A 60,948-nucleotide genomic window follows, 5' to 3' on the forward strand; every position below is an offset into this window, starting at 1 on the left:
AGAGTGCAGACAGCTGTGTGGCTGCAGCGAGGTCTTCCCGAAAGCCCTATGGAGGTGCCAGGTAGTATGGGGGTGCCAGGTAGAATGGCATCTTTCTCCCTTGGGATCCAAAGGCTGAATGGTCCAGGTAGAATGTTCTTTGTGCCTGTTTTAGTGTCTCTGGTTCAGGTGAGGATTTTCTCCTTGGCTTGGCTTGCTCATCTTCCCTTGAGTTCTGGATCCCTCAGCTGCCAGGGCTGCGCAGGGCGGCTTTCAGCTCCGGGGCCAGTTTTCCTCTCCATGGTGGAGGGTTCCCTGCGGCCGTGGGCCAGGGGGCTTTTGGTGGCTCACTGCACCTGCCACTCCAGCGGACCACTTTGGATTTGCTTTCACTGAGGCGCTTTCCCTACCAACTCTTGGTGCATTAAAATCAGCCTTTCTCTGTAAATCCCGGGTTTCACTAGGTCTGGGGAGATTTTTCTTTATTTTTTAATTTCCTTTTTTGGGGGGGAAGGAGAGATACCGGGGATGAACTCAGGGGCAGTTGACCACTGGAGTCACATACCCAGGTTTATTTTATCTATCTATTTATTTATTTATTTATGTATTTTATTTAGAGACAGGAGCTCACAGAGTTGCATTATTTCTTCTAATTAAGTCACCAACTTTCTGTGACTCTATAAATTTTTATTACAATCTAGTATTAGGGTTCAGGGAGGTTCTGTTGTTACTCACCTCACAGAGGAGAAGTCTTCCGGGTTTATACATCCAGTGCTGAGGACCTGCGGGGCTGTGTGTCCTTTCTTGGCTCCGCCATCTTCCTTCCTAGAGGTTTCTGCTCTTAAATGGGGATGTTAATGTTAATGCCTTTCAGGGCTATTAGAATAGGCGAGAAAAAATGGTCTAACGGGGAACAGTCACATAACTTGCCCTAGGTCACTGTTTTAGGTGGGTTTTTTTGTTTTTGTTTTTGTTTTTGTTTTCTGCTGTGACTAAAGGACCTGACCAGAACCATTGTAGAAGATGAAAAGTTTCTTTAAGGGCTCAGGGTTTCAGAGGTCTTAGTCCATAGAAGGCCGGCTCCATTCCTTAGGGCTTGAGGTGAGGCAGGACACCATGGCGGAAGAGTGTGTCAGAGGAAAGCAGCTCACATCATGGTGATCAGGAAGCAGAGAGAGGTCTCCACTTGACAGATGCAAATATATACCCGAACTCACGCCTCAATTCCCACCTCCTCCAGCTACACCCGGTCAGTTCAGTGACCACTCAGATAATCCCTATAAGGGGATTAAATCACTGATTGGGTTAAGACTCTTACAACTCAATCATTTCTCCTCTGAACCTTCTTGCATTGTCTCACATGTGAGCTTTTGGGGGACACCTCACATCCAAACCATACAGATACCTAATAACAGTGAGCTCGGACCCCAAAATTTGGACTTCATCATCTAAACTTTCATCTAGTGCACAGTCAAGAAATGACAGTGAATGTCATATGGCAGGTCATTGATAATATCTAGGATGACAATGATAATGCTCATATTAGTTTCCCAGAGATTCTTTAACGAAGTATCACTAATTTGGTGGCTTTAAACAACAGAATTTTCCCAACTTGTTGGGAGACCGAAGCAAGAGGATCACAAGTTTGAGGCCAGCCTTAGCAACTTGGAGAGATCCTATCTCAAAATAAAAAATAAAAAGGTCCGGGAGTGTAAATCAGTGGTAGAGCATCCCTGGCTTCAATCCCCAGTACTAAAAACAAAACAAAAAATTCCACAATTTTATTCCTTCACAGTTCCGGAGACTAGAAGTCTAAAATCAAGGGGTTGGCAGAGGCATCTCCCTCTAGAGTGTCTAAATGGGGATCTTCCTCCTTATTATAATCTTATTGTATGTATTCCTTGTCATGATGGCAATATAATTAATTCCATTTTTTGTCTTCATGTTCACACAGTTGTGTGTGTGTGTGTGTGTGTGTGTGTGTGTGTGTGTGTGTCTCCTCTTCCTATGATAAGGAGTCCAGTGACATTGGATTAGGGACCTCCCAAATTCAGTTAAACCTCATCTTAACTTGATTATATCTGCAAACATTTTATTTCCAAATAAAGTCACAAGTACTGGGGATTAGGATTTCAATGATCTTCTGGAGGTACAAAATTAAACTCATAACAATGCTTAAGACTTTTCTGCCATTTTCCTGCCAAACAATAAGTTTAGCGGGAAGAACTCCCTCGCCAATTCCTAGGGGGAAGGCAATGATATATGGGCAGGAGGAAAATAAATTCTTTCCTGGCTCTTCCTTCTGCTTTTTTTTTTTTTAACTTCTTTTGCATTTCATTATTTATTTAGATGTTGAAGCTCTTGCTGTAAGTTTTTACAATCTGGTGAAGGACAAATGATTTCTCCCACAGAATTCCTTCTCCTTAAAGAACAGAAAGGAGATGTTCCATTTAATTCTTAGAAAGGTAGTCATTCCAAAATTTATGCAACTGGCTTCAGTATCAAAGGATGCCAAAACAGGGCAAATGGCCCAAAAATGCTTGACAGAGGCATAGTTTAGAAGAATAACACAGGGGTACTACTTACCACTTGGTGTGATGAATGTGAGGTGCTGCATACACGTGAGCAGGACCCTGACAATTTAGATTATATTTAGGTTAAGTTTTCTCTTCCTCTTAGAAAACCATCCTTGTCCTTGGGAAACACATGTGACTATGCAAGTACTGAGTTGGATAGTTGGGATTTTCCAACTGGAGCAGGAGTGATGAAAAAGGAAGAAGGGGGAGGGAATTGCCAGGCAATTGCCAGGGTCATTCACCTATAATCCCAGCAACTTGGGAGGCTGAGACAGGAGAATTGCAAGTTCAAGGCCAGCCTTAGCAACTTAATGAGACTCTGTCTCAAAAAATAAAAAGGGCTGGGGGTGTAGCTCAGTGGTAGAGCATTCCTGGGTTAATTCCCAGTACCAGAGAGAGAGAGAGAGAGAGAGAGAGAGAGAGAGAGAGAGAGAGAGAGAAAGAGACACACGGCGGGGCGGGGGGGTGGAAATCAAGGATTGCCTTGGAATTTAATGTTCATCTTACACTGTCATGTTGAATTTCCCATAATGACAGTCTAGTATGAATGATTCAAGTTTCAGAAAGGTTAGGCTGTGGATCACTGTCTGAAGAAGGCATAGTAGAAGATAATCAGGCATGAACAGGAAAGTGCTTTTCCTAATAAGGAATTAGAAGTTCATTCAGTATGAGCAAGAAAGCAATTGCCAAGTGTTGTGGGATTGCAGGCAGAAGATCAAGGAAAGAAGCTGAGCTGCATCCACAAAGAGAACCCTTCACAAAGGTTCTGGGCTTTGGGAGTGCTTTCTTTGAGCAACAGGAATAATGAAATGTAGCGTGCAGTTTGAATTTTTTCTCTATGCCTCCATTCCAAAACAGAAGGTGAGTCAGACACATGTGGACAGTCTAGTACGTGTCAAGGATGCGGGGCTAAAGGACATGCAAAGGGAAGTGCTTGGAAAACTTTAATCTGGATGAGGTTCCCCCTGAGTTCAGTCCTGGGAGGCCTGTTTCTAGTGCATATGAGCATGGTTCATATGAAAAACAAACCCAAAAGTGATCAGTTTCCAAAGCAGATCGACATGATGGGGAAGAGCACTGAGCTGAGGAAAGCAATTATAAGAGGATTACCTAGGAGTTGGCATAAGATAAACCAATTTCCTTAATATGCTCAGGAAAACTGATCTTGGGAGATCTATGGATAGGAAAATGGAGTCTGATGTCACATAGATACCTGTAAAAGCTTTCCAAAAAACACGCACCCATTTACTATTTTGTATCACACGTTCATATTTTTATAACTTTCATTAAGAAATTACATTGCCAGAAATTTGGAGAACAGGCAAAAATGATGATTCTGCTATCTTTCAATATCATGTAAATAAGTCTACCACAGGGCCACCTGACTAGAGAATGGAACCCTGGACTGGTGTCATTCACTGTCACTTAGGGTCTAATGTCTATGACATCAGATGTTTAACTTGTAGAAATTGATAACTACAAATGACTTCTGTCAGGAAAAAAAGCTAACTTTGAAGGTTTTGGTTCAATGTCATGTAGGGGCATTAACCTGATTAGCATATGATTTAACAATCTACTTTCTAATTTTACTTACTGTTTTACTTGCCATACACATCAGTCTGATGTTCCCACACTGGTTTTGTTTGCCTTCTGATTAAATAAAAGTTTGATATGTGCTATCAATGTGTATACCAGTTATATTTGAAAATTATACATTAATACCTACATAACTTGTAGAAAATTGTATCAAAGGATGTAACACTTTTATTTTTCTGGTTCTGGAAACTAAACCCAGGTGTGTTTAACCACTGAACCACATCCCCAGCCCTTTTTATGTTTTATTTAGAGACAGGAACTTGCTCAGTTGCTTAGGGCCTCACTAAATTGTTGAGGCTGGCTTTGAACTCAGGATCCTCCTGTCTCAGCCTCCCAAGCTGCTCGATTACAGATGTGCACCACAATATCTGGCTACACTTTCAACTCTGTATCTGGCTGGCTAAAGGTAGTTAGAATAGGAAGAAAGAGAAGGGCAAGGAAAAGGCACTTCAGGAAGTACATTTGTGGTTCAAAAAAGCAAAATTAATATTATAACATTTTAAATTTGACCACAGTAAGTCTCACAGATTTACTATAGCTGGTGGGAATATGCAGATATGGCAATGCTTTTTCAGTAAGATCATGTGAATTTTATGTTTATTAAAAAAAGAAGTTAGGGACTCAAAAGAAATGCAAACCGTTCCTTCGGGTAATTGTTCAGAATGTAATCTCGGGCCTGCCAGTATCATGCACTACTCTGCTTATGATTTCTCTTATTTTTAAAATTTTATAAATAATCCAAAATGTTCTGCTTGCCACAAATACACTGTAAGATTTTGCTTTTTTGGCATAGCATAAATAACCCTTTTGTTAATTTCTGTGATATGGGTACTCCATTAACCCAGCTCATCTACTGTGCAAATGAGACCAAGACTGCAGATCTGCTGCCCAAATGATCAAGCTACTCCTGCCATTCATACTGTGTCCATCACAAGAGGGACCTGACTAGCAGGAATCTGGTAGGAGCAACACAAATCCATCAGCTGTAAAATAACTGCAATTGCACACCTCAAAGTTCCTGGGGTGATAGCATTCCCTATCATGGCAAGAGGGCAACTGACATGTGTCAAACCAACAACTAACTAGAGCCAGGGATTTCTTTCTGTTTTTTTTTTTTTCCATTTAACTAATGAAAGATAAGAATGCTTCTCATAAAATTTCATAGAAAACTTTAATATAAATAATCCCTTCACCCAAATGTAAAAAGCTGGCTAGGGCTTCTCTTGTACAGAAAGACTGCTTTTGCTCTAACCATCGGTTACTATAAATTGAAGCTTTATCTGATACTGGCCTGCCCTCAGGCTTATACTTGATTCACTCTGACTCATCCAGCTTAACAGGGGTTGTGGATTCCCTGTCATTACGCCAGTTCTAAAGGTATTAAAACCCCTGCAGCCCTTATTTCTTAGCTTTAGGTGACTGTGGGAAAAAAATAAAGCTCTTCCCTCACTCCCTAAGGACTCAGTCATTCTTCCTTGGTGTCTTTACCTGAGGAACATAATGGTCTTCCTTTCCCATCTAACAAAAGGAGAAAAAGACAGGGAGAGGGACAGAGAATCCGTCCCTGAATACAGAGAAATTTTCCTATCTCCTAGCAAATATTTTTATTCCTTAATTTCCTAAACTAACTCCAACAGAATTCCATACCCCAAACAGTAGGATCCTCAATGTCTATTTGGTTGTTACTTTTTGCCAGTCTATTCTCTTAAATTACATATATATACATAATTTTTTTTTTTTTTTTTTTTTTTTTTTTTTTAGTCAGTGCTGGGGATCACCCCAGAGCCTCCAGGATGCTGGGTAAACACTCTGCCGCTGGCCACACCCCAGCTAAAGATCATGTTTTCATTCCAATGAAAGAGACTATTCTTGTGTGGAGGTTGGGGATCAAACCCAAGGGCTCTTTACTATTGAGTGACCTTTCCAGCCCTTTTTATTTTTCCTTTTGAAACAGGGTCTCACTAAGTTGCCCAGGCTGGCTGGAATTTGGGAGCCTCTTGCATTGGTTTCCCTAAAGCTGGAATTACAGGAATCTGCCACTGCAGAGACTTTGCTCAGAGGCTTTACTCCTGTATCAGGCGGTTTCTCACTCATGATATGTGCTCCTGTGTGACACATGAAGCCAAATGCTAAGGTCACTCCAGTTTGTTGGCTTGTTTTTGTAGTTTTTCCACAGTTGTTTCAAGTTCATGCTTTCTGAGTAGATGGCTTGCATCCTCAAGAAGATTCTGTCAAGGGATAATTTCAGTAATTTAGAAAACAATAGGAATACTGGGTTTTTCAAAGTGTTTTGTTGTGGGACATGGTAGTGCATGCCTGTAATCCCCACAACTTGGGAGGCTGAGACAAGAGGACTGTAAGTTCCAAACCAGCCTCAGCAATTTAGCAAGATCCTGTCTTAAAAAAATAAAAACGGCGGCTGGGGCTATAACTTAGTGGTAAAGTGATTGCCCTGCTTGTGTGAGGCACTGGGTTCGATCCTCAGCACCACATAAAAATAAAGAAATAAAGATATTATATCCATCTACAAATAAAAAAAAAATAAAAACAGGCTGGGGATGTGACTTAGTGACTAAGTACCCCTGGGTTCAATCCCCAATACCAAAAATTAAAATAAAATAAAATAATTAAAAATGTTTTGTCACACTCTTTGGTCTCAGCAGCAGAAGGAGGATGAAGAAAGGAAAGGCTGTAACAAGACACCCCAAGCCTTCGGAGGTGGACCTGTGGCCAATGCGGCTACTCTGCCAAGCCAGGAGAAACTGTAACTGGAGTCTCAAGGCTAAACCACGAAATACCACCAGACTGGTCGAATGAGGCACCTAAGAATTATATACAGCAGAGTCAAGCATGAAGGAACAAGTCCTAACCCAAGAAGGCAGCTGGGCAGCGTCCAGTTCATCTTGAGAGTTTCAACAATTAGACACTCAATGAAGTTTCTGTTTGAGAAAAAAAAAATAGTTTTGTAGCAGAGGCAGGGTACACATGCCTGTAATTCCAACAACTTGGTAGGCTGAGGCAGGAGGATCACAAGTTCAAGGCCAGCCTCAGCAATTTAAAGAGACCCTGTCTTAAAAATAAAAAGGACTGGGGATAGAGACCAGTGGTGGAGCTCTCCTGGGTTCCATCCCCAGTACCAAAAAAAAAAAAAAAAGAAAAAAGTCAAGAACCCTGCCCCGCTCACCACCTTCACAGGTCACAAAGATTCTGATAAGCGCTCTCCCTCTCTGGCTCTCTGGGTGGTTAGGAAAGATGCAGGGAAGTCATTTTCCCCAGGCGCCATGCTCACTGGTTACTGCAGGACAGAGGCTCTGGCAGGATGTTCCCTCCATCAGGTTATAAAGGACACATTGTGCTGCTGCAGATTTACGGGCAGCACACCCTCATCGTGCTTATTGCCACCCACTGGGTTTTCCCATGGCATTGCATTCAGAGATCCAGGAAGTTCAGAGCCACAGAAACAAATGCAGGGCAGCTCAGCAGAAGCAGCCCTAACAGGTGCTGCATGTAAGGTCTTGGGAATCCTGCGTTGCGACATCCTGGAAGAAGAGCATAGCCTCTGGTGACAGACAGGCTGGAGGTATATCTTGAGTCTGTCACTGGCAGGATTTTCTCAGAGAAATTCATTCCTGAGCTTCATTTCCAGCTCTTCACTTCTTCATAAAATAGGCGTTAACATCATGATAATATCTACAGTGAACCCGCTGGCAGGTCTATCACTGTTAATCTCAGGCAAACAATCTAAAAGATTACCAAAGACAGCTAACATACAGGAACCTACTTTGTTTGAGCAACTTTCACAACAGTTAGCATCACCTTCTGTTTCTAGATGCAATCTAGACCCTGGGAGTCTAGTTCTGCATATTCTTCAGTACAGACTATTCCATATCCCTTTTTATTTAGCTACCTGGATATAAGAAGGGTATAGAAACTCCAGCCCAACAGGAGTCTAGTTGGATACGACTGATAACATCAAATTCTGTAACACAGTAGAAAACTACAGGGACCATAATTAATTGAATATTACAAAATAGCTAGTAGAAAGGATTTTGAATGTTCTGAACACAAAGAAATGAAAAATGTCTGAATGAATAGCTATGCCAATTAGCCTGATCTGATCATTCACATTTTATACATGAATCTAAATATCACACATTTTATACATGAATCTAAATATCATACCATATATATGTCCAATTACTGCTTTATAAATATAAATATTTTTTAAAAGAAGGTTTAGCATAATCATTTCTTCCCTTGTTGTTCTTGCTATGTCATCAAAGCCAATTTAACATGTAAGAGGCTGGGAGTGGTGGCACATGTCTGTAATCCCAGTGGCTCCAGAGGCTGAGACAGAAGGATCATGAGTTCAAAGCCAGCCCCGCCAATGGCGAGGCACTAAGCAACTCTGTGAGATCTTGTCTCTAAATAAAATACAAAATAGGTTCGGGATGTGGCTTAGTGGTTGAGTGCCCCTGAGTTCAATCCCAAGTACCAAAAAAAAAAAAAAAAAAAAACACGTCATAGAAAATTGAACTCTCTAGTTTCATTAGAGAAGATATACAAGTCAACAAAATCACCTTCTCAGTTATATATAAATTTTACAGTGTTAGATGGTAATAAGGCTTTATATAGAAAACATTGTGCAAGGAAGGGGGAGGAAGAATGGAAGGATGTGAAGGGGTTTTGCAAATACCTGAGTAGCTCACTCCCTCTTCTCCTTCAAGCCTTCCCTGAAATATCATCATAAGGAGGCCACCCTGACAACCAGATTTATTTTGAGATATATCACTTTTGACTCTCCATAGTATGTTCTCCTTTTTTTTTCTCAAAGAGTCACATTTATGTCATTATTATATGTATTCCTTGCTATCTGCCTCCATGAGGATAGGAATTGTTGTCTCTTTGTTTAATTCCCAAGATTCTGGACTATGGAGTGGCACAGAGTAAGTGCTCAATTAACAGATGCAGACTGAATGTGAAGTGTGGTCCAGGACGCCCTCTCTGAAAAGTTGATAATGAGGAAAGATGTGAAGCTGGTCAAGGGGTGAGCCTTGAAGGGGGAAGCAGACCTGGAAAGTTGAAGAAGCAGTGGGTTCCACTGAGTTTGCAGTGGAGCCAACAACATGCCAACAGTAGAAGCGTAGGGAAGTATGGACTAGATACTGCATCTGGTCTGTAGGTCTCTTATAAGTACTTTGGCTTTTACTCAGAGCAAGAGGGGAAGCACTGGAAGTTTTAGAGCAGAGGTGCATCATGATTGGATCTGCTTTTCAAAGCATATGGTTTTTTAAAGGACCACTCTCTGGCAGCTCTGTTTAAAATAAGCTGCAAGGGCAGAAACAGGAAAGCGAGTTAACAGGTAAGAATCCAGAAGGGAGATGAGAGTGACTTGGCCAGGTGGGTGGTAGTACAAAGTGGTTAGATTTTGAACACACTCTTGAAGACACAATGAATGGAATTTGCTATTACAGAAAAAGAAGTTCAAGGAGATGTCAAGATTATATGACCTGATCAAGTAGTTGGATATAAATGCCACCGACTAGATGTAAAAGCTATGGGAGGCATTTTTGGGGGAATGAAAATAAGTGTTGAGGACCAATAATTTTCTGCCAAATTCCCCTAAACAGACATGTTTGTAAATGTGCACACAGGCCCACTATCATGTCTGTTGACTAGCAAACCTGCAAAGTTAAAATCAAATTCTAGACCCCTATATTTAACTATTTTATGAATCTGAAACAACCTGTCTCTACTTTTTACATTTTTTTCTTGTTTATTTGTTTGTTTCTCTAGGTTGGTAAAATTAAATCCTCACAGCAATAATAGATAGTTAGATCAGAAATGACTCCTCACAAATCCTTCTAGCACAATACCACACAAAATTGTATTTCTCTATCTAATCAAAAATGCCACTGGTTGTAATATGCACCATTATTTTATGCTCTAATAAAAAGGAAAGCATAGCCATTTGAAATATGATTAATGCTTTCTTATCACTTATCTATGAATTACTCAGACATGATTTTTTAAAATTCATACACTCTTGTGCATACATAAAAAGGAGAAGATAAGCAAAGCAAATTAGTTAAGGTGTTCCTAAAATGTCCTCTTTTATTACTTACATCATTCATTGCTGTAAAGCCCTCACATGTGCAATTAAAAAATTAGAACATTATTAAGTTCATCAATTTCATCAAAAAGTTAAGAGTTACAGAAAGTAGAGAAAAAGAAAGCAGAAAATAGATGCTAAGGGTAGGAAATAGGGAGTTGGTTTACCTTTCCTATTACAAAGTTATTTAAGTCTAATATCTATTTTAGAATAATATTTAAAACTAGCTAGACTAGGTTAAACCAGTGTGGGTTGTAAATAAACCACACACAGCTGGGATCTAAAACTTCTTTATGTTCAGAGTCTGATTTTTTTAAAAGCACATTTCATTTCAAACCTCTATTAGCTCTGTAATAAATTACTTCCAAATTTAGAGGCTTCAAATAATAAGCACTCATTACCTCACAGTTTTGGTAGGTCTGAAGTCCAGGGATGGCTTACCTGGATGGTTCCGGCTCAGGGCATCTCAAGAGGTTGAGTCTGAACTGTCAGACGAGGCTGCAGCCACTGAAAGGACTCACTGAGGCTGGAGAATCTGCTTCCAGGCTCACTCCCGGCTGTCCAGGCTTCAGGCTGGAAACTTCACTGGTCACCACCTGCACCTGCTCACACTATGGCCGCTGGCTTCTCCGGAGTTAGTGATCCAAGCGGGAGGTAAAGCAAGTCAGAGCTCAGGCTGGAAGCCACCTCATCACCTCTGCAGTGTGGTCTCCGTCATGAAATGGGACACAAAGTGAGAAGACAGGAAGGTGGGCATCACTGGGGACGAATGGTGGGGGCTGACTCTAATAAACCCAGTGTTATAGTGTGAAAGTGAGATATCCCTTAATAGCTCATGTCTGAGACAATGCAAGAAGGTTTAGAGGTGAAATGATTGGGTTGTGAGTGCCTTAGCCCAATCAGTGAAATAATCCCTGATAGGGATTAGTTGGGTGGTGATTATAAGCAAGTAGGACGTGGTTCTCTGGGGGTGTGCCTTTGGTTTATATTTTGTCCTTGTTTATATTTGGTTTATATTTTGTGATATCCTGAGTTGCTTTCCTCTGTCACATCCTTCCACTATACCTCACCTTGAGCCTGCAGGAATGGAGCCAGCTGTCTAGGGACTGAGAACTCTGAATCCATAAGCCCACAGACTTGGTATTGTCAGGTCTTTTGGTCCCAACAACAATAACAACACAATCTGACTAAAATGCCTGGTTTCATCAATTTCCATGTTTTTCTGAACAATAAGTTCTTGTGTGCCATCAAGAGAATTGATAATAAAACATTTGTTAAGGGTGTTTCATTTTACTGCATCCCTGTGTAAGGAAGTCAGGAAACAGGATTTTCTGCCAAGCTAAAACTGACATCTCTTTACATCTCATGTTGGCACTGCCTTGAGCTCACCAGGTATCATTGGAAAGTTTTATTGCCTGAAAACTATTTCCTTATCTTAATGTTCCCATAGCCAACCTATAAACAATGCACACAATAGATGTTCTAAAAATAGTCTTTGATTGAATAAACCTTTTAGCCGATCTAATCCTATCCTTCATTTCAATATTAGTCCATGATTTCCTGGCCCTGAAAAATGCTGGCTATCACAGCAATCATATTTTTTTACTTGTTGAAAATTGTCTGATCATCACTAGGGGATGAGAACATACATGTGGCAAGAAAGAGGTGACACTTTGTAAGGATGCCGCAGAAGGGTGGTAAAATTCAATCTGAAACTTCAAATAAGTACTGGCCTTAAAGCAATGAGTTATAGGATGAGTACACTTCAATATGGACACAAAGGGGGGAAATTGGGAAGTCAAGGATGATAAAAGCATAGGCTACCCACCGTGCCACTTTCTCTACAAGGTGTCATCAATGCCCACATTCACACACACTGAACACTTGACTCTGAGGGTGTGACTCAGTTGCAGAGCACTTGCCTAGTTTTGCAAGGTCTTGGACCAATCCCCAGCATTGCAAACGAAAAGGGGTTAGAGGCATCCTCAATTCGTTTATACACACTATTTCCTTAAATTTTTGACATACTTTCTTTTTTAGATTTTAATCTTCTGAAGTCAGATACACCTCTTTACCTTGCCTCAACAATAACAACAAAATAGTTTTAGTCAATAATAGAAACACTGATATAAAGTCACTGGTACAGGTTAGCATTGAAGCTTTCAGTGGTTCTCCTTGGTTGGCTGAAGGTTGTGCTTCAGGAGGGTATTTTGTTATCACTAGCTCTCTACCCCACCACTTCCTAGCACTGTGACCTTGAAGTTTTTCAGGTCTTTACTTTCTGTATCTGAAAAAATGAGGCTGTGAATAGAAGGTTCTTTTTGTGTTTTAATGAAAATGAGTGGCAGAAGCACTTCATCAACTGGAAAGCTTTGTGCAAGTGTAATTGACTAGCCTTGACTTAGAAGCTCTAGATGAGGCTGACGTCCCAAGTAACAAGTGTTTTTGGAGTTGGTATTCTGTGTGTGTGTGTGTGTGTGTGTGTGTGTGTGTGTGTGTGTTTATTGGAGATTTAACCCAGGGATGCTTTACCACTGAGCTATCCTTCCTGCCCTTTTTTAATTTTTACTTTTGAAAATAGGGTTTTACTAAGTTGCCCAGGCTGGCCTCAAACTTAAGATCCTTGTCTTAGCTTCCTGAGTAGCTGGAATTACAGGCAAGCACCTGTGCATGGCAGTGGAGAATGAGCACACTCCCTAGTAACAGATCATCTGCTTTTATTACACTTTGAGAAGATGCTTTTCTGTTGATATGCTTGATATTTTATGTAGAAAAACTGCACATACTCTCACTGTATAAAGAATATGTAGAAAGGGCTGGGGTTGTGTCTCAGTGGTAGAGCACTTGCCTAGCATGTGTGAGGCACTGGGTTGGATCCTCAGCACCACATAAAAAAATAAATAAATAAAACAAATATATTGTGTCCATCTACAACTAAAAAAAATTTTTAATGTATTTCTTTTTAAATTTTTTTTTACTTGTAGATGGATACAATATCTTTATTTATTTGTTATTTATTTTTATGGAGGATGAACCCAGGGCTTCACACCTGCAAAGCAAGTGCTCTATCACTGAGCTACAGCCCTCTAAAAAATATTTTTTTAAAAAAATAATATGTAGGAAAACAGCATGGGATTGGCACCAAAACAGACATGAAGACCAATGGAACAGAATAGAAGACACAGAGACAAACCCACAGAAATGCAGTTATCTCATACTAGACAAAAACACCATAAACATACATTGGAGGAAAGATAGTCTCTTCAACAAATGGTGCTGGGAAAACTAGAAATACATATGAAATTAAACCCCTCTCTTTCACATTTCACAATATGCAACTCAGAGTGGATCCCTAGGCATTAAACCAGAGACCCTATATCTAATAGAAGAAAATGTAGGCCCAACACTCCAACATGTCAGCTTAGGAACAGACTTCCTCAGCAAATCTCCTAAAGTGCAAGGAGTAAAACCAAGAATCCATAAATGGGATGGTATCCAACTAAAAAGCTTCTTCACAACAAAGAAAATAATTAAGAGCATGAAGAAAGAATGGGAAAAAATCAGAATGGGAGAAAAATCTTTGCAATTGGAAACCCAGATAGAGCATTAATCTCCAGGATATATAAAGAATTCAAAAAACTTAACACCAAAGAAAACAAATAACCCAATCAGTAAATGGGTAAAGGAACTGAACAGACACAGAAGAAAAAATATACATGGTCAACAAATTTTTTAAAAAATGATCAATATCTCTAGCAATTAAAGAAATGCAGATTAAAACGACATTGAAATTTCATCTCACTCCAGTCAGAATAGCAAGAATCAAGAATAAAAGTAACAATAAATGTTGGCAAGGATGTGGGCAAAAGGGTACATTCTTACATTTCTGGTAGGACTGCAAATTGGTGCAACCACTCTGGAAAGCAGTATGGAGATTCCTCAGAAAACTTGGAATGGAACCACAATTTGACCCAGTTATACTACTCCTTGGTTTATACCCAAAGGACTTAAAAGCAGCATACTACAATGATACAGCCACATCAATGGCTTATAGCTCAATTCACTAATAGCTAAGCCATAAAACTAGCCTAGTTGTCCATTAATGGATAAATAGGTAAAGATAATGTGATATACATACATATATATGTGTATTTTATGACATAAAAAAGAATGACTTTATGACATTTGCTGGAAAATGGATGGATCTGGAGACTATTATGCTAAGCAAAATAAGCCAATCTCCAAAAAAAAAAAGGTAGAATGATCTCTCTAATATATGGATACTAATACACACAATGAGAGGGGAGGGAGGGAAAAGATAGAAGTTTATTGGATGAGACAAAGAGGATTTAAGGGAAGGTGGGAGGATGGGCATAAAAAAGACAGTGGAATGAATATGACTTAACTCTCCTAGGTACACATATTAATTTTTTAAATTTTAAAAAATGTTAAAAGAATATGTAGGGTGCTATATATGTGTAATATGAAATGAATTGCATTCTGCCATCATGTATAACAAATTAAAATTAAAAAATAATTTAATTAAAAAATTAAAAAAACTACCCAGTCTCTGGTTTTCTGTTATAGTAGCAGCGAAGGGACTAACATAGACTATTATACAACATGACTAGTGAATGTTAGTTCATGAGTGATAGCAGGACGGTACTGCAGAAAAATGTCTTTAGTCTTAAATTAAGACAGAAATGTATAAGTGGGTTTTTTTTAAAGGGAAGTTTCATGATGGCAGAAATTTACTGTCAAATTGTATAGGGAAAATGTAAATATCTATACAGAAGAATCAAGAAATAAAGTAACATGGCAAATGCACTGATGAGTGAATGTGAAAGATTTAAAAAAAGAATATGTAGGGATGTGTGGAAGCTAGAGAAGAAAAAAGAAAAGAAAGTTGTATTGGGGGTAGGGAATCTCATGAAAATAAAAGGAAGATCAGTAGAAGAGAGAAAAGGGATCAGGGGATGGGAGGCGTGTGGGGAAGGGGAAGAGCTGGGGAGCGATACTGACCATATCATATTGTATTGTGTGTACGTACAAATATGTAACAACAGATCCCACAATATATATGTACAACTATAATGCACCAATAAAAAATGTGCGGGGGGGGGGAAAAAAAGCAGAGAATAAGTCAAGCAGGGAAAGGCTTAAGTATTCTCTGCTTGTCCCTTCTTGAAGTTCTCGTTTCTCTACTGTTGTGAAGCCCAACGTCCTGAATACCCTCCTTGTATCCATTCGCATCTCCTTCCCCTTAACATCTCTGTAAGCATGAATTTGGGGTGAGTGGGGGCAGGCCTATAAGTGAAAGTGTTCTTTGAGCACTTGGCCAGCTCATATTTAGGTCCTATTAATTGTAGGTACGCTGGCCCCTTTCTACCTTTCACTATCCATAAAAATAAAATATAAATTAAATATAGTTTTTCGAGGTTCCTTTCACTTTGGACCAACACAAACTTTTTTTTTTTCCTCTGAGGGCAAAAAGTATACTTATTCTTTATCACAATACTTGAGGGCCATAGTCCTTGCTCTGAACTCTCCTGCTATTCATATCTGGGCTGAATCAATGCAAAAAAATTAAATAAATAGACACATTTCTTAAACATGGATTGGAAAATCAGCATTAAAGAGCTCAAGTAGATTATTTTGGGGGGTTTCAAAAAACTTGAACTTAAGGGGCTGGGGTTGTGGCTCAGTGGCAAAGATGCTTGCCTAGCATGGGTGAGGCACAGGGTTTAATCCTCAGCACCACATAAAAATAAATATATAAAATAAAGGCATTGTGTTCATCTACAAAACTAAATTTTTTAAAAAAACACTTGAACTTAAAAAATATTTATTTACACTTGATATCCCTTAATATTTAATGATAAAATATGATGAAAAAATATACTTATGCTATTCCCAAAGTATGCTTCTGTTTGAAAGATCTTTTGACATCCAGGTTCAATAACAAACACATGCAGTCTGGTCTCTTGGATCTAACAGTTAATCTTAATCCCCTGTTAGATTCTTTGCAGGGAAAGGAAACAAGACAGATGACAATCGTGTTTCATCTTATAAATGATCATATGGAGTCTTTTCTCTACTTTTGAAGAACGACATGCTTTTTGCTCCATGGAAAACAACCAAGTATTTTATTATGCTCTTATTTTTCTTTTGCTATTGATTTTTATATGGAACTTTTCCAAATATTAGATTGAAGATCTTAGCTTAACCTCCCAGGTTGAACTTGTCTTTCCAAATGCTTAGGATATTGGTTTTAAGTTTTGAAAGTATGATGCATTATTAAAGATTTGATTTTTTTTTTAACAAATAAATTCTGAGAAAGTACATCGATTAAATGAGTTCATCTAGATAAAGTGTAGAGAACAGTGTGCTGTGGGTAGTAAATGATATATTATTGTTAGCTCTGTATTTATAATGGGAATGTGGGCATTAAAATAGCTAAACATTTGTAATGGGCATATCCACATTGCTAGACATCAGTATAATGTATTTGGTTGAATAAAGTTATATAAAATTAATATAAATCCTTATAAATCATTTACTTCAAAATTAATGCAGGTAAGTGGGGATCTTTTATCTTTAAGTTGGGAAATTTACTTTTCCAGATATTCAGCATGGTATACGTTTGTGTGTGTGTGTGTGTGTGTGTGTGTAAAATATTCAACTATTTTATTTTTAAAATTATAAAATGGACATTTTGGGGAGCAAACCTATGAAAAACCATACTTATGCATGGTAATCACTAAAAAGTCATCAAGCACGAAGGCAAGGGCATGGTTTACCCACCTCCTCAGAGATGGACGTAGAAATGCAAGGAGAGTCTCTATCAACTGTAGTTTTACCAGAGTTTTACAAAGGCTGGTGTAACAAAAGCCCACATGCTAGGTGCCTGAAAGGAGAAAATGACTTTCTCACAGTTCTGGAGAATAGAAGTCCAAGGTCAAGGTGTTGGCAGGTTTGGACTCTCCGAACCTCTCTCACCTTGGCTCGAAGATGGCTCCCTTCTCATTGTGTCCTCACATGGCCTTTGTTCTTGCAATGCATTCCCAGTGACTCTCCCTCTACTTGAAAGAATGACAGTAGCTGGGTAGGGTGACACATGCCAGAAATCCCAGCAACTCAGGAGGATGAGGCAGGGGGGTTGCAAGTTTGAGGCCAGCCTGGGAAATTTAGCAAAATAAAACGTACAAGGTGGGATGTAGCTCAGTGGAGAATGCTTGCCTAGCATGGGCAAGGCTTTGGGTTCATTTCCCAGCACTGACAGAAATGAACAAACATATTAATAAACAAAAATCTGGAGTTTATTGTATCTTCCAGAACTTCTCAGTTCAGTCTAGCTACAGTTCAAGGGGTCAGTAGATGTGACTAATGGCTACCATGACAGAGAACAGGCTCTAACAGTTCAAGGCAGGTCCATCTTATCCTTTGCTAGTCTCTTTCTGAAACAAATACATTTATTTATTTTTAGGTCTTTAGAGTGTTTTAAACAACTTGTGTGCAAGATTCCAGATCCACTGCCTTAAGCAAAAGTGATACTGATTACTGAAATAACGAGAAGCTGGGAGGTAGGGCAGCTCAGGACTAGATTAATTCAGAGACTTCCTGATGGCATCCAAGCCCCAGGATCCCCTCATCATTCTTCAGCCTCAGGTGATTCTCTCAGAGCTAAAGGATGGCTGCCTTGCTTCCTAGAATCACATCCAGCGGAAAGAAAGGTATTGCTTCTTCCTTGAGCCCCTTTCTAAGAAATAGGAAAAGTTTCTTGGAAAATAGATCATTTGTACAGAAGAAGGAGAAAGACATGAAACATACAAGAAAAAAAAGAGAAGAAGAAGGATGTCAGACATGGATTTAAATATATCAAAGAGCCCATTAAATATGAATGGACTAAACAATACAATTAGAAGTTAAAGATTGTCATAGTTGTTCTGGTTTGGACAGTAAAGTTCATGTTTATTCACTTCTGATGATGGCTGGAAAAGTGAAAAGTAACACAGTTTTACCTTTTATTTTTATTTATTTTTTGATACTACTAGGGATCAAACCTAGAGCCTCAGTCACAATAGGCAAGCACTCTATTTCTGAGCTATAGCCCCCCCCTTTTTTTGAGACAGGGTCTCTCTAAGCTGCCCATGCTGGCCTCATACTTGCAAACCACTTGCCTCAGCTTCCTGAGTAGCTGGGATAACAGAGCCATGGAATTCTAGTTCTAATAATACGTTAGAATATCTCAGGGACAATTTTGAGAAATGATGCCCATAAATTGGTACTGCTGTGAAGTTTTTTAGTGCCTTTTTCATTCTGGGAAACAAAGTACTAAGAAGTTAGGGTACTGAACATATCATTAAATGGGCAAACTGACTTCACCAAGAAAAATCAAAGAAACTGAGGCAGAAAAAAAAGACTGTTAACCAGGTGCCAACTTCTCTGTGAATGAATGCTAGTGTTCAGGAATTTGAAGTGACAAAGACTAGGAGCAGAAAGTAGTAGAGACAGATCTTATTATCCTCTACCGCTAGTGTAAGTTATCTACTAATTATTATATTAGGTTTTTAGCAAACAGAAATAAGACATATTTCCTGCCCATAAAGAAGAATTTGATATAATAGTGTAGACATCTTTATAAGAAAATGAGTGCAGTACAAAGACACAGGTGGTATAATTAAAGTAAGCTCGAGGATCAAAGGAGAGAAAAGAATCCATCTACCATGTCAGGATGGAGCGGTCAAGCACCAATAAATAACCAGTGGGATGGCCCACACCTGTCTCCGGAGCCCAAGTCAGGGCTTCGAAAGTTTAAGGTAACCTCAGCAACTTAGCAAAATCCTGTCTCAAAATAAAAAATAAAAATGACTGGGAATTAGCTCAAAGATAATGTGCCCCTGTGTTCAATCCCCAGCATCCCCCTCCAAAAAAACATAATATCTATCAATCTACATAGATAGATAGATAGATAGGTAAGATAGATAGATATCAAAAGAAGCCCTGATAGAAGAAAAATTCTGAAATGTCCTAAATTCAATTACAAAGGTAGAAGAGTAGAACTGGGGAAGAGATCGGAAAAATTAATCAATTAACAGGTACTGGCAAAATATAAATAAATAAATAAACAAACAAATAAATAAATAAATAAAAAGTCGGTTTCAGATTCCTGAATATGTGTTAAAATTCTATTTAAAACCCCCTCGATGGCTGACCTCCAGGTGCTACTGCCCGATATTTACATATAAACTTTCCAAGCTATTAACCCCACAAAATCCAGAAGCAACAAGTCTTCTATGGACTGCCTTCCTATTCAAAACTCTTCCCACCTCAAGTTTTCCCACCCCCAAGTTCAGTGTAAACAATTTATGCATTCTTTCCTGAATTTTTCATTATAAAAATGTGCTTATCTGTTAGGTCTGGTGGACATTTTTCAACTACTACCTAAACTTGTGGCAAAACTTATCCCAGGACTTGGTCTCTTTCTTGCTAGTTTCCATAGGGCTCAATAAATAAATAAATAAATAAATTTTTGTGGTACTGGAGATTGATCCAGGGCCTTGCATATGATAAGTGAGCACACCACCATTAGGGTACATCCCCAGACCTTATTTATATGTTTATTTATTTATATTTGGAGACAGGTCTCACTCAGTTATTCCAGGCTGGCTTTGAACTTACAATCCTCCTGCTTCAGCCTTCCTTTCATCACACAAGGGTTCAGGGAATTCTCCAACAGCACAGGGGGCCATTCCTTGGACTGTCCATGTTCTTGACCATGTTGTGTAAAGAAATTTAAGGACATGCCAGATATCTGAGTAACAGCAAGAGATTTAGCATAAAGGAACAATACACAGTCTAGGATGGAAGCATCCATCTGAGAGAGTGAGTCACACCATCTTGGTCTGTGGTTTGAATTTCTATAGAGTTGCTAGGAGGCTGGAGAGAGGAGGAGTCAGGGCAGGGTTGTGCAGTTTCACAGCAATTTTCCCCACACATGCACACTTATATTGCCTGTCTCATTAGCATCTCAAATCTCTATCCAGTGCATACATCTTACTGTTACAATGAGGGTCATTTCTCAGTCACCAAAGTCTCCCTGAAGGAGGATTTCCTCCAGATGGCTCATATTGATTTTTTTTCTTCTTTTTTTTTTTTTTTTTTAGTGAATCAGCAAGGACACAGGCACAAGAAAATGGCATTGGTTGCCCACCAGCTGCTTATTTTGCATTCCAACCATTCATGAGCGATTTTCTTTTGTGATTCAGTGTTTTCTGTATATCCTCAAATTCCTACTCATCCTGAGTAGTGAGGATTACAGGTGCCTGCCACTACACTTAGCTTAATAAATCTTTTGACTTCAGATGAATCTCCAGGAAAGCTAACCCACTGTCTCTAAGAATTTGGGTCTAAGAGCCTTTCGATGGAAAGACAGCATAAGAATTGTTGGTTTATGTTGGGATCAGTCCATTCTGGTATTTGATTTGTAGAAACCCAGGTAGCAGGGGTCTGGGAGCTGAGGAAGAAGAACCAACTATTAATATTGAGAGTGGCTCTTCAGCCAGGTGTGAAACACGATAGAAGCTAGAGTTAAGTAGTAACCTCTAACCACACCTGTGACAAAGGGTTGACACAAGATAAGTGACAGAAGATCCCAACAGTTTAGTGGGGCTGGCCAGGGAGATGTTGGCATTAGCAAATATCTGAAAATCCAGGTAGTTTATGTCAGGGAAGAATGAAATAGTGAGAGCAACAGAGGGAAAAGCAGGGCCCTGGTCCCAGGGAAGAACTGGCCTACTTGGTGCAAGGTTGGCAAAAGACCTTCAGCTTAGAAAGCAAAGTTGAAGACTCTTTTTTAAAAAAAAAATCTTTGCCCAGACTGAGCATGGTGTGCACACCTATAATCTGAGTGAGGTTGAGATAAGAGGATCAAGAGTTCAAGGCCAGTCTCAGAGATTTAGCAAGGACCTAAGCAACTTAGCAAGACCCTGCCTCAAAAGAAAAATTAAAAAGGGATGGAGATGTGGCTTTGTGGTTATGTACCTCAGGTTCAATCCCTAATACCAGAAAAAAAAAATAAAATAAAATAAAGAAGAGGGAGAGAGAAAAAGTCTTTGTCCAGAATGTACATTATACAGACACAACACAGTAGCTGAAGCTTCAATTATCAAGTATTCTTGGCATGCGTGAGGCCCTGGGTTCAATCCCCAACACCAACATCATGATAATAACAAAATTAATCAAGTACTATAGTGAAGGTCATTAAATACTGATAATTTGACTTTAAGTTCTTTAAAGGCCTGGGGGAAACTAGAATAATACCAAAATTAAAAACATACTTCAAAATCTTAAATTTGATACCAACATCTGGACATAATACATTAGAATTGTTTTTGAGAAATGCCTACTTAATATATTCCTAGAATTAGTATTTCATACCGAGTTATATTTTGTTCGTGAAATTATTATTATCAACAAAAACTCCACTTGAACCATGTAAGTTATTGTTCAAATAAGAACCCGTTGGAAAGTAGAATTTGGTCCTGTTAACAAGTACCCTGGGACAGGAAACGTACCGTGACAGTGTCCAGGGCACACCCATAACCTCCATGCACTCCACCTCAGCTTCCCACTCCTGGGATCAGCCTGCTCTACCCCTAAATCACCTTCTCTCTAAAACAGCTCCCCTCTTCTCAGTTTGCCATAGTTCATAATTTCTCTTCATCCTCCAGGCTGACATCTCTCCTCTTGCTTTTTACTTCCTCCCTCTCCTGCTTAGTTCTCCTAGCCCATCAAGTCAATCACACTCGCTCAAATCCTGAAATCCCTTGGCTCTCTTTTCCCCTCCGTCTCATGCAGAACCCTAATCCTGAATGAATAGAGCCATCTGCCTTTGTGTGTCTGTACCAGGACCACTGAGCCTCCGGAGGACAATTCCACTCATCACCAACAACCTCAGATGGGTCTGAAGACTGCCTGGCAATCTTCCTCTAGTTTGGCTTCTGCCGCTAACACTCCACTCAAGCTGGTCTTACTGGTGCCACCAATGACCTTGACGATGACAACATTGCTAACTACAGTGGTCACTCTTTGGGTGTGGTATTGCCTCCAAACAATACCAAAAACATTTGCCTGCATTTTTACCCTCTGCCTTTGGCATTCGTGATATCCTGAGCTACTCCTAGGATGTGGCCTTAAACTCACCTCTCCCTCTGTAAACCACTTGTCCATGTCACCTCAATCAAGGAGATTCTGCTACTACCAGTGGAACAAGAGGACAGTATTGGTCCAGGAAAATATGTAGCTAAGTCATCGCCCCTAACAAGTTTCACAGCTACCTCTGATTTAAAGTGCCCAAAGGGAGGTCTTTATCTCCCACCATCCTTTACCTACCCCTTTTCCAGGTTTCTATCATAGTGAATGGCAATTTCTCAAAAGAGAAAAATGGCGTTAGCTATGACTCTTCCTTCACCCACACTCACCATATCCTATCATTCACTGATCCTGTAGATTCTGCTTCTAAACCATTCACTGGAATCCTTCTACTTTTCTCTAGCACTATGATCATCACCCTAACCCCAAATACCATCATTTTCTCTTGCAATCCTTTCCTATATTCTCTCTGCTTCCTTCCAAGCACAGAAACGATTTTTTGCACTTTGTTTTTAAAGCAAATCTGTTGTTAATCACGTGCTTAAAACTCCTTAGTGGTTTACCATGCTCTCAGAATTAAGACTGAAATCCTCGGGGCCCTATTTGAATAGCCTCCTTCCAATATCCTAGTTACATTGCTTCTCTCACTTTCTACACTTGGGATACACAAGGCTGCTCTTAGCTCTTCCATTCACTGTATTCTTCCTTTTGGCCTCTGCACATATTGATTTCAATTCCTAAAATATTCTCTTCAGTCCCACGTGTTGCTGTTTTGAAAGTTACCAGTTCAAAAATTACTTCCTTCAACAAGTTTGCCCCACCTCACCCACACTGTCTAGATAGGTTCCTCTATGATAAACTTTAATTTGTCTTTATTGTTAGGGTTCCTCTTCTTTACTGAATCAGTCCTATCCACATACTGATATGATTATTTATTCTACCTGATTAAAACAAAACAAATCTTCAGTAACCTCTCTGAACCTGCTCCTATCAATAGCTACTGTCCCTTGTCCCTGCTGCTCTTTTCAGAGAGGTGGTCCTCAACTGGGGAACATTTTGCTCCCCAGGAGACATTTGGCAATGTCTGGAGAGATTTCTGGTTGTCACCAATGGAGAAGAGATGCTACTGACTTCTAGTAGGTAAAAGCCCTGGTTTGTTGGTTTGTTTGTGTTTGTACTGAGGATCCAACACAGGCTCTTCCCCTGTCCTACCCCCTCATCCCTTTTTATATTTTTGAGACAAGATCTCGCTAAGTGTCTAAGGCTGGCCTCGAACTTTTGTTCCTCCTGCCTCAGCCTACGGAGTTGCTGGGATTACCGACATGCACCACCATGCTGGAATGAAGCCCTGGTTTAGTCTTGCTAAACATCTCAAAATGCATGACAGGATCCACAAAAAAGAATTATTGGTTCCCAAATGTCAATAGAGCTGAGGCTGACAAATCTTGAGTTATCTTGATTCCACATTTCTGATTCCTTCCTTCTCCCCCATTCCAACTAGACCCTTGTCCCTACCACTTCCCTAAATCCTCAAAAGGGCATTCCAACATCTAATGATGGCTCTCAGTTCTCCTCATAATTCATTTATCAGCAGCACTTGACACACAGGCTAGTAGGCATCTAATGTTCCAACATTTTCCATGACTGCTACATGTGTGTCCTTCCCAATTTTAACTGATGTCTACTCTTCTGGTTTTGCAACCAGTTAGTTATCCTTTCTTCCTCTCTTCCTCTCACACTTCACTTCCAATTTATCAGTTAATCTTGTTGGCTCTCCCTTCAAAATATATCTGGAATTCATTTACCTTCCATAACTTCTGATGGAAGGGCCTGGGCCATAGCTCAGTGGTAGAACACTGGCCTAGGAAGCACAAGGACCCAGGTTCTATCCCCAGCACCAGGGGCCAGGTGGGCTTGGAGGGTTCAGTTCTCCAAAGGCTTCCTTTCTCATTCAGAGTAACCAGTCGTTACAACTGGCCCTTCAGGCCCAGTCCAATCCCACTGCCCACGTTCACTTCCCCTTCCCTAGTCTTGCTCTGTGTTGCAGCCATTCTGCATTTAGATACGGCCTAAGTAGGGATTTGCTCTTGGTATTCTCTGCTGGAACATTCTCTTCCAAACACCCTGTGGCTTGCTACTTTCCCCACTCCCCTCAACTGTCAGTTCTTACTCAAAAGTACCTTATTAACAGAGATTCCTACTGGAAAGCCTAATTAAAATTGTAGCTCCCTTCTGCCCTGACCCTGTTCTCTGCTTTATTTTATGCATTTGTTTTGACTATCCTCTGTCTCCTCCTGACTGTAGATACCCTGAGGGCAGGGATTTTTATTTGGTCCACGTTGCCATGGACACACATAGCAGGCCATCAATATTTTTTTTCTTTTTTTTTTTTTTTCCCTGGTACTGAGGATTGAATCCAGTGACACTACCGCCAAGCTACATCCTTAGTGAGATAGAAAAAGGGCAGGTAGTTGAGAATAGGGAAAAGGGCAAAGAGAGGTTAACAAGAGGACAACAAAGCAAGAGAACAGCTATCTTAAAACACTTTGGCTATGTTGTAGAAAAGTTTCCATTTCTCAGAAAGCAGTAGAACAGTTGAAATATCAGGGATCAATCAGTAAAGCACACAGCCCTAGCAACAGTAAGGAGCCAATCAGGAGCAGCCTGTTAACTTCCTCTTTAAAAGAAAGAATACTGTAAGACTGTAAGGCTGCACAGCACTCTTGCCCCTCCCCCACACGGGCTCTCTGCACCAGGAGTTCTGAGCCCCCCCCCTTTTTTTTGATACAGGAATAGAACCCAGGGGTGCTTAACCACTGAGCCACACTCCCCCTACCTTTTTTTCATCTTGGGACAGGGTCCTGCTAAATTGCCTAGGGCCTCATTAAGTTGCTGAGGCTGTCTTTGAACTTGTGATCCTCCTGCCTCAGCCTACCCAGCTGCTGGGATTACAGTCATTTGCCACCGCACTGGGCTCACATTTATTTTAATAAAAGTGCTTCTTGCTTACCTTGGCATTAGTGGTGTTCATTCTTCAACTCTGTGGAACTCAGACATGATTGTGGCTCCTGCTGGTAATATTAACGCTTTTTAATTTTATTTTGTGGCAGGGTCTCATTTAAAGTGCTAAAGGCCTTGCAAAGAATAATATTTTTTTTAAAAAAATGAATCCATAAGTGAATGAATATGTGATGTTCTCAAAAAATAATCATTATATAAACACCTGCTAGAATATCATTTTTATTACTCCAACCCCCAGATGAATTATATGAAATACTGGATATTGCACCCAGGGCCTCAGGCATGCCAGGTAAGCCTTTACCATTGAGCTACATTCCCAGCCCTCTCTTTTTAATTTAATTTTGAGACAGGATCTCACTAAGTTGCCCTTTGAATGTGAGATCCTCTTGCCTCCAACTTCCAAGTAGCTCAATGTGCCATCACACCTCACTTTGATTATTTGAAGTCTTACTAGTTAAAATACACATACACACCCACCACATTAAATACTTTTTGAACAAATTTCCTTTCTTGGGCCATCTTTTTGGTTCAGTCTATTTGCTAGGCCTAATGAAGCGAGCTAATCTTCTTCCAGGCTTCACCTACAGCTTCAGTGTCATTAACTTTCCAAATTTATTTACCTTGAGTCTCACTTCCATTACCAATTTGCATTTGTAATTTCATTGACTTTCTATATGATTTTTAACTGTGTCCATCCATTATCTAAACTTCCACATCAATAGGTAGAAATTCAATTGGTTATTTGCCCTATCAGCTACTCATCTGAGCAAGCTAGAAATGATGAATGTATCTTTATTTTTTTGTCAATATTTCTCATATCCAGTCAATCCCCGTGTCATATTGATTTTACCTGATTTTTATCTCACATCGATTTCTTCTTTTCCATGTTCTCAGATCTTTAGTTAAGACTATGTGAAGTACATGTCGATAATCCCAGCAAGTCAGAAGGCTGAGGCAGCAAGGTCACAAGTTTAAGGCCAGCTTCATCAATTTAGCAGGCTCTAAGCAATTTAGTGAGACTCTGTCTCAAAATATAAAATTGAAAGGGCTAGGAATGTGGCCCAGTGGTTAATTCCCAGTTCCAAAAAAAAAAAAAAAAAAAACATAGCAACTCTGCTTTAAAAAAAAGAAAAAGAAAAAATAGAGCAATAAAAGATAGTGAAAGAGAAAAAGAGGTTACATGAATTTTATAGCCAAAACACAGAGATATCACAGTTTTGTTGTTGTTTTTTGTTTTTTGTTTAAATTTGCACTAGCAATTGAACCCAGGGACATCCTGCCTTTCAGGGACAACCCAACCCTTTCTAAATTTTCAGACAGGATCTTGCTAAATTGCTGAGGCCAGCCTCTAAATTGAGCTCTTCCTGCTTCTGCCTCAGAAGTAGCTGGAATGACAGGCACGTACCCCCACATCAGGCTGTTTTATAGCATTCTTAGTTTTAGATTTAATGCTAGGCTTAATATCATACATCCCAAGAGGTTTACTTCCTCATCACAGAATGCTCAGTCAGATACAAAAATAAATGGTTATTTTTCTAAAGGGCTTAATACAGTCCACTAAAATCTTGGCTGTAAACACACAACATTCTATCTTTCTGCAATCACCATCTTCTACTCAAAGTCCAATAATTTGCAGGGTCTTTAATCCATTTTGTACAATTGTCCAGATAAGGAACACCTATAAAAACTTGAATATAGTATATAATATAAAACATGATTATGTTATAATCATGTTATATAGTTATATTATTTTTGTTACATACAACATTATAGTTTTATAATTATTCTTTATATAATTATACAATAAAATTATTATATAAGTATAACATGATATAATGAATAATTATTAATGATATAATAAATAGAAACTTTAGATTGTAATTTCCAACCTATTTTAATACCCCTATGTTGACTGCACTGAAATATTCGCAGAATTGAAAACACAGACCTAACATGCCTTCTTCATAAAACTTCAGCTTCACAGTGGGTACATACAAAATCTTCCTCCCTGGTTTATCTAGTTCCAGCTATTCTAATTCATTCTTTATACTATTTCCAAACATCTTCAGGACCTTTGAGGAAATACTCAAGTTTCTTAATACATCTCAATATATTAACATTCTCTAATAGAGAAGGATTTTATAGGAGATACTTACTATAGTAACCATCCAATACTCCAGGCGCTGGGGAGTCATTTCTTGTGATACCCATTTGAGTGACACATCCCTGAAGCATGTTGACCCAAGACAGAGCAGCTTTATTAGTCTTTAGAGTCTAGCAGGTGATCCCAGATTTGGGAGTGACATGGACACATTTTGGAAGAAGTAGTAAGTTTATACAAGGAACCTAATGACATGGAAGCAAAAACAGATTATACCACATTCAAGGAATATATATATATATATATATATATATATTTTATTTAAATATATATATATATTTAAAATATATATATTTTAAATTTTAAGCACAGTACTATAACTTCACACCCTTCCTTTGGGAGGGGTATGTAAGAAAAAAATAGATACATAATTATTATAGTGCATATACTTTTTTTTTCTGTCTGAAACAGCAATGCTGGTGGTGGATGATGAACCCGTGTCTTCGTGGGAATGCTTGCTTGTGTATGCTGGGTAACATTGGGTTACATTCCCATCCCCTTTTTAATTTTATTTTGAGACAGGATCTCACTAATTTGCTCTTGCTCACCTCGAACTTGCAATCCCCATGCCTTAGCCTCCCAAGTAGCTGGGATTGTAGGCCTGGGCCCAGTTATGTCTGGCATCTTTAAGGGCATGTTCTGAAGCTTGAAAAGATACCCAATTAGTTAACTGCATCAAGAGAATGAACCAAGAAGGAAATTAGACCTTTTTTGGTTTTTTGGGTTTTTGGCTGGAGATTGATCCCAGAGGTGCTTTATCACTGACCTACATCTCCAGCCCTGATTATTTTTTTAAATTAAAAAGAAAATTGTATTCCTCCTGCCTTAGCCTCCCAAATTACTGAGATTATAGGCACACATCACAGCACCTGACTGGAAATTACACTTCTGCATTATTTTTATTAGTAATTTTACTGTTTGTTCTTTCAAAAGATTAATTAATTTAGTTCTTACACTATGGTGAGGAATACAGAGCAAATATTATGTCCACATTTTCAAGTAAGGCAATAAGGGCCTCTAAAGATTCAGGGTCTTGTCTGGGATCACAGAGCTAGTAAAAAACTTATTTACTCTTCTTTCCATTAACATATGGAGAAACTGTCAAGTTTGGATTCTAAAACGATGGGAGAATTAATCATAGGAAATATGCTCTATTTTTAGAAATGTATCATTTATTTATTTATTCTTTATTTTAAAAACATTGTTTTGAGCCAGGCGTGGTAGTACATGCCTGTAATCCCAGTGATTCAGCAGGCTAAGCCAGGAGGATTGAAAGTTCAAGGCTGGCTTCAGCAACTTAGTGAGGCCCTTAGAAATTTACTGAGAGCTTGTCTCAAAATAAAAATAAAAAGGGCTGGGATTTAATCCCTGGCACCAAAAAGAGTTTCTGTTTGTTTTGTACTGGGAACTACTGAGCTATATCCCCAGTCCATTTTATTTTGAGACAGGGTCTTACCAAGTTGCTGAGGATGTTACTAAATTCCCCAGGCTGGCCTATAACTTTCCATCTTGCTACCTCAGCCTTGAAGGATCCTGGATAACAGGAATGCACCACCAGGCCTGGCAATCATAGAAATGTCTTTAAATGAAAGAAATGTGTCTTGCTCTGTAACCAAAGGGCCACTAAAAAGCCAGTTTAATGCCTTCTTTTTTCTTTCCACTAGTACTTTCTATTGGTATCTAACTATAAGTCCTCACTTTGATTCCACCCAGAGCTCCTTTAAGATAGCAATTTGGTGTTTCAGTCTTCTTGACACTGTATTTCTGCCACTAGGGCAGAAAGGGTTTCATAAATATTTATTGAACTGAATAGTAATTTGTAATTTACATAAAGGGAAAATGCCTAGTATCCAAGCACTGTTTCTTTTTGCTTTCTTTCTTCCTTTCTTCCTTTCTTTCTTTCTTTATACCAGGGATTGAACTCATAGTGGCTAGTCACTGAGCCACATCCCCAACCCTTTTTATTTCTTTATTCTAAAACAGGATCTCACTAAATTGTGTACGGTCTCTCTAAGTTGCTGAGGCTAGCTTTGAACTTGTGATCCTCCTGCCTCAGCCTCCTGCCTCAGCCTCCTTAACCACTAGGATTATAGGGATGGGCCAATGTCCTGGCTTGTTTATTTCTTCTTATCAGTAGATCTCAGCATTGTTTTCTCCTTCTTCCACATTTTATTTCCTATAGAAACCTAATGGTGACTGACCAGGAAAATTTCCTTTATTATTATCTACAAATCTTGTCTTTTTAAAAATTTGATATCTATTTTTCCCCACATTTTTTGCTGGTGTATTAGAGTTGTACATACAAATGGAATTGTTGGTTACATATTCATACATGCTCACAATATGCAATGTAACAATATAGTTTGACCAATATCACTTCTAGCACTTTCACCCTCCACACCTAGTTCTTTACCTCTACTGATCCCCCTTTGATTTTCATGAGATCTGTCTCCATCTTTCTTTTTCCTTTCCTCTCAAGCTTCCTCATATGAGAGAAAACATATGACTCTTAACCTTCTGAATTTGCCTTATTCTGTTTAACATTGTGGTCTCTAGTTCCAATCATTTTCCTGCAAATGACATAATTTCATTTTTCTTTATGGCTGAATAAAACACTATTGTGTATATACACCACATTTCTTTATCCATTCATCTGTTGATGGACACCTAGGCTGCTTCCATAGTTTGACTATTGTGAATTGTGCTGCTATTAACTTGGGTATGCATACATCACTGTAGCATGATGACATCAGTTCTTCAGGATAAATAGTGAGGAGTGGTACAGCTGGGTGATACGGTGGTTCCATGCCTAACTTTTTAAGGAAACTCCATACTGATTTTCATATTGGTTGTACAATCTAACATGCCACCAAGAGTGTAAAAGTGTTCCTTTTTTTCCACATCCTCTCCTGCATTTTTTATTATTTGTATTCTTGATGACTGCCATTCTGACTGGTGTGAGATGAAATCTCAGTATAGTTTTGATTTGGATTTCTCTAATTGCTAATGATGTTGAACATTTTTAAATATCTTTGTTGGCCATTTGTATTTTTTCTTTTGAGAAGTGTCTGTTTAATTCATTTGCCCACTTATTAATTGGGTTATTTGATTTTTTGGTGTAAAGTTTTTTGAGTTCTTTATGTATTCTGTATCTTAATCTTTAACTCTGTCAGTAGAATAGGCTAACAAAGATTTTCTTCCATTCTGTAGTTTCCCTTCACATTCTTGTTTCCTTTGCTATGCATAAGCCTTTTAATTTGATGTCATCCCATTTACTAACTCTTGGTATTATTTCCTGAGCTTTAGGAGTTCTATTGAGAAAGTCATTTCCTGTGCCTATATGCTAGAATGTTGATCTTACATTTTCTTCAGAGTTATATAGTTTCTGATCTAATTCCTATGTCTGATCGATTTTGAGTTGATTTTTGTGCAGGATGAGAGCTAAAGGTCTAGTTTCATTCTTCTACATATGGATAACCAGTTGTCCCAGCACCATTTATTAAATGGCTGTCTTTTCTCCAGTGTATGCTTTGGGCACTTTTGTCAAGGATCAGTGACTATATCTGTGTGGGTTTGTATCTGTGTCTTCTATTCTGTACCACTGGTGTATGTATCTTGTTTTTATGCCACTACCATGCAATTTTTGTTACTGTAACTCTGTAGTATAATTTAAAGTCAGCTACTGTGATGTCCAGCATTGCTTTTTTGGCATAGAATTGCTTTGGCTATTATGGGTCTTTTATTCTTCCCAATGAATTTTAGGACTCTTTTTTCTTGTTCTGTGAAGAGTGTCATGGGTATTTTGATGGGAATTGTATTGAATCTGTGTATTGCTTTTGGTAGTGTGGCCATTTTAGCAACATTAATTCTGCTTATCCATGAACATGGGAGGTCTTTCCATCTTCTGAGGGCTTCTTCAATTTCTTTCTTCGTGTTCTATATTTTTCATTATAGAGATCTCTCAACTCCTCGGTTAGATTTATTTCTAGTTGTTCCCCTGCCTCCACCAGGCTACTGTGAATGGAATGGAATTGTTTTCATGATTTTTTTTCTCAGCAGATTCATTGTTGGTATATAGGGAAGTTATTGATTTTTTAATGTTGATTTTGTAACCTGCTACTTTGCCAAATTTATATACTAACTCTAGTAGTCTTTTAATGGAGTTCTTTGGATCTTCTAGGTATAGGAGCATATTATCTGTAAACAGTGATAATTTGACTTCTACCCTTCCTATTTTTATCCCTTTTATTTCCTTCTCTTACCTAATTGCTCTGGCTGGTATTTCTAGCACTATATTATTAAATAGGAGTGGTGAGAGTGGCTGTCCATTTTTTGTCCCAGATTTTAAAGAAAACGCTTTCAGTTTTTCCTCATTTACCCTGAGCTTGGTTTTGGATTTGAATTTATACAAATGTTGAGATAGGTTCCTTCTATTCCTAGTTTTTTCAGTGTTATTTATAATAAATGGGTACTGTATTTTGTCAAAGACCTTCTCTGATCTATTTAGATGACTAAGTGATTTTTGTTCTTAATTTTATTTATTTAATGGATTATATTTATTGATTTGCATATATTAAACAATCCTTGCATCTCTGGAATAAACCAACTTGGTCATGGTGTATAATCTTCTTAATATGTTGCCAAACACGATCTGCTAATATTTTATTAAGTATTTTTTCATCTCAGTTCATCAGGAATATTGGTCTATAGTTCTATTCCTTGGTGACAGATCTTGTCTTTTAAATTTCAAAGTTGGCACACAAAAACCAAAAAGAAAGGGGGAAAAATACCACACTCTGAAGGTACTGCAGTAATCTTAATACATTTCTCTTTGAAATGTTTGGAAAATTCAGAATAAGGAGTCAAACAAATTTAGAGGTTGAAAATAGAATTCTTGCCAGGTATGGTGAAGCGGGCATGTAATCCCAGGATTTTAGGAAGCTCAGGCAAGAGGATCACAAATTCATGGCCAGCCTCAGAAATTTAAAAAATGAAATAAAGGACTGGAGATGGGGATGTAGGTCAGTGGTAAAAAGTCCCTGAGTTCAATCCCCAGTGCTAAATAAATAAATAAACCTTTATGCTAGCCAATAATCAATTATTTTGGGAATTAAAAGCAGCAGCCAGAAGCATTAGAGGAAGAGAAAACTGGGAAAGAAATAGACTCCTTTCCACCTAATGTGAGCCTCTGGTCTAAGAATAAAAGGCTCCAGGTGAAGTGTCATGCACTTGTAAGCCCAGTGATTGGGGAGGTGGAGGTAGGAGGATCAGGATGGCAAATTCCAGGCTAACCTGGACAATTTAGCAAGCATCTGCCTCAAATTAAAAAAAAAAAAAGAGTGGGGGCTGGGTATGTTGCTCAGAGGTAAATCTCCCTGGATTCAATCGCCAATACACGTCCCCCCAATCCCCCAAAAGGGCATGCTACTATTTTTAATACAATTCTAATGAAGAATACTAAAATAGGCTTGTGTGGACAGCCTATCTTGTGTATTTATTTTAAGCAAATGTGTTATTTCAAAAAGAAAAAACAAAAACCAAAAACCGAAATGTGTTCAATTTTGCTTTTCCTGTTTTAAATGAATTAAGGTTTTTTTCCCTCCCCGTTTAGCCATTATCATTCCTGTCCTCTAGGCTGGGGTCAAAACAACATTTACAGATTTGCAAGAAACACAGCATCTTTATTTATGCAGATTTCGGGCCATTTTATAAGTGAAATAAGCCAACTCCAATGGATGTCAGTGTCACTTCTTTTGGACTCCGATCTGGGCACTCGCCAGTCAGTCACTTAATAAGCAGACCTCGACTTCATTTTTCAAACCCATTGAAACAGGAGCGTTGTTAGATGATCGCCAAAATCCTTTCCAACTTTTCCCCTCTGGAGAACTGTCCCTTGAGGTTCCTTGTGTTCAGCATCGTGCGTTGTCACTTTGACCTACGTTCCAGCCTCCGGAGACAGGCTACCGTGGGCACCAGGAGTTTGCTCCAGAGGCAGTGGCGTGGCCGCACTCTCGGGGACACCGGCAGGTCGTGTCGCTGGCCGGTATTTTGGGATCCGAGGCGGGAACCCTTCCCGTTCAAATTCCGGGTCTCGAGGCGCCACCCGGAGCCCCACCCTGCTCGGGTCTCAGCCCGAGGCTCCAATTGCACTTCCGAGGTTGGGCGGGACCCGGGCGGGGCTTATGTCATGTGACAGGACCGTGTCCGTCCCGCCCTCCCGCTTCCTGCACCGGACCGTCCCGGCCGCGCCTCCCCCTCCGCACGTGGTGTCCCCGCAGCCGCCGCGCTCCCCCGGACTAGGCGCTGCAGCCATGGCTCCTGGCCACCTCGGTGAGGCCCTCGCGGAGCCGCGCCATCTGCGAGCTTGCTCCGCAGCTCGGGGTCCCTCCATGGCTGTGGCAGGGCGGCCACCGCGGGCCGGGCTGGGCTGGGCTGCGGACCCCTCTGTGGGCTGCGATCGGTGCCCAGAGCCCGCCTGTCCCCGCGCAGCGTCGCCTTCCCCGGGCTCGCCAGCTTGCGACCCGGGTGGCTTCGGGGCAGGGCCTGCCTGTCGTAGGCCCAGACGCTGGCCTTGTCACGCGTGAGTTCCCTCCCCCAGGCCTTGGAGAAGCAGTGTAACGTACTGCAAGGAGTGAGCAAAAAATGCCTTCTCTTTCAGCCTTGTTCAGTGTCTCTGACAAGACTGGCCTTGTGGAATTTGCCAGAAACCTAACGTCTCTTGGTTTGAATCTGGTCGCTTCCGGAGGAACTGCAAAAGCTCTCAGAGATGCTGGCCTGGCAGTCAGGTAAGGCACAATTTAGTTTTTAAGGTAAGTCCAGGCAGAAAGTGATCCATCCAGAAATGAATGTAATCCAGGAACCATGAATAAAACTCCTCATCCTGAGTAGCGCTGCAAGGTTGGTGCACTCCTCACCCACTTCATGAAAGAGGAAAAAGAGCCTCACAAGTTTAGTAACTTAACAGATCTAGAGTCAAGTAAGGTGTATGATTGGAACCCAGGTAGCCCTGATTTCAGAACCCCAGATTAATTGAGGTGGGTCATCTATCATGCACGATGAACTCAAAAGTTATAATTCCCTCGGTTCACGTGATTAACTGTTTAATAAAGCTGTTTACATTTTGAAGAATCACATTTACTTCTCCTTGGCACCTCCCCTAATGAAATGAAAGAAAGAACAAGTCATTCATTGGCTCATTTATTACCAGTGGAAGGAGATGTCCAGGAGATACAGCAGGAGCCTATTCCAGACCTCAAGGAGCTTGCATTATGGCTGGAGAGGAGGGAAGGCCACTGAAAGGCAGAAAGTGAAAAGGACAGATATCATAAACTGTAGTGAGAGTTCAGAGGAAGGCCATATCAACCTCTGAGGGAGATTTTAGAAAAAGGATGAAAACTGCCTTTGTTGCTGTGTGGAAAGTTCACTTCTGGCCCTCCAGACCATGTCATGTCCACTTTTTTCTTCATGTAATTCTGTGGTGCATGAGCAGAGCCTCCCTAGATGTACAAGTTCAGATGCCAAGAGAAAGCTTTATTAAATAAATGCTTTCTCTCAAAATTATTGTGTCCTTTTCCAGTACTGGGAATTGAACCAAGGGTGTTCTACCACTGAGCTACTTTCCCAGCTCCCTACGGCCTCCTACCCCACCACACACACTTTCTACAAAAAAATTTTGAGACAGAGTCTCACTAAGGTTTCCCAGGCTGGCCTCAAACTTGGAATCATCCTGCCTCAGCTTCCCAAGTAACTGGAATTACAGATGTGTACCTCTGCACCGTGGAGTTTCTCAAATCCTTTTTACATCTTATCACTGAGGTAGTAAAAGTGGCTTCTGATTCTCAACATGTTGATGTATTCCTTTCAGTGTTTTTATAAGCATTTCCTCTCTTATGTGAGGTCTGTGAGATTCACAGAAAGCTGGCAGGTCGATTCTTCTGAAGAGCAGCAGGATGAGACTATGGAGTCCATATGTCTTCTTTCCATTGGGCTGAATTGGGGTCACTTCTCATCTGCCCCCACCTTTTTCTCCTTCAAATCTTATATTATGGAAATATTCCATAATGAGTGTAATGTGTAAAGTAATAATAACCTCTATGTGTGTGCTACCGAGTTTAAATAGTTATCAACTTTCCAGTGTTATTTTTATTTCTGTCTCTGCCTACTCCTCACATAACCCCATTATGATGATAGCTTTTCTTTTTTTTTTTTTTTAATTGAGAAGATAGATATGTATCCATCCTATTAAAGGGTGAGAATGTTCTCCATGAATGGTTTACATAGAGCCCAGAACAATAAACTTCATTGAATGGAGTAAGACAAGTGAGAGGGGTGTTTTTTTGTTATTTGTTTTTTTGGTACCAGGGATTGAACCCAGGGGTGCTTAACTACCCAGCCACATCCCCAACCCTTTTTATTTTTTATTTTGAGCTCTAGAGTCTCACTTAGTTGCTGAGAACCTCTCTAAATTGCTGAGGCTGGCTTTGAATTTGTAGTCCTCCTTCCTGTGCCTGCAGGCCACTGGGATTACAGGGATGTGCCACCATGCCCTACCTGAGGGCTGTTTTATGTATATTATTAACTCATATAGTCCTCCCAGTAACATTTTTGGTATAGGTAATATTGTCCCTATTAGGCAAGTAAGAAAACTGAGTTACAAAGAAATCTGTAGGGGGGTTGGGTGTGTAAGTCAGTGGTAGAGTGTTTATGTAGCATGCAAAGAGGCCAAGATCTTTCCCAGAAAGGTAACTGTTGTCTTGTGTGGTCAACTGGTGAGGTTTCAGAGTATACAATAGTAAATAGAGAATTGTTTCTGAAGACTACATGTGTTACAGACAAATTCTTGAGTACAAAGGAATAACGAGCTTTTTAACCCCACATGTTTATTTCTAGGCATAAATCTGCTATCTCTGTTTTAAGTGATAATCTTTAGTTGGAAGAACTGAATTTTATTTACTAAATTTATTCTTGTGTAGTGTACTCAGGAATCTGTATCCTATTTTCAGAATTTGCTGTTCTAAAATTTTATTATTTTCTTCCTATAAATGCCATATATGTTGATTGCAGAAAATTTTTTAAAGTGTGGAAATCTGTAAAGAAGATAGTAAAAAGGCTTATAATTCTCAACATGTTAATGTCTTTCTTCCAGTGTTTTTATAAGCTTTTACTTTACTTCATAGCTTACACAGAAGATACAATTTTGCTTCTTCCTTTTTTTCCCCTTGCTTATATATATTATGGGCATTTTCCCACATCATTACAATTTATAATTTTGCCAGAGAATTTTTATGTGTGTAGCTTTCTGGAGGTCAGCTTAACTGATGTGGGTTAATATTTTAAAATTGCCCTTTATATTTTGTGATCCCTGTTATCATTTTTCTATGTAGTTTTAACATTTACATAGTATTTAATGACGTTGTGTATAACACCCACACTGCTTCTTTTCCCCCCTTTTTTATGGTATGAGGAGTTGAACCCAGAGGTACACTATTCCTGAGCTTCATCTCCAGTCCTATTGTATTTTAATTTTTTTGAGACAGGGTCTCACTAAGTTGCTGAGAACCTCTATAAGTTGCTGAGGCTGGCCTTGACTTTGCGATCCTCTTGTATCAGTTTCCAGAGTAGCTGGGATTTGGGGCATGTCTTGCCATGTCAGGCTTACCTCACTTTGCAGAACAGGCTTCTTTTTCCACTTGTTTGATAAGCCACTTTTATGCTTTTTTAATCATAAAACTTAATTCTTATTTCTACTTGGTTAATTTCTGAGATAAGAATATTTTTAATGCTTCTTATTAGGTACTGCCAAATTGCTTCTCAGGTTGAATCTATTTCTTAATATTTAATTAGCATGGTTTATGATTCAATTTCTGAATTCCTGAAAAAAATCTAAAATTAGTGCTTTAGAATACTGGTTTTCCCCAAACATACTTCAGTTAGAAAATAGAATAACATTTGTTTGGAAAGTTAATAGAATTTTATGTAAGAAATGAAATGTACCTGGCCATGGTGGTGCACTCCTGGAATCCCAGTGACTCCAGAGGTTGAGGCAGGAGAATCAGAGGTTCAAAGCCAGCCTCAGCAATTTAGCAAAACCCTAAGTAGATTAGTGAGACCCTGTCTAAAAAGTTTAAAAAATTCGGGGAGGACTAAGAATATAGCTCAGTGGTTTAGCACCTCTGGAATCAATCCTTGGTACGAAAAAATAAGAAGTCGAATATTGTGAGAAACTTAGGACACTGGAATAATTTTTTTGTTCAATTCAGGCTGTGAAAAAAAAATCTCTTGAAATGAAAACGATAGACTTGATGGGAGCTGTTTAGATTATTGACAGTTCAGAAATAGTCCTAATATTCTGTTTATCTGTTCCAGAGATGTCTCTGAGATAACTGGATTTCCTGAAATGTTAGGGGGGCGTGTGAAAACCTTGCATCCTGCAGTCCATGCGGGTAAGTGATATTTTCAGTTTAAAACAATCAATGGTTTACAAGAATATTTTAAAACTTTATAGAACAAAGGAGAAAGAAAGCAAGTCATAAGCTTAAAAAAAATTACTGCTTGTTAAGTTATATTGGTTTTGTCACATCAGCTGTCAAACTTCACACTGCATTAGAACCTGTTTAAAGTCTGCCTTACCTTATTACATGATTAATTCAGATTGTTTACTTTTGCTTGCTCTTACTCTTGTCTTAATAACTACTAATTTAGAGTGTTGTATTTCCTATTGGAGTTTCTGAAAATATTTAGTTTTTATAGTATAAAGTATAGACTTTTAAAATCAGAAGATACCTGATTTTTTTAAAAAATATTTTTTTAGTTGTAGATGGATCTTTATTTATTCTTATGGGGTATTGAGGATAGAACCCAGTGCTTCACACATAATAGGCAAATGCTGTACCACTGAGCCACAACCCTAGCCCCCAAGATACCTGATTTTTAAAGGATATTTTTTGGAGTGCTTTATTCATTTGCCTGACACAGTTAAATGCAAATAAACCAAAATGGTAATAAATAATATATTGCTACCTTGTCAGTTGCAGTAAAATTGGGCAAACAAAACCTAGAAGGCTAATGATCATCAGAAAAGACATTGACTTAGGGAACACCTGAACTGTGATGGATTTGACACAATTGGTGTAAAAATTTGTTTTACAGTTTTTACAGTTTGTTACTCAAGAACAGTATATTAGGTACTGATCCAAGAGATTTTAAAATATACTCACTATTATTTTTTGCTCAATAACTCTTAAACTGCATTTTGTATTCATATAATTAAGAGCATTAAAGGATTTAACTTGATTGATGGGACTACATTAAAATAAGTACCTTCTTGTTTTCTGAACTTAATCTTTCTTTAACTTTGTTAAATTAGGAATCCTGGCTCGCAATATCCCAGAAGATAATGCTGACATGGCCAGACTTGATTTTAATCTCATAAGGTAAAAATCCGAAGTTGAACTTTTAACACATCAAGGAACAAAGACAAAGAATATGCCCAACCTGATGTTCTTCACCCACTTTATTTCCCTTCACTGTAAGCCCTTGCAGAGTCCATCTTTCTCTCCCCTCCTCTCTTCCCCTGGTTCCTTTCCTCTACTATTATCTCTTCAGTTTTCCTGAGATCCCCTCACCTTTCTTTTTCTTTTTCCTCTTTACCTTCCACATATGAGAGACACAACCTGTGACTTCACTCAACCTTTGACTTTTCACATTTCAGCCCCTGTATATTTTCTTTACATGGTTTTTAGTTTAGGTATAAACTTAGGTCTTTTATTCATTTCAAATTAATTTTTATATATAGGTGTGAGGTAGGGGTTCAGCTTTATTCTTTTGCATGTGACTGTCGAGATGTCCTGCATCATTTGTTGAATAGATTTTTTAAATCGTCATTGAGTGGGTTTGGTCAGCTTGTCTCTATGTTCCATTATGCCAACACTACTTCACTACTGTAGCTCTGTCTTGTGTTTTGAAATCAGCAGCTGAGTCTTCCAACTTTATTTTTCTTATTCAAGATTATTTTGGGCTCGGTGTAGTGGCCCACGCCTGTAATCCCAGAGACTCAAGATGCTAAGGGAAGAGGATTGCAAGTTCCACTCCAGCCTGGGCAATTTAGCCAGTTCCTGTCTCAAAAAATAAATAAATAATAAAACCAGGCTAAAGATACAGCTCAGAGCACTTGCAGATTCAATCCCCAGTTCTAGAAAGAAAAAAATGATTGCCCATTCAGGGACACTTGCATTTCCACATAGTTTTTAGGAACACTTGTCCATTTCTACAAAAAAAGGTAGTTGTAATGGGATTGTGTTAAATCAATGGGTGATTTGGGAAATGTTGCCATTTCAGCAGTATTAAGTCTTCCAACCCATGAACATGAGATGTCTTTTCATTCATTTCAGTTTTTCTTCACTTTGTTCCATCATTATTTTGTACTTTTCAGTATACAAGTCTTATATTTTTGTTAAATTTATTCTTAAATATTTTTATTCTTTTTGATGCTATTGTAAGTAGGTTTGTTTTCTGAATTTCAGCTTCTGATTGGTCCTTGCTAATGTATACAGTTGCTTTTTGTCTATTAATCATATATCCTGCAACCTCCATGCATTTTTTTTTAATTGGTGCTAGTAGGTTTTCTTGTGAGTTCCTTGGGATTTTCTGAATATATAAAACATCATGGCATCTGTTTGTGGAGATAACTTCACTTTTTTTTTAAGTATTGGGGCTCAAGCTCAGGAGCACTTAACCAATGAGCCACATCCTTTGTCACTTTTTTATTTTGAGACAGTTCTGGCTAAGTTGTTGAGATTGGCTTTGAACTCTAAATTCTCCTGCCTCAGCCTCCTGAGCTGCTGGGATTACAGGTATGCGCCACTGCTCCTGGCTTGTCAGGTGCTTTTTTGTGCATCTATTGAGATGATCAGATATTTTTTTGTTTTTTATTCTGTTAGCATTACATTGACTGTTTTTTCTGTTTTAAGAATATTTTTTAGTTGTAGCTGGACACAATATCTTTATTTATTTTTATGTGATGCTGAAGATCAAACCCAGTACCTCACAGTGTAAGGCAAGCGCTCTACCCCTGAGCTACAGCACCAGCCCTTAACTCTTTTTTTTTTTTTTGACTAAACTCAACTTGCCATGATGTATAATTTTTTTCTATTTTTGTGGATTCAGTTTGTTAGGATTTTTTTGTGTCAACATACATAAGAGGTAGTGGTATGTAGTTTTCTTGGGACATGTTTATCTGGTTTGGTATCAGGGAATAGACTTAATAGAATGAACTGGGGGGGGGGTTCAATCTCCTATTTTCCCAGAGTTTTTGATCATTTTCACTACTTAAACATGTTTGGCTCAGGAGCCTGCCCACAGGAATTTGAAGTCCAGAAAGTGGAAGTCTACTTCCTTAGTCATTTTTAAATTATCTCTGCATTTTAAGTTATTCTTTTGGCCTTTCTGTTAACATGATTTTTGTGACTGCTCTGAAGGCAAAACAAGTATTTCACCTTTAGAATGTTCTATTGTTTTTCATCACCGTGCACAGCCCATTGGTAAATGAATCTAAATTTGAACATCCTAATAAAAGTGATCACAGTCTAAAATGAGGATGTTTTCCATTTCTGTTGAAGTGTTTTAAGTTTCTGATGGCCTGATGAGGTTACCCAAGCAGGACACCGGTCCTTGGAGGGACCAGTGTGTGTGACCAGATCAGAACTCCAGCTGACTACACCATTTGTACTCCAAAGTTCTAGGACAAGTAGACCTTTTAGCACAACTTTTCAGAACTCTGAATGTCAGGCTCACAGTTTGTAATTTGGATCTTTTTTGGTTTTGATCATGTTTCTAGTACTGACTTCTTCCTAGACAAGCTGTAAACCACATAAGCTGAGTCTTCGATGACGCTCGCTTCTCTCCTTTTCAGAGTTGTTGCCTGTAATCTGTATCCCTTTGTGAAGACAGTGGCTTCTCCAGATGTAACTGTTGAGGAGGCTGTTGAACAAATTGATATTGGTAAGTTAGAGAAATCATTTTGGGGACTGACTGAGGAGGGGATTATTTGAATTCTAATGAGATTTTCTTTTCATTATTAATGAAACAAAGATAGTTACTTCTCCAAGATTATCTTCTGGGATAATTATAACTTATCTGTTTTATTATCTATTTATGGTATGGAGTTTTATTTAGGTATTTTTTTCCTTATTTGTTTTCCTTTTTAAGTCAAGAATTAAAGAGAACTTTGTGTACAGTGACTATAAAGATATTTTTTTGTTGTTGTTCTTGAAAGGTGGAGTGACCTTACTGAGGGCTGCAGCCAAAAATCATGCCCGAGTGACAGTTGTGTGTGAACCAGAGGACTATGTGGCAGTATCCACAGAGATGCAGAGCTCCGATAGTAAGGACACCTCCTTGGAGACGAGACGCCAGTTGGCCTTGAAGGTGGGTGATGCACTAAAGTTACATCTGAGCCAGGCATGGTGTTGCAAGCCTGTGATCCCAGTGACTTGGGGAGGCTAAAATCAGGAGGATTGATCGCAAGTTCCAGGGTAGCCTCAATAATTTAATGAGGCCCTAAGCAACTTAGTGAGACCCTGTCTCAAAATGGAAAATAAACAGGGCTAAGGATGTGACTCAGTGGTTAAGACCCCTTGGTTCAGTCTCTGATACCCCCCCAAAAGTGATGTTTATCGAGTGCAGTGTTTGCCAAACCAAATGTATTCAGTTCTTGCTTAGATATATCACCTAACAAGGCTTTGTTTGGAACTGCTATTCTTTTGTTAAAAATAGAACCTACCAAAAAGAATGAAAGACAACAGGAAGGGATCATTTGTAGAGTTATTCGTTGTTTGTGTCGTGTTTGTCTCATGCACAGGAACCAGGTATGCAGTTTGCTGTGTGTGTAAAACTCTCTTATCCCTGCTGCTAGTGTCTCACAAAGCTTACACCTTTTGTAGGCATTTACTCACACAGCACAATATGATGAAGCAATTTCAGATTACTTCAGGAAGCAGTACAGTAAAGGAGTGTCTCAGTTGCCCTTGAGGTATGGAATGAACCCTCATCAGACTCCTGCCCAGCTCTACACACTGAAGCCCCGGCTTCCCATCACAGGTAAAGCCTAGTGTTGTGTGACTGTGCTGTGTCTGGATACTTGTGTGGCTTTCTCTGCATTGTACCTGATATGAGTCACATTTAGAAAATAAGATAAATTACATAATACCTCTTGCAACTATCCAAAATTGGGATACCAGTTGGACTTGTGAAATGTTGAAGAAATCTGGGTGGCAAAGAGGTCAATTTGGAGATGCAGATTAGAATGTCCTTCCCATGTGGATGGATATTTGTAAAGATGTTGGTTAGGATGGGATGCCTGGGTTTCACAGGGGAGGATCAAGACCAAGCCTTGCGGTGCTTCTCCACTTGGTGGCAAAGCAGTGGAGGGACCAGTAGAGGAAAACCTACACATTTTGATGAGGTGGAATGCTTTAGAATAGAGGAAGGACTTTTGGGGAGTGATTCAAGGAGCAGTTTCCTTGGAATGATAGCTTTAGAATCCATTTGAAGTGGGCCAGAACACAAATTTGAGGTTCGGAAATAATGATACATAATTTTTCAAACAAATTAGGATTTCCATTGGTTTCTAGAGTGAAAAGAGGATTTTCAGTGTTTGTTCCTGATGTGGGCTGTTGGAACAAGTCCTTGATTGGGGAGAGTAGAGAACAGGCAGAGAGAATTATAGGTGTGGCAGCTTCGGAGACCAAGCACTGATAGAGCAAGAGCAGCCTTGCTCACAATACAAGGGCACGCCCAGAGCCCACAGGCTGGCATCTTTGCTGGTGGGAAGAAGCAGGCCTTCCTGTCAGCTTTCTTTGTTGGTCTCAACAGCTTGGGGAGAGGTGGAGGGGACCAGGATAACTTAAAATGCTCTTTTCCTTACCCTTCACATTCTTTCACTATCTGTTTTTATTCTATCTCAGGTACATTTTGTGTCTAACAATACTCCTGTCCCCAGTCACCCCCTAACAGACACGACTGCCTTAACTGATCTCTGCTTTCTCTCTTGGCCTTCTTGTTTTTACAACAGAGAATCTTAAAAATGTGCAGCAGATGATATCATCCTCACCTGCTTGAAACCCTTTTCAGTCTTCCCTCTTCAAGCACCTGTCCAGATCTATTTCCTCTGCAGCACCCTCACCCCGCTCCCTAAAAAATACTTAAAAAGTCTCCCCAGCCTCCCTCCCCCAAAAGATATGTACATATATATACTTACATATACAATAAGTATATATAGTAAATATAAATATGTATTTTATATATTATAAATATATAATAAATATGAATACATTTATATATTCATGTATATTTATTCTATATGTATGTATTTGTATGTTTACATATATTAATATATATAAACAGTATACATTTATATATATAGTACTCTTTGAACTTAGGTGAGTGACATAAAAGAAACAAACTAGACAATAATGAATTGTAAAAGTAAAATATTTCACAAGGCATACAGTGATTCATAATAAAGTGAGGCACCCTGTGTATAGCTCCTCATCTCCCTTGCTTCATAGACAAAGTAGCTGTGTCACGAGTGAGAGAATAATTGGTTTCTGAAACATCTCAAGAGTTGAGTACCAGTTACCCTTCTAATATCAAATATTTAAAGACACTAATAATTGGTCAGACAGAAAGTTCTCCAGAGAAGTTCTGAATCTAGTAAATAGCTAAGTAAATAGAAATCGTCTCATTTCTAGTCGTAAGAAACTAGTCATTACAATCATACACACAATTCCATCTTTACTCTTGCTTCAGTTTTGTTTCCAGACTACACAAACAAGCATAAACCCTGTAATTAAATCACTGTCAAAAACATTCAAACCATATGATAAAGCAAAATGCCCCCTCTGTTGTGAAAATAAGCGTATGTTTGGGAGAAATTCAATGAGTGTCTTACAGTAAATCATTGTTTATTTGCCCAGAGCCACCTCTGCCATATTTACCATAAAACATAAGAAGAAAAAAAAAAAAGCAACATTCATACCCCCACACACTAAAATAAGGGAACAACAAATCAAGACTTTTATATCGTACTAGTGAAAATGCTTTTGATAATGGAAAGTACGAGAACTGAAAGTACATAAAGATATTTTTTGCCTCAGAACCCAAATGAGGACTATACATTACAGGGAGGAAGTATCTGAGATAAAATACAGGTGGTACACACCTGTAATGTCAGCTACTCAGGAGGCTGAGGCAGGAGGATGTCAACTTCAAGGCCAGCCTTGGCAACTTACCAAGACTCAGTCTCAAAATTCAAAGTGCTGAGGGTGTAACTCAGTGGTGGAGGACCCTTGGCTTTAAACCCCAATACCACCCTCAGCCATGGGCATTTAAGTTCATCCACGTCTTTTCATGGCTTAAGAGCTTGTTTCCTTTCATTGCTTAGTTTGTTTGCCTCCCTCATAAGCTTACTGAAGACAATGATATGGGGGACAGGTAAGAAGGGGTCCTTTATTCACTGATGTATCCCAAGTGCCTGAGCAGCCACTAATGTGGTAGGCAGTTAGCAAACATTTTGTGCAAGGTTTTTACTTTTTTCAAAAAAGTCTCTACTATTCAAGATAACATGAGGGAAATGAAATCATGCAGCTTTGTTTTTAGTTAGTGCTGGCTCACTGTTTGCTTATATGCACATCTTATGTTTATTCATGAGAGATACCAGCTCATGCCAAAGGTAGGAAAATAGTTAATGCTAGACTATGAAGTTGCAGGCTCTTCCTAACTGCGATTTAGCTTTAGGCCATCTGCTGCTTCTGCTGCAAAAGAATTTCTTCTTTCTTTCTCCTTTCCTCCCACCTGCACCTCTTGCTTTAGCTTGTAGTATAATTTTTTCAATTGACAAATTGTAAAATTTTCAATATGTACTCTTTATCTATAATTACAACGATTATCTCAATTCTGAATTTACATGGATCTCTGACTGATTTCTAGTCTTGTCCCTATTCCTCCTACCTGAAACTCTATTGTTGATTGATGACTAGTCTGGATCTGGCCCTCCAGCAGTGTGTGTGCCTAGCACCGGTGTAGAGCTCAGGCTCAGCTGCTTTGTTTTTCTTTGTCAAGTTCCTATATGTTAGTGTCTCTTTGCTCTTTATTGTACTTTACTTGAAACATTTGTGTAGACTTGGTAAGTTTTATTTTTTAAGGACTGTAAAGTGTATGTGTGTTTGTATACAGTTCTCAACGGAGCGCCTGGATTCATAAACCTGTGTGATGCTTTGAATGCATGGCAGCTGGTGAAGGAACTCAGAGAAGCTTTAGACATTCCAGCTGCAGCCTCCTTCAAACACGTTAGCCCAGCAGGTAAAGCACTGTGTTCCTGAATGCTCTGGAGCTGCTCACCATGTGTTTCTTTTAAAATCCTTTTATATGCTTTTGTATACTCGACCCGCTCTAATGTGCATCTAGGTGTTCTGTGAAGGTTTCAGTGAGTCTAGTGATAATAGTTTCAATATAATAATATCATAAAATATGATAACACATATAATTATTTGATAGTATTATGAGATAGGAAAATCAGGCCTTTTTTGCTGTGTAAACATGATTTTATCAATCAAATGTTTTTCCATGTTTAAAATGAATCTTAATAAAACATGAAGGAGTTGTTCTTATGACACTCCATCTGTAGCTCCCCCCGCCCCCCAGCCCCAATACTGGGGATTGAACCCAGGGACACTCTACCATTGGGCTACATCCCCAACCCTTTTGCTTAAATGTTATTTTGAGACAGGGTCTCACTAAGATGCTAAAGCTGTCCTGGAACTTGCAATCCTCCTGCCTTAGTCTCACAAATTGCTGGGATTACAGGCCTGCACTACTACAACTTTTTATAGCCATTGTATGAGATACCTTCTTGCTTCTGAATTTAAACCCTAATTCATTCATATACAATATATATATATATACACACACACACACACACACACACATATATATATATGTTATAGAATTAAGAATATACATATGGATGCACACACATATCACCAGCTTTGCTGACAGTGCAACATATAAAGCAATAGGAGCAGGGAAGAAATAATTGGTGTGTGTTACCAAGCAAAACAGAAAGAGTCAATAAGGAAGTAACCCAGCTTCCTACACACTGGATGCTTTCAAGTTTCAGTGGCTCTGTTTGCAGAGGCTAGAGAGGAGATTAAAACCCCAACCCTACCCTCCTGCTGCCTTGGCTCCCCCAGCAACTCTGTTTTTGGTGTTTAATTTTGTGGATAAGTAGAATTTTATTTGGCACAGGTGGTAAAAAATGTGCTGCATAGACTAGACGTTTAAAAAAGTCTTGATTTAGGAGTTGACTACTAGCAACTTGAGGCTTTAAGTTTATTGATTATTTTGTGATTTTCGCTATAGGAGCTGCGGTTGGAATTCCACTCAGTGAAGATGAGGCCAAAGTCTGCATGGTCTATGACATGTATAAAACCCTTACACCCATATCAACTGCATATGCAAGAGCAAGAGGTGAGACTAATAGGATTTTTATTTTGGGGGGAGAAAAAGCAATATTTTATCCTAAACAGAATAAAATAGTGATGTCGTTGTTTCAGTGTAAAATTTCAAGTTATATTTGTTTTTATTAATACTTAAGAATGAGTATGAGTACCTTGGAACAAATTTGTTCATAAAATTATGTTAGATTTTAATGTAATAAATGAAATTTTATACATATAATTTGACATTAAATGCATTTTGATTATTATACGATAAAACTAAATATTTAACTGTAAAATTATATTGTTTTAGATACTTCAGAATATCTAATTCTTGAGTTTATTAACATGGATTTTATTATAATTGTATAGAAGATTATTGAGAAACCTATTGTAGTTTATCATCTATAGCAGAGTCAAGAAACTATGACCTTCAGACTGAATCCAGCCTGTTTCCTATATTTATAATAAGTTTGATTAGATCCTGGCCACATACATTTTTGTGTATTTTTAGTGGCTGATTTTGAACTCCAGCTGCAGATTTGAGTAGTTGCAATAGAGACCACTAAATGCAAAGCTTAAAGAATGTTTACTGTCTGGCCCTTCACAGAAAAAAATTGTTCAATGCCATTCTAGAATGTAAAATTGATGAAAGCTTGCTGATTGCTTCAGTTAAATGACATTGATGGATCTGTTATTTGTCTTATGTAAACAATAAGGTTAACTTAAGAAAAACGGATTTTTATATGATCACATAGGCATTTTTGAAATATCATTTTCTGTGAGAGTATGAGTGAATACCTTATTTTAATTTTTATTTACAGGGGCTGATAGGATGTCTTCTTTTGGTGATTTTGTTGCATTATCTGATGTTTGTGATGTCCCAACTGCGAAAATTATCTCCCGAGAAGTAAGTGGACATTCATGTATTTTGATCTGTGTGTAATTGAGTAAAGAATTATTTATTCATAGTGTTTTTTGAAGCTATAACCTATATAGTACTTATATTTGTACCTGCTATAAATTAGCGAAGTTTATCATGTAGAATGTTCGTATATTTTATGTAGTACATGAATGCTTATTTTGCTAATTTTGAGATGTAGTAAATTGATGTTTTAAATGGATATCTGACTGTTTTGGTAGTTTTTCTTTATGTAATTCTTTTAAGCTCCCTAGTGAGTATTATTGCCAAAGTTGTTGTTTCTGAAGAGCTGGGCCATCTTGGTTGCTAATGAAATACCTTTGTAGATCCTGAAAGAGACCATAATGGGAAAAAAATATAAATTGCTTTGAATACCTAACAAACATTCCATAAAGGAGATGTTGCCATTGGTGTTGGGGAAACAGAAAAGGAAAAAGTTATATCTCTGGTTGCATCTGATCTGTTTGTCTTGCTGTGGAAGAGCAGGCTTCACCTGATGCTCTTGAACCAGGTCTTGACAGAGCCTGGGCTAGAACCTGCTGCACCTGGTGCAGAACATCACCTTGTGAAAAGAATAGTAAGAATTGGGTTTTCTTCCTGTGGTACACGTAGTAGAGCAAACCCTCATGTACTTAGTTAACACTGAAGAAAACGAGCCAACGACAACAACAAAATTACAATAAAAGCAAGGAGATAGGGTCAGTTGTAGAAAATAATTCTATGTATTCTAATAAAATAAAGTTTTAAAGAATCATCTGTTGGTAGAAACCTGAAAATTCTATAATATTTAAGACAAATAATTTTTGCTAGATTTTTCAGTCATTTTTTTAAAATACAGAAACTAACATTTAATGTGCTTCTAGGTGTCTGATGGTATTGTTGCCCCAGGATACGAAGAAGAAGCCTTGAAAATACTTTGTAAAAAGAAAAATGGAAACTACTGTGTTCTCCAGGTTAGTGAAATTAATTGGAAACATTTATATGTTCTTATTTTGTGTTTCTCTTTCCCCTTGTTTAATCTTTCCTTTATGCAGACACCTGACTTTATCCCTCTCCACTGTAACATCTTTATCCTTAATTCTGCAGTTTTTTATTAATTTGGGGGTTTAGGGTAAGGATGTAACTTTCTTTCTATTCATGATTTTTTTTTTTTTTTTTTAGAATTTGACATGGTTTCCTGTACAAAGGGTGTGTTGTTGCATGAGAAAATCTCCTCATCCTTTTTTGCTACTGTATTTCCTTTTTTAGAAGTAACTTTCTTGCTTATCTTTCTTGAAATAGCATAAACGTATTCATCAAACAATAGCACTTGCATTTCTTTTTTTGTTTTCTTACTGAGACAGGTGTACCCTGCTTCTGAGTTAGGAGTTTTTCCCATTCTGTACATCTTAACTTACTAGCCAGTCACCAGTCACCTCTGCACACACCTCTTCAGTGAATTACTTGAAAAAGTCCTAGAAGCTGAAATAGGACTGAATCACAGGTTGTATATATTGATGATTCCGATAGATCCTACCCCTCTTGGAGGTCACACAACCAATTCATATGTTTATTTTTTTGATTGAACCCAGGGGTGCTTACCACTAAGCCATATCTGCAGCCCTTTTTGTTTTTTATTTTGAGATAATCTCACTACAGTCCTTAAAGCTTTGCTAAGTTGCTGAGGCTGGATTTGAACTTGCAATCCTCCTGCCTCAGCCTTTTGAGCTGTTGGGATTACAGGCGTGCCATCACACTTGGCTGTATAACCAATTTAATGTGCTAATGGGCATTGTAAGAGTGCCTCTTTTCTCAGTATATTGACAACACTGTATGTTTTTGACTTTTTCATCTTCACAGATAGGTGAATGTAGCATCTCATTGCAGTTTTAATTTCTCATTATGTTTGGAGCGACCATCTTCATATTTAAGAGTATTTTTACTTTTTTTTTTTTGAATGAACTATTCATTTTCTATATCTGTTTTTCTATGAGGTTCTTGAGGTCTTTCCTTACTGATTTTTATGAATTCTTCTGTATCAGTATGATCAGCCTATGAAAGTAAAAACTCATAATACAATTTCCCACAAGGTCTTATTAGAAAATCTGTAGAATCCCAACTTTATATGCTGGAAGTTGCTAAGTGTACAATTTGTTGTTCCTGAGTATCTTAGGGGGATTGGTTTCAGGAATCAGATACCAAAGTTCAAGGATGCTCAACTCCCTTTACAAAGGGTTCAAAATTTGAGAGAAGATCACAGTAAATGACAAGTTCCCTTCCACACAGCAAAGGCACAGAATGCCAGTTCTATTTTCTCCAATTTAACTTCTAATTCCAATGTTAGCTAGGTATTTTGTAATAGATTTTTAGAAAGAAAGAAAAACTAGAATGTAATTTTTTTTTTTCTTGGTTACCTGGGATTTAACTCAAGGGTACTCACTCGACCACTGAGCCACATCCCCAGCCCTATTTTGTATTTTATTCAGATATAAGGTCTGACTGAGTTGGTTGTGCCTCAGCCTCCTGAGCCATTGGGATTACAGGCATGTGCCACCGTGCCTGGCTTAGAATGTAATATTTTTGCTACAGTAGTTAATGTAACTGAGAACACACGCTTCCTGGAATAATTGGTTTTATTTTAATTTTTTTTCTTATTTATACATTCCCCACACTTTTTTAATTGGTGCTCTACAGTTATACAAAATAATGATTTCATTAACATTTGTATGTGCACATGATATAACAATATAATTTGGTCAGTTTTGTTCCCTAGTACCTCTCCTTTCCCCCTTTCCCTTTTTCTCTCTCCTTTTCCCTCTCCCTGTACCCTTTCTCTATTCTACTCGTCTCCCTTCCATTTTGGAATAATTGCTTTTCATATGTTGTATATAAGTTGTAACTTAATACCTAAACATTTTGGAGCAAAATATTGATGCCTGGGTGTTGTATTATATCTATATTAAAACAATCTCATGTTTGCATTAGGAAAATGAATGTAATTTTATGTAGGATGAAATCTTTTAAACACAAATGAAATGCAAAAATTTAAAGATGTGTATGTAATACTTTTAACTTTTTAAATTTGTGTCTTAGATGGACCAGTCTTACAAACCAGATGAGAATGAAGTTCGAACTCTCTTTGGTCTTCGTTTAAGCCAGAAGAGAAATAATGGTGTCATCGACAAGTCATTATTTAGCAATGTTGTTACCAAGAATAAAGAGGTAAGTTTGAAAATATCTCAACTGAATGCTAGTAACTTTAGTAGGTCTGTTTTGAGCATTTATAAATTAACATTAAGGGCCATATCTGCAACTGTATGCAAATGGATATAATCTTTGTACTGCGATGGATATTTAGGTTGCTTCTCAGTGCTTGTTCTCAGTGCTGTTCTCAGTGTCATTGTGTAGACAGTTTTTGTACTTGTACTGCTTGACTCCTTGTAGGAGGAATGTATTAGGATAATGGTGATTTGGGGAGGCTTATGTATTTTATCTCATTTAATCTCAGGGCACTAGGGGCAATGTCTGTCATCTCTTGTAAATATCACATAATTGTGACATTAGGTTCAGTTTAAAAATGTGCTCAAGTGAGCATGCTCAGTGACATGCACCTGTAATTCTAGCAACTTGGGAGGCTGAGGTGGGAGGATCCCAAGTTCAAAGACAACATCATTAACTTAGTGAGGACTAGGGATGTAGCTCAGTGGAATTGCCCGAGTTCAATCTCCAGTACTCAGCACCCACCAAAAAAAAAAAAAAAAAATCCCCAGCGTACACATTAGGAAAGTGGATGAACTATTATTTATTTTCTGAAATAACTTTTTAAAAAAATATTAAATTTTTAGTTTTAGGTGGACACAATATCTTTATTTGATTTTTATGTGGTGCTGAGGATCAAACCCAGTGCCTCATGCATACTAGGTGAGCACTCTACCACTGAGCCACAACCCATGAAATAACTTTTTCTTTTTTTGGTGATAGGAATTGAACCCAGAACTATACCCCCCGGACACTAAAAATCTTTATTGGGCTTTCAATTTGGAAGGATATTTTGTGACCTAATGTCACAATTATGTGATATCTAAAATTGTACTGTTTTTTTCCAGTGATTTGCTTACTTTATTTATTTTTGTGTTACTAAGGATTGAACGTAGGGGTGATTTGCCACTGAGTTAGATTTCCAGGCCTTTTTATATTATCTTTTTACTTTGAGAAAAGGTCTCACTAAGTTGCTGAGGCAAGCTTAGAACTTGGGGGTCCTTGTGCCTCAGCCTCCTGAGTTACTGGGATCCTAAGTATGTGTGTACCACAGTGCCTGCATTTTCTAGAGCTTTAAAGGTATCACCGCTTTGTTTTCTGGTTTGGTTTGGTATGAAAACCTGGAGAGAGATTTTGAGGGTCTCGATGGTGGCATTTTGCTCCAGAAGGCCAATTTATACTTCTGGCAGGCAGGTAAAAGGTGTCAATCAGGAGTTGAGCTGTTTGGATTGCGGGCTTCAGTTTGTGAGGACTGGTCTGTTGATGGGTCAGCTCTGCTCTGTAGAAGCCATGGGCATCCATTATTAATCCTCTCCTCTGGACTCTAAGTGTGTCTTTAGCTCTGTAAAGATGGCAGCATCTATGCCCAGCTTATTGGAAAGTGCCTTGAGGGGAAAGCATAGGTTGTCAGGCTTATTTTTTCCTGCTCGAATCTCTAGAATCTTTGCCTGTCAGTATTTGCTGTTGTCTGAGCTCTGGGTCATCTTTTTGTCATTCCCGGAAAAGGATTGGTCTTTTTGCAAGCGGTTTACTAAGGCAGAAGAAGTTCTTATTCCTGAGGGTGTACCTAGAATGACTGAAAATAAGCTTTAAAGTGTTTATCAGGATAGTTCTGTCTATTAAGCATGGGGTGAATAAGATATCTTTCTTGTTTTTCTTTACTGATTTAATGTATATTTTTTCCTTTTTTTTTTTATTAGCATTGCTTCAATGCAAAGAAACATGTAGACATTGTACAGAGGGATATCTTTGAGCCCTTGGGAGTCCATTCTTTGTCAGGTCTGTGAGGTTCTGCAATTTCCATATAGAAACAGTATTTTGCATTAGCATTAGAGGCTCACTTTTTTTCTTTTTTTAACTTTGAATCACTTTATTGACCTGGTTGGTTAATTTTTTTGAAGAAATTTATTTATTTTGCAGTGCTGGGGATGGAACCCAGGGCGTCCTGCATGCTAGGCAAGTGCTTGTATCCTAATCCAATGTATTTTTTAAAACATTGAGTGGGTATGGACCTAGATTCCATGGTAGTAATGTTGGCAGTTGTTCCTGTTGAGAGTGTCACTTTTTCAAGTTTTGGGTTTTTTTAATAGGTCCAGAGGTATTGGACTGATTAATAATTCAGCAATTTTTGATAGGTTTTGTGTCTGAGTATTTTTTACAAGGGTGGAGGGTATGATCTTAATTTCTTAGCCAATGTTTTTTTCTTTTTCCTAAGTAGTCTTAGTAGCAATTTGGAAACTTAAGGATGAGAGTGATAGTTTTATTTTTCTTTATATTCTGCATCCTCTGTCCCCCTTATTTTACAACAAATTTTGTTAACATTTCTGCTTCAAAATCATTAGTTTTTATTACTAGGTCTGGAACAGGTTCAGTCCTGTAATAGCTGGACAGTGGAACAAATGTGTATTAATATTGAACATGTTTGAATTATTTTCTCTTTTCCCATTTTTCTTGAAGTGCTTCAGTTTGTTAGATTTCCTCACTCTCACCACTTTTTCTCATTTCCTCATATTTCTGGCTCTAACTCAGAAAAGCAGGGTTATTATATTTGAAGGTAGACACCTCCGTGGCTGGCTCTCATTATTCATCTTTCCTGGAACCTAAAGAATCAAATTTGTAGTTGATGACTCAGACAGCAGATAGAGATAAGAAAGGGCATATAACATTAGTAATCTTAGAATAATAAATCTTTCATAAATTCTAAAAATGTTTTTAATCAAATTTTTAATTTTGAGATTTAAAAACAAAATTGTAGGTCCACACTTAAGAGTTCCTGTGTCCCCATTGTCCCCTTTGCCCTAGTGATAACTTCTTGCAGAACTACATGTAGTCCAGACCTATAGCCATAAAGTTGAGATACAGAACATTGTCATTACCACCAGGGTCCCTCCTGCTCCTCTATAGCCAGACTCACTTTCCTGCTGCGCCAACCCCTCCTTAACCTTGGACAACTGCTAATCTGTTTTCCCTTTGTATAATTTTCATTCGTTGTACGTTCGTGTGCTGGGTTTCCCGAACACTTCATTTTCATTTTGTTGGTTAATTGCTTTGTGGCATGGTAATTATAGGTTTAGTTTTTAAAAACAGGTCAAGCGTTTCCCAGAGTGACTATACCATTTCACCTTCCTACCCACAACAGATGAATGATTCAGCTTCTACCAACTTTTGGTGTCACTTTTTACCACTGACTTTAAGTTTAATGTACATTTCCTGATAACTCATGATATTAAACATTTTTTATGTGCTCATTTGCCAGCTGTATACCTTTTTGGCGAAATGTCTTTTGTATCATTTGCCCATTTTCTAATCAAATTGGCTTATTGTTTTGTTACTGAGCTTTGAAAAATTTTTTAATATTTTACAGTTCTTAACCAGTTATATAGTTTGCAGGTACTTTTTCCGAGTTTTTAGTTTTTCTTTTCATCTTCTTAATGGTCTTTCACAAAAGAGAATCTGTGACTTTGGTGAAATCAAACTCTCCATTTTTCAGTCACTAATATTTCAGTAAGCTGCGGCCATATCTTGTGTCCACTTAGCCTACCAGTGTAGATTGCTGTCCTTTTTTTCAGTTCGTTTTAACTCTTTCTGCTAAAGATGGTGGCATTTTTGACTGTGGTACATATTGTTGCATTAGGGCGGATAGTTCTGCTCACCATATTCTCAGCAAAGCAGAAAAGGATCCTATTTGATTTTCCTGGAACAGCTTTGGCTGTTGCACCACAAAGGCCTTTAATAGCTGTGAAAATTAATCTCAACCATATTCCTCAACATAAATTTTACCATGTCTCCAGAGAGTGAAAGGTATTCTTGTCAAGAAGATATCATTTGTCAGCTTGGGAGTGCAGTATTTCATATCTCACATGATGTACATGAGCTTAATCCAGAGTTGCCGCAAAATGGCATTAGTTTACATCTGTGACACCTTGGGCTTGTGCCAGGTTCTGCCATGAATATGTTAAATAGTTGATCCTTTTAGTAAAACATGGTAGTGGATAGCCAGGACATTTAATTTCACTCTGCCATTTGAGTGGCATAACTACATTAAAGGTCTGTTACTTTAACTGGCACGTAAGAAGCTTAAAGTTAAAAGTTTTAAAAGCCTGATGTGACTTTTCCATCCTGTGTTTGTCTCAGGTGCCGGAGTCTGCCCTCAGAGACCTCATCGTGGCCACCGTTGCTGTCAAGTACACTCAGTCTAACTCCGTGTGCTATGCCAAGAACGGGCAGGTAACCAGGCTATCAGATTCACCTCAGGGGAACAGTTGTTTTACAAAATGATATTCAAATATCCATCTGCCTCTGGTACTGGACAGCTTGAAAGGGAAGGCTTGCCAGGTTTTTTTTCTTCTGGATTTGTCAGTATTTACTCCGCGCCTTGGTGTAGACTGTTAAAACTAATGATGATTAAGAAGGAGTTTTGGAACCAAGTGCTAAAATTAGTTGTGGTGTTTCTTGCCTGGAATGGGTTGGATCAGTGAGCTGTTGAAAATATGGTTCCTTCACTTCCCTTCCCCCACTGTAATACTTCCAGTGGAGAAGAAGGAAGGAACTGTCTGGGCACCCTGCAGGCTCTATTTTTGCAGCTTTCTGGGTATTTTCACATTCCTATTTTCTTTTTTTTGTTTGTTTGTTTTTGCAGTAATGGGGACGAAACCCAGGGTCTTACATGTACAAGGCAAGCGCTCTGCCACAGAGCAACATCCTCAGCCTTTTATAATATCTTCCCCCAAATCTGTTGTACAGAAACACTTCTAGAGAGGAGTTCATCCATGCTTTTAAATTCAGGTCTATTGGGGCGTGGTCTGTACACAGTAAAACTCTATCCTTTTAAAATGTAGTTAGACCAGTTTTCCCAAGGTGTACCATTGTGTGACCACTGCCCTAGTCAAGATGCAGATGGTCCCAGACATTCAGCAGTTGCATTTAGGATTTGGGGGCTTGATGAGGGTGTTAAGCATGCCAGATTACCATTCAGTACTTCAGAATAGACTAGGCTTCAGGTACATGATGTTGCCCGTTATAGCTAATGTAAATCTTCTGAATGTGTGTGAGGTAGCCATGCTACACCATGGTTTTCAGTAGGGTAGGTGTACTTAGTGGCTTTCTTTGTTCTTGTTGTTGTTGTTGTTTTGGTATAGGAGTATGAACCCAGAGCTGCTTAACCACTTTATACCCCCAGTTTCTGTTTAATTTTTATTTCTGAGAGTCAGTCTTGCTAAGTTGCTGAGGCTGGTCTCAAACTTGGAATCCTTCTGCCTCAGCCTCTGCGTTTTTGACTTAAGATCTTTTCAGCTTCCTGTGGGTTTATTGGGATAAAAGCCCACTATAAGTTGAAGAGCATCTGTGTTGAACGTTTCTTATTTATTTATTTTTAAAGGATAGAACAGAGAGAGAGAGACAGACTCCTCTACAGAGGAGGGGACCAAGTTGCTGCCCAGGGGAGTGGGGATGTCCTGCCCTTTATAGATTTTAGATTTGCTTTGTTCTCATGCCCTGTCTTCCCATCCTGCCTAAATGACCCAAAATGTGGAGTGATCTGAGGGTCCGAATGAAGCCCTCTAGGGGCTGCTCACTAACATCTCCTTGAAGGGAGGAACAGTTCCCTATTGGCAGATAACCTTGTCCACAGGTTGGGGGAAGGGAAAGTGCTCTGGAGGTATTATTTCCTTCTGAATCAGCCCTCATTTTCCTGACTCAATCATTCATTACCGAAACTGACTGTCCTTTTGCCCCTCAACCCCCAACTACCACAGTCCCCTTTTGCTAGGGAACCCTTTACTGCTACAAGGGGAAGTACCATGACCACTGTGGCTGCTTGGGGCTGAGAGGGGGCAACATGGGCAAGCTGTCTGAGTTTCCCTTTTAGGAATGTTTTGGAGTAGTCAGGGGGTCCCTGGTGAAAGCCTGGTTGGGAAGCGACAGGTTGTAAAGTTATCTGGGAGGTGGTGCTTTGCTGAGAGAAACAAAAACACATGAATGCTTGAAAGAGATGAATACATAATAAATGTTGGAGCATCCAGAACATGTCAGTGAATATCATGATGGTGACAGAAACCAGTAATCTCTCACCAGGAGGTGCAAGAGCTAAGAAGCTGTTCCCAAAACAAGGCCAGTGAGGACACAGCCTCTATTTGTGAATGTGAATCTTTAATGATATTAGTTACATTATCCGAGTTATCAGGAGTGTAAATGTAACAGTTTTTATAATGTCATAGATGCCCTTATAATAGTAGTTAAGATGTATAATGCCCTTTGACTTTTGTAAAATACCTTTCTATTGGCATAACCTCTGTGTAGGAAAGATCTGTTACTTAGGGCTAGATAATCATAATAGGAAACACAGTTCAAGCCTACCTGAGTAGGAGAACATTTCTTACTATTAAAATAAACTTCCCTGCATCCAAACCACAGAATGCAAGATTGAACTGGTTTATCATTAAGGTCTCTCCTAAATCGAGGATGAACTTGATTTTGCTGTAGCTTCAGCTCTTTGGGGAGCCCTTTCTTTTCAGAGTGTCTTCAGCTTGGCTCTTGACATTTGTTAAATTATTTGGCCCATAAATTCAGGGGAGGGTATAAGCAAGAGAATATGACTTAGCATGTGACCTAAAAGATCCTTTAGTGGTTGCCAGAGGTTAAGATTGCCAACCTCTGGTAACAATTTTGGAAAGTGTGGCTCTTGATGTCTTGGACTCAGATTCTGATAAAATCCAGTAAGGCCATGCAGAATGATTGCTTCACTGCTGAATCCTTTGAGAAGAAAGGTTTGTTTCACTAGGTGCTCATTTTAATGTCTGTCTTTCCAGGTTGTCGGCATCGGAGCAGGACAGCAGTCGCGGATACACTGTACACGCCTGGCAGGGGACAAAGCGAACTATTGGTGGCTTAGACACCATCCACAGGTGCTCTCAATGAAATTTAAAACAGGCGTGAAGAGAGCAGAAATCTCCAATGCCATCGATCAGTATGTGACTGGCACTATTGGCGAGGTAAAAGGCTTGTCATTGGGTTCTGATCAGACTGTTGTTTACCCTTTTATGTGTAATCAACTTCAATTTCATCACAAGAGAGAGGACATTTTTCTTGAAATTCTATATTGTTTACAACTGAAGCTTTTTACTAATTTTTTGCACCCCCCCCTTACCTGTTTTATCCCCCCTCCCCTCACCCCAGTCCCTTTTGTTTTTTATGTTGAGACAGGGTCTCACTAAGTCCCTCTGTCTCAGCTTCCAGAGGGGCTGGGATTGCAGGCGTGCTGTTCTTGGTTCACTTCATCGTTTTTTATCCTTTTTTGAAACCCCAGAGCTTCTGGTTTTTTTTTTTTTTTTTTTTTAAGTTATAACCACTGGTTTAACTCTGGATGATTGTACTTCCTCTGTGGATTATAAGCTTTTCATGACTAGGATTGGTTTTTATCCATCTCAAGGTGCTGAGCATGAGGCATCCTGCATGATAGGTGTGTATCCAGCAATAATTACAATTACCTGATAGCAGGCAACTAGTGGCTTTCTTCTTGTCCCAGCCCCTTTCTAACAAGCAGCATTAACAGCTCCATATAGTTTTGTTGTCTTTCCTGCTTTTAAATGCCCTCTGTTTTGAAGAAGGCATGTGGGAGGTTTTAAATTGCAAACATCAGGTAGCCTGCCAGAGGAAAGGATTTGAGCCGAGTTTCTGGACACAGCAAGTGCTTAACAAAATATCGGATGGAAAATGGATCTGGTAATCAAAAACCAGGTGTTCTTTTGAATGGGTGAATTGACTATGCTAAAGTGTCCATCCAGGACCAGGAAGCAATTCAAGTGTCATTGAAGAGTGAGGTGGCACACTGTGCCCCAAGTACTTAAAACACTCTTCTTTTTCACTTTGATACTTGGAATTTTCAGTTTGCTATTACCCAGCAAACACCTACTAACAGTCCTGGAAGAATCTTTATGTATGAATAAGAATAAAAATATGCTAAAGTCAAAACGGAAGTACCCTTTAAAATTTGAATAACTGTCTTGTCTGTGCTGCTACAACGTTACCACAGACTGGCTAATTTATACCATAGAAACTTACTTCTTGTAGTTCTGGGCGTTGAATTCTAAGGTTAAATTGCTGACAGACTTGGTGTCTTGTGAGGGCTAATCTGTGCTCCAGTGATGACACCTTTTGGTGCATCGCTGGCAGTGGTGGGACAGATACTGTGTCCTCACAGACGAAAGAGGTGGACTTGCCCCCTGAAGCCATTTCACAAGGTACTAATTCATGACTGCCTTCATGGCATAATGGTCCCACTTCTTAGTACCACTGTATTGGAGACTAATGAATTTGGGGTTTATACAAACATTTAAGCAACGTGAATGGTGTTTTGATTTGTCTATATCTGACTTTATACCTGAGTCTAAAATTGTGTGGAAATGTAGTGCTAGACTATTATCTGTTTCCTAGATTGGAGATAGAGGATTGCTTTGGAAACCCTTTGGCGAATGCATTTCTGTTTGCTTTAGTACAGGGATAAAAAGTAGTGGATTTAACTTTAGAGATTTGAGAGCAAATATTTGGAATAAATTGATTTAGAAAGTAAAAATGATATAGTCTATATTTGGTAAACTTAGAATCACTGTTCTTCCTTAATGAAAATGTTTTAAAAAACTTCAAAGAACTTCTTAAAATATGTCTAGCTGTGTCATTAAAACGCCCAAGTGCGTTTCTGGCCTTGTTGCTTTGCTCTTCTTAGACCTAAAGATGATGTTGGACTAACTTGTCCTCACTCCCACCAGGGTGAAGATTTGCTGAAGTGGCAGGCACTGTTCGAGGAAGTCCCTGAGTTACTAACTGAGGCAGAGAAGAAGGAGTGGGTGGACAAACTAAGTGAGGTTTCGCTCAGCTCCGATGCCTTCTTCCCTTTCAGGGATAATGTTGACAGAGCTAAAAGGGTAAGTAGGAATTGTGCATTTGCATAGGATTGAGCATCATGTAGAAATGATTTCCAAAGTCCTGCTTCTGATTTTTAAATTTCTTGGAGTTACATATCAAAATTGTGGCTATGTCATATAAACCAGTACTACCTAGAGGATTATTGGACTTCTCCATTTGATGTGTAGATCATCCAAATGCTGTTCTTTGGCCTGTATGAATGAGGTTTCATTGGCTTACGCTTTGTGGAGGGGGATTTTGTCTTTTGCATAAACTGGTTTTGAAAATCAATACCAATTTTTCCTTCAGAGTGGTGTGGCGTACATTGCAGCCCCTTCTGGTTCTGCTGCTGACAAGGTTGTGATTGAGGCTTGCGATGAACTGGGAATCCTCTTGGCTCATACGGATCTTCGACTCTTCCATCACTGATTGTGTCACACCTCAGTGGTGTGCTCGTGTGTAAGGGAATAATCGTGTGAAACTTTGAAAATACCTTTTTAGAAAATAAAACATTTTAATGATTAGATCCATGGTTTTAGATGGTTGGGTTTTATTTATCTTAAATCTACTCTTACACGTGCACTTTACGCATGGGGGTTTTTGGGCAGAGCACAGGAGCATCCCTACCTGTTGGAGCTTGGCTCATCCACAGGGTTCCCTGAATGAAACAAATCTGCCAGTGAGCCACAGAGGCTGAGCATGTGAGCAGATGACACCATCCTTGCTCCTCAAGCTTCCCTGGAGGGTTCCTCTCAGGCACGGTTTTTTGTTGTTGTTGTTATTTTAATGTTTATTTTTTA

General features: G+C 38.8%; 1 protein-coding gene across 1 annotated transcript; it reads left to right on the top strand.

The window, feature by feature from the left end:
- Positions 1 to 33,773: 33,773 nt before the first annotated feature.
- Positions 33,774 to 60,674, top strand: Atic (5-aminoimidazole-4-carboxamide ribonucleotide formyltransferase/IMP cyclohydrolase). Its single transcript, XM_005331850.4, has 16 exons — positions 33,774 to 33,928; positions 34,257 to 34,383; positions 37,964 to 38,040; positions 38,964 to 39,030; positions 41,508 to 41,596; positions 41,871 to 42,022; positions 42,538 to 42,694; positions 45,830 to 45,955; positions 47,015 to 47,122; positions 47,916 to 48,001; positions 48,877 to 48,966; positions 51,086 to 51,214; positions 55,385 to 55,477; positions 58,057 to 58,239; positions 60,013 to 60,168; positions 60,458 to 60,674. Exons 1-16 carry the CDS (start codon positions 33,781 to 33,783, stop codon positions 60,575 to 60,577), a joined length of 1,908 nt encoding a protein of 635 aa, XP_005331907.3. The 5' UTR covers positions 33,774 to 33,780; the 3' UTR covers positions 60,578 to 60,674.
- The last annotated feature ends 274 nt before the right edge of the window (positions 60,675 to 60,948 follow it).

This window comes from Ictidomys tridecemlineatus, chromosome 7 (assembly GCF_052094955.1).
Source record: "Ictidomys tridecemlineatus isolate mIctTri1 chromosome 7, mIctTri1.hap1, whole genome shotgun sequence".
Classification (NCBI taxonomy): Eukaryota; Metazoa; Chordata; class Mammalia; order Rodentia; family Sciuridae; genus Ictidomys; species Ictidomys tridecemlineatus.

Bases quoted from the DNA above. Each gene is read 5' to 3' on its own strand.
- Atic (XM_005331850.4), top strand. From the start codon at position 33,781: ATGTCATGTGACAGGACCGTGTCCGTCCCGCCCTCCCGCTTCCTGCAC. The intron at 45,956-47,014 runs GTAAAGCACTGT...TTTTCGCTATAG, and splicing joins CAAACACGTTAGCCCAGCAG to GAGCTGCGGTTGGAATTCCA. The intron at 51,215-55,384 runs GTAAGTTTGAAA...TGTTTGTCTCAG, and splicing joins TTGTTACCAAGAATAAAGAG to GTGCCGGAGTCTGCCCTCAG.